General features: G+C 36.7%; 3 protein-coding genes across 3 annotated transcripts in view; 1 reads left to right on the top strand and 2 right to left on the bottom strand.

The window, feature by feature from the left end:
• The window catches only part of chtf18 (CTF18, chromosome transmission fidelity factor 18 homolog (S. cerevisiae)), a 30,365-nt gene extending 7,980 nt beyond the window's left edge, over positions 1-22,385 (bottom strand). The window contains exons 1-18 of the mRNA XM_059343360.1: positions 22,168-22,385; positions 19,415-19,495; positions 18,966-19,116; positions 17,497-17,686; positions 16,664-16,756; positions 13,791-13,843; positions 13,544-13,682; positions 12,472-12,696; positions 11,297-11,394; positions 11,064-11,187; positions 9,574-9,710; positions 9,370-9,463; positions 8,211-8,309; positions 7,762-7,892; positions 6,756-6,870; positions 6,437-6,661; positions 5,268-5,417; positions 4,404-4,534 (exon numbers count right to left, since the gene is read on the bottom strand). Coding sequence (XP_059199343.1) covers positions 4,404-4,534; positions 5,268-5,417; positions 6,437-6,661; positions 6,756-6,870; positions 7,762-7,892; positions 8,211-8,309; positions 9,370-9,463; positions 9,574-9,710; positions 11,064-11,187; positions 11,297-11,394; positions 12,472-12,696; positions 13,544-13,682; positions 13,791-13,843; positions 16,664-16,756; positions 17,497-17,686; positions 18,966-19,116; positions 19,415-19,495; positions 22,168-22,255 — 2,324 coding nt within the window. The 5' untranslated portion in view covers positions 22,256-22,385. The remainder of the gene's footprint in view (positions 1-4,403; positions 4,535-5,267; positions 5,418-6,436; positions 6,662-6,755; positions 6,871-7,761; positions 7,893-8,210; positions 8,310-9,369; positions 9,464-9,573; positions 9,711-11,063; positions 11,188-11,296; positions 11,395-12,471; positions 12,697-13,543; positions 13,683-13,790; positions 13,844-16,663; positions 16,757-17,496; positions 17,687-18,965; positions 19,117-19,414; positions 19,496-22,167) is intronic.
• Positions 22,386-26,911: 4,526 nt separating this feature from the next.
• slc5a10 (solute carrier family 5 member 10) lies at positions 26,912-70,419 on the top strand. Its single transcript, XM_059343324.1, has 15 exons — positions 26,912-27,045; positions 27,131-27,202; positions 30,219-30,323; positions 33,754-33,813; positions 34,803-34,907; positions 35,387-35,492; positions 36,615-36,695; positions 36,791-36,996; positions 42,048-42,183; positions 57,603-57,710; positions 58,631-58,781; positions 59,604-59,772; positions 67,996-68,211; positions 69,748-69,841; positions 70,028-70,419. Exons 1-15 carry the CDS (start codon positions 26,938-26,940, stop codon positions 70,219-70,221), a joined length of 1,911 nt encoding a protein of 636 aa, XP_059199307.1. The 5' UTR covers positions 26,912-26,937; the 3' UTR covers positions 70,222-70,419.
• On the bottom strand, positions 39,124-54,246 carry fam83gb (family with sequence similarity 83 member Gb). The gene is made up of 5 exons (XM_059343278.1): positions 53,184-54,246; positions 49,703-49,870; positions 48,591-48,715; positions 43,985-45,371; positions 39,124-40,516 (listed from the first exon to the last, which is right to left on the bottom strand). Exons 1-5 carry the CDS (start codon positions 53,736-53,738, stop codon positions 40,142-40,144), a joined length of 2,610 nt encoding a protein of 869 aa, XP_059199261.1. The 5' UTR covers positions 53,739-54,246; the 3' UTR covers positions 39,124-40,141.
• Positions 70,420-72,089: the final 1,670 nt, after the last annotated feature.

Here is a 72,089-nt window from a genome sequence, read left to right as displayed (position 1 = left end):
TGCTCTTGTCATCAATGTTATCACCCCATGATAAGGTTCTGTTTGCAGAAGAAAACATGGATGAAGGAAGGTTTACATGGGGCAGATAAACTCACTATAAGGCTGTTATTATGATTTTCGAATCATCATTATTATGATTATTTTATTTTTTTCTGATTTTCAAGTTGCCTATCAATTTAGGTATAAGTATGTCTTTGTAAGAGTATTGTGATAGAGTTTAAATGCTTTTGCAAGGATGTGATTTTGATTTTATTTATATTATGTTTTTTATTTTATTTTTTTAAAACCATTTCTTTCTTTTTATGTTTTGATGAAAATACTTGACATGTTATCAAGATGTAGAGCAACATGCATGTGCCGTTTTGTTTTTTCTTCAAATAAAAAGTTTAATAACATAAAAAAGTAAAATTTGCCACCTTTTATTTGGATGTCCAATCAGCGTTGATGCTAAATGTAGTAGATTTTGGCTATATATTTTGACCAGGAAAGCTAGGTTTGCATCTGCAAAATCAGTTGCTCTTCCTGCGTGCAGTGCCGTTATTTGACGTGACAAAGTTGGAAAAAAAGGAAGAACTGCAGACGACTTCTGCTGAGATTTCTCTGGGAAGCTGCAGAGCGTTCTCAGAAAGAGGACTGCCTTGTTCTCTTCACTTGTATTGCATACCTTACGTTCCCAGCTGTGAAAATGGCAACACAGACTAGAGTGCAGGGGATGTTCTGGACAAGGATAGTATACGGACAAATAAATGTAGGCCCTCCTCCTGCATTTGGATATGTTTAGCATGTTTAGTTGGCAACCACTCTACCAACTTAGCCACAGCTACTTCAGTTTCAGAGAAACTAAAAAACGTCCCCAAAAAGGTGTTCTAGGACAGTGATTCCCAACAGGGGGCGCCCGACCCCCCCAGGGGGGCGCCAAAGATCCACTGAGAGGTCGCGAAGCCCTCTTGATTTTAAGGGATGTAATAAATCTAATGTGTTAAATATAGATGAGTCAGCATTTAATTCATTAGTGGGACAAAAACAGCTAAATAAGGGCTACATTAAACGTTTATTCATTTATTTAAAAAGAAAAATCACGATAGAAAAGTTTAAAAATAAAGGCTATATCGCGAGAATAAGGACATGTGTAACATCCCTCCTGCAGTATACACAGGTAACCTCACCTAGCGGAAACCTCACCTAGCGGAAACCTCACCTAGAGGTAACCTCACCTAGAGGTAACCTCACCTACAGGTAACCTCACCTAGAGGTAACCTCACCTAGTGGTAACCTCACGAAGCGGTAACCTCACCTAGAGGTAACCTCACCTAGAGGTAACCTCACTTAGTGGTAACCTCACGAAGCGGTAACCTCAGCTAGCGGTAACCTCACCTAGCGGTAACCTCACCTAGCGGTAACCTCACCTAGCGGTAACCTCACCTAGCGGAAACCTCACCTAGCGGAAACCTCACCTAGCGGTAACCTCACCTAGCGGTAACCTCTCCTAGAGGTAACCTCACCTAGCGGTAACCTCACCTAGCGGTAACCTCACCTAGCGGTAACCTCACCTAGAGGTAACCTCACCTTGCGGTAACCCCACCTAGCGGTAACCTCACCTAGCGGTAACCACACCTAGCGGTAACCACACCTAGCGGTAACCTCACCTAGAGGTAACCTCACCTAGCGGTAACCACACCTAGCGGTAACCACACCTAGCGGTAACCACACCTAGCGGTAACCACACCTGGCGGTAACCCCACCTGGCGGTAACCCCACCTGGCGATAACCTCACCTGGCGGAAACTTCACCTAGCGGTAACCTCACCTAGCGGTAACCTCACCTAGCGGCAACCTCACTTAGGGGTAACCTCACCTAGCGGCAACCTCACCTAGCGGTAACCTCACCTAGCGGTAACCTCACCTAGCGGTAACCTCGCCTAGCGGCAACCTCGCCTACCGGTAACCTCAGAGTTCGGCTTCAAAGAAGCAATGGACAATGGGGGGGTCGCCAAAGTTTACAACTGTAAAAATGTGGGTCCCTCAAGAAAAAGGTTGGGAACCACTGCTCTAGGACACTGCGGTTGTTCTTATGGTGCGTACACAATAAAGGAGGATTCTTAGAACTATGAATAGTTCCTCGGGTCTGAAAGCAAAATAATAACGAGTTGTTGCCGTCATGGTTCTTGCTGGTTTGGACAATGGAGCCTCCATGTTTTGTTTTAGTTTAGTTGTGTCCTAGTAAATGAAGGCACTGCAGGACTTTCTCGGCCAATACAACACAGAGAAATGTAATGCTTCAGTTAGGGTTAGCACATTAACAAGAAACACTGACTGGATAGCCACGTTAAAGATGGCACATTTTTCCTGTAATTAGTTATAATTAGCCCTTTAGTCTCAGTGTCATTTGTAACCATATTCAGGTGCATACTGGGATATGAGGAAAGTACAAATATTACTACAAATACAGTTTGAGTTTCTTGTTCTATATCGTCCAAGCGCAGAGAATAATCCCCAACAGACCTGAGACAGAAGTCTTAAACACACTCAAACAGGCTCCATATTAAAGCACAAAATGGTTTTAAAATGTCTTTCCACTCCGAAAAACAGATCGATTTGTTTAAGTTTCCTGCTCTTTTTTTTCTTTGCATTTCTGTCCTCACTCACAGCCTCCGAAACCAGACGACATTAACCGTTCTGACCAATCACCAACAGTGTCCGAAAAAAAAAAAAAAAAAAAAAAGATAGAGCCGTCCAACCAGATAACCCTTTTGGGACCGGGGAGGGGGGGCGTTTCCGCTGTCTGTGATGTTGAGAATATTTATATCCACAACTGTGTCCCAAGTTTTTCCCCATGAGGAATCAGAGAGAGGTGTTGTGGTGAGCGAGGGACGGCAGGTACAGGAAGGTATAGACCAGCAGCAGCAGCAGCAGAGCCAGCAGTAGAGGCAGGCACCAGTCGTTGGTGACCAGCACGCTGTCACAGCGAGCCTGCAGGAAGGAGCCCCTCTGGACGCCACGCTGCTCCTCCAGCTGGCTCGGCATGGCTGCTTATCTCAACTGACCAGTTACTCCAGTAGTCACAAAAATAACGGTCCAAAATGAGCAAATCTTCCAAGTTCAAGCGGAAGTTTAAACTAAACAGGTGCAGAGTTTTTCTGTCATTCTTTCTGATTTTTACTGCTGAAATCATTCAAACTTCATCCTTTCATCAGGTTGGTCCATCCACCTGTACCCCACCGGTGAGGCTTTGCAGCTCACTACTCTGCTCCCACACACACGACCATCAAACACACACACACACACACACACACACACACACACACACACACACACACACACACACTCAGGTGTTAAGGGGATTAATCTCTAAGCCTCCATGCAGAGAACCACCATGTGGACAAGAGCAGCGACCTTCAACACCCCCAGAATCACAAATCTGCCCTGTATGTGTCCACATGCAATATACAGCTGTGTGTGTGTGTGTGTGTGTGTGTGTGTGTGTGTGTTCTTGTACTCCCTATATAGTGGGGACCGGAACACCTTTTTAACCAACAGAGTGAGGACATTTTTGCAAAGTGAGGACATTTCGGCCGGTCCTCACTTCTTTAAAGGCTTTTTTTTTTTTGTTGAGATTTCAGACTTTGTTTTAAGGGTTAAAGGTTACATGATAATGATAATTAACTGAAACTGTATTGTGTGGTTACAAAACTAACTAAAATTATAGTGAAAATGTCCTTCGTTTTCATCTTTGTCAACTTTTTTCATACATAATGAAGATTGATAAGACAAAGGAAATAAAGGCAAAATTTACTGTGACCTCTTTTAATCTCCCACCCAACAAATACCCCATTACAAAAAACTAAATATAAAACTAATAAAAACTAAACTAAAACGAGCAAAATCACTCTAAAAACACTCTTGAAAACAGAAATTCACAACGAAATTAAAACTAAAACTAATGAAAAATCCAAAACTATTATAACCTTGCAAGGGAATTCACTGTTCCAATGAGGGTCCTCACAAAGATAGAAGTACAAGAATGTGTGTGTGTGTGCGTGTGTGTGTGTGTGTGTGTTCTTGTACTTCCTACATAGTGAGGACCAGAACAAGGCAAAATTTACTGGGACCTCTTTTAATCTCCCACCCAACAAATACCCCATTACAAGAAACTTAAACTAATAAAAACTAAACTAAAACTAAACTAAAGCATTTAAAAAAATAAAAATAAACTAAAACTAGCAAACTCACTCTAAAAACACTCTTGAAAACAGAAATTCACAACGAAATTAAAACTAAAACTAATGAAAAATCCAAAACTATTATAACCTTGCAAGGGAATTCACTGTTCCAATGAGGGTCCCCACAAAGATAGAAGTACAAGAATGTGTGTATGTGTGTGTGTGTGTGTGTGTGTGTACTCACGGCTCCAGCATGTATGTGTACTGTCCCTCTGGCGTGCGGTCCTGTCTGTATGAGAGGTTGTAGGCCAGCATGGTGTCGATCAGCTCGTGCATCTGCTCCTTCTCTCTGCTGCTGAACAGCTGAGGGTTCACCTGGAACAAGATTTAACATTAATTTCACAACAATACAAGTTTTATTGACATTATTTTCAATGCATTTGATATTTGCATTTGTACATTTTTAGCTTCCTTGCCTGCCCGAGTTATAAGCACCCCACACCGAGCCATACATCAAGGATTTACCAAAATAAAAGCACATGATGCACATTTGGGCTGAAAATTGAACTGCTATATTTGAGTTTCAACTCAACTGTGTCCTGAGTCTTATTCTTGTCAAATTAACAAATTTGTGACCAAAAAATCTCAAAAAAATGGTTGACGAGATTAAAGTGGCAAATCTACGAGAAAAAAAAAAGGCGCAGATTTATGAGATTTAAAGTGGTGAATAAAGTGAAATAAGTAGATTCTATCTCAAACATTTTTATATTAAAGGTACTTAAACAACTGCGTCAAAACCAAGGACGCATTTATATTTAATACATTTTATCAAATATATTAAGTAAAATGAAATGACTACAGAATAATTTATTACAGTGTACAAACAGCCATGACCCACCCATTATGTCTTTGCCATGCTTTTATTAATCTTATTTTGTTTGCTTATTGATTTTAAAATATACTTTATTGCTCATCTATTATAAGTTAACTATAAGTTAACTATGCTTTTTTGCAACTACCGGATCTAAAGCGAGAACAATGCCTTATTACTTGTTCATTAATGGTTATTAAGGACCTTATTATAAAGCGTTACCCTACTTTTACTTACAGGCCTTAGCTTGGGACAGATGATGTCGAGGAGCAGCGTGAGAATATCAAGAGACAAGCAGAGCGGGCTGATCCTCGTCCTGATGCATGCTGGGATGTCGGCCAACATGGTGGACAGAGCGTTCCTGCTGCTGAGGAGCCGGGAGGACGCCTGGAGAGGAGGACACGACCACAGAAGACACAATAAAATCAACTGGTATCACCTCGGGTTTCTCACATACAGTCACGGAAAAAATGAATACGCCACCCTTGTTTTCTTCTTCTTCCAAAAAAAGACACAAAATGACAAAAAAAAGACACAAAATGACAAAAAGAGACACAAAATGACTAAAAAAAGACACAAAATGACAAAAAAGACACAAAATGACAAAAAAAGACAAAATGACCAAAAAAGACACAAAAAGACCCAAAAAAAGACACAAAAAGACCAAAAAAAGACACAAAAAGACCAAAAAAAAGACACAAAATGACCAAAAAGACCAAAAAAAGACACAAAATGATAAAAAAAGACACAAAATTACTAAAAAAAGACACAAAATGACCAAAAAAAGACACAAAATGACCAAAAAAGACATGAAAAGACAGAAAATGAGAATACACATGGGAGTGTCGCAATGCAACATGGGACTTTTCCAGAATTGAAATCATGGCTGAAGACGACTAAAAACTTCAGGTTTTAGGGAAATATTTTAAAATCGCACACAGGTTTTCCAGGCATTTTTTCCAGGCCTTTTAGGCCTTAATGGGTTAATGCCACAACTACAATACAATACAACTAGAGGTATATTTGTTTTGACAAATATTATGATAATAACAAAAACAGCTCATACTAGTTTAATTTAAGAGCTCATATCTAGCCATTTTCCATGGTTTTATTGATAATAACCAAAATCATTATCAAGATAACCATGGGAAATGTCTAGATATCAGCTCTTAAATTGAACTCTTATCAGCTATATTGTTTGAATCATTATATTTGTACATCTAGTTGTACCAGGCATTAAAATGAACAAGAAAATGAAGAAAACAATAATCTAATAAATTTTCCCATGACTGTATGCGTTTGTTGTTTTATATTTCATTTGTCTTCATTCAACATCATTAATTGTTTCTTGTTGTTTTTTTCATCATATTGCTGCATAAAGCTGCATGTATGTAGTAGATTGGTACCTCGTGCTGGCTGTGCGGGTAGCTGATGCGGGGCACGTGTGTGTGAGCAAACAGGAAGTGGAAGGTGACGGACAGGAAGGGCAGGTATCTCATCAGGGAGAAGTTCTGCCCGTGCAGAATGACTTGATTCAGGCGGTCGGAGAAGGAGAGCCAGTCCAGAGCGTCACACACACTGTGCATGTTGGGGTCCCTCACACGCATGGACAGGTAGTTATCATACAGACCCTGAGGAGGAGGAGACACAGCAGAATCAGAAAGTTTTGGGTCTTTTTCTTTCCACTGAAAATAAAGTAAACTATTGGGAAGTTGTTTTAATTACCTGAGAAACCTTCTCATATTCTCCACTGGAGGAAGCCAAGTGCAGAATGTGCTGAAACCTCTGAGCTCCGCTTCCCGAGCCTGGTGCCTCATCGAACCCTTCACCGATACGCTTCCTAAAAAGAGAAAAAACAAGATTGCTTAAGGCCCAAAATGACCAAAAAAAAGACACAAAATGACCAAAAACGACACAAAATGACAAAAAAAAGACACAAAATGACAAAAAAAGACAAAATGACTAAAAAAAAGACACAAAATGACTAAAAAAGACACAAAATGACAAAAAAAGACACAAAATGACCAAAAACGACACAAAATGACAAAAAAAAGACACAAAATGACAAAAAAAGACAAAATGACTAAAAAAAAGACACAAAATGACTAAAAAAGACACAAAATGACAAAAAAAAGACACAAAATGACAAAAAACGACACAAAATGACCAAAAACAGACACAAAATGACCCAAAAAGACACAAAATGACAAAAAAAGACACAAAATGACCCAAAAAAAGACACAAAATGACAAAAAAAAGACACAAAATGACCAAAAAAGACACAAAATGACAAAAAAGACACAAAACGACAAAAAAAAATACACAAAATTACCCAAAAAATGACACAAAATGACCAAAAAAGACACAAAATGACGGAAAAAAGACATGAAAAGACACAAAATGAGAATACACATGGGAGTGTCGCAATGCAACATGGGACTTTTCCAGAACTGAAATCATGGCAGAAGACGATTAAAAACTTTTTTTAATCGCAACAGTAAAACTGAGTCATGGTTGTTCCTGAACAATGCAGGGACTCTGACTGCACAACAGCATGCAGATCTCTCACTCTTTTGCAGAACTTTTGCTTTATTTCAACATTTTTAACTAAACTTGAACTTCGGCTACATCTAGCGAATGTGGCTGTTTTGTGAAAATACACTCAGCATCCAGAAAATACAGCAGAGCATGTATAATTTCATAACAAGAACAGTGATAGGACATAATGTACCGTTTTGCCCGTTGCAGCTGGAAGATCCCCTGCCACAGGTGGAACAAGCCTTTGTTCTGGTCCTTCTGGCCCACAGAGACGCCCTGGAGGGTCTTTGAGTTCACGCGCTTGTGACCGCGACCGTGAAGGAACTGCAGAGACAAAAACACATATTAGTAAGTAAGTAAGTAAGTAAACTTTATTTATATAGCACCTTTTACAGACAGAAGTCACAAAGTGCTTCACATAAAAATCATACACATAACTCAGCACATATCAAAAAATCATACACATAACTCAGCACATATCAAAAAATCATACACATAAATAAAAATGTACATACAAAGACTAAAACAACAGCAATTTAAACAATCATAGCAGTCCCGAAACAATTAATCAAAAGCCTGAACAAATAAATATTACACGATGATGTCATCATACTTCATACTGACAGACGTTCCTCCACTCACCTGCAGCGTGTTGATGCACGACCTGATGTCGTTGTCCGTCTTCTCACACAGAACCATCAGAGTCCCCGTGTCCGTCTTCATCCCCTGCTGGACGGAAATCTGCAAACAAAAACTAGCTGTTGGTGTGTTCGCAAATGTTTCTGTACTCACGTGTTTATTTAAAAAGGTTTTTTTTATTTTTTTTATGTAGTTTCTTCTTGTTGTTGTCAGTAAATTGTATTTGATATGTTTTATTTCTGTTGTACAGCACCTTGTAACTTGCTTTTGAAAGAAGGAAACTTAAATACTCAATAAAAAAAAATAAAAAAAAATTTTTTTTATTGAGTATTTAAGTTTCCTTCTTTCGTTTGTGATTTATATTTACTATTTGTGTTTGACATGGTTTGGGGCATATGTTCTGAGTCCCATTAGTTATATGTATGTGTTATTATGTCTGAAAATAAATAAAGATAGTGTTGGGGAAAAAAAAAAAAAAAAAAAAGCAGAGAGTTACGAAACAAAAAACAAACAAACAAAAAACAAAAACAAACAAAAAAAAACGTCCAATATACATATACAAACACTAAGGATACAATTAAGAAAAAATACAACATCACAACATAACATTTTATGTGTATGTGTTCTTGTTCTTCCTACATAGTGAGGACCAGAACACCTTTTTAACCAACAGAGTGAGAACATTTTTGCAAAGTGAGGACATTTAGGCCGGTCCTCACTTCTTTAGAGGCTTTTTTGAGATTTTGTTTGATTTTGACTTTGTTTTAAGGGTTAAAGGTTACATGATGATGATAATTAACTGAAACTGTATTGTGTGGTTACAAAACCAACTAAAATCATATTTGTTTTTGTCTTTGTCAACTTTTTTCATACATAATGAAGATGGATCAGACAAAGGAAATAAAGACAAAATTTACTGTGATCTCTTTTAATCTCCCACCCAACAAATACACCATTACAAAAAACTAAAACTAGTAAAAACTAAACTAAATATAGCAAACTCACTCTAAAAATGAATTAAAACTAACCGAATTTGAAAACAAAAATTCACAACAAAATTAAAAACTATTACAACCTCCTAGGGAATTCACTGTTCCAATGAGGGCCCTCACAAAGATAGAAGTACAAGAATATGTGTGTGTGTGTGTGTGTGTGTGCTGACCTCTGCCAGTCTCTGTGCGAGGCGGGACGGCTGAGTCTGGGGGAAGACCAGGAGGAAGGCCTGCTGTCTGAGAGGCCTGAGAGCTGGAACATAACTAACAGAAAAAGAATCAGATGACTCAGAAGAAAACTCAATATCAACACTAAGAGACGGACAATTTACATATTCAAAAATCTACTTTTTCCACTTGGATGTGACTCTTACAGGTCGTTACAGATGCAGATGATTGGTCGCAGCAGAAGAGACTCCTTCTTCTTCTTCTTCTTGCCGCTCTCTGTGCCAGCGTCCCCGCCGCCTCCATCTTTTCTGTTCAGAGTTGCCAACAGGATGTTGATGGCAGCCTGTTGGTATATAATAATATAACGGTATATTTATAAGCTCAAAAACCTTCAATTAATACAAGAATGAAACGATTTCAATACAAATGGTTCATGAGAACTTACTTTACCACTCTCAAACTGAACAATTGCTGGTATTTTCTTTTAGTTCTTGGTTAAATGTAAAATGTGATTATCTTTCTGTAACCCTTTATCAGGCAAAGAACTATATTTGGTAACTTCAGGTAATATTTTGAGAAAAAAGTTGCAAATTTACTAGATTAAAGTGGCAAACCTACGAGATAAGAAGTCGCAGATTTAAGAGATTTAAAGTGGCAAATCTGCGCGAACAAAGTCGTAGATTTTCGAGAAAAAAGTGGAAAAAAAGCAACCATTTTCTCCCAGATTCACCACTTTAAATCTCATAAATCTACGCATTTTTTTCTCGTAGATTTGCCGCTTTAATCTCGAAAACTTTTTTCTCAAAACATTATTTTTTTTTTTTTTACACATTCTGTCAGTATGTAATATCCTCCAATATTCTCTAGGGTTGAACTTTGGAATTTGCAAGTATTTCAATGAGTGTCCTATTAAGGGTTAAAGTGGTGAATCTGGGAGAAAAAACTTGCTTTTTCCCACTTTTTTCTCGTAAATCTGCGATTTTTTTCGCGCAGATTTGCCACTTTAAATCTCTTAAATCTGCAACTTTTTTTCTTGTAGATTTGCCACTTTAATCTAGTAAATTTGCAACTTTTTTCTCAAAATATTGCCTGAAGTTACCAAATATAGTTTTTGCCTGATAAAGGGTTAATGACAACAAAAGTTATGACTGCATATCTAATTGTTTAGTATCATGAGTAGTAGTAGAAGTAGTAGAAGTAGTGTCTATATGTGTCTATATGTGTCTATATGTATGTGTGAAATATACAAAATGTTATAACAATAGTGTAAAAACACTGTTATTTTGCTTTTTGTAAGCTTTAAAGCAGCTGAAGCTGTCTGAGCTGGTCACCTTGGGAGAATTCAAAGGAATCCTGAAGGACAGAGAAGATAGTTCTCTTGGTCAATGCAATTGTTTGTAAAGCTATTTTCTGATAACGACCGGGTTTATTCATTCATCTGTCACCAGTTTATTTATTTCATTTTTAACTGTACTCATTTCAGTCTTCATATAGTCTTGTCCCTGATCTTGTTTGTACTTTAATTGATGTTGAATGTGGTTGATTGTTCTTATTTTATCATGGTGCTGCCTTCTTGGCCAGGTCATTCTTGAAAAAGAGATTTTAATCTCAATGAATTTTACCTGGTTAAATAAAGGATATTGATTGATTGATTGATTGATTTTCCCCCCACTGATTTTAACTGCCTGTGACGTACCGCAGGTGCTCCATCGATCTCATCGATAATGAGGCAGTTTGGCCGCTCGTTGACGCCCAAAACCGACTTCATCTGCGTCGCCGTGTCGATGCGTTTCTGGAACACCTCGGCGCTGCGATCGTCACTGCAGAAACATCAACAGTGTCACTGAAGTCACAGCGAGGGGGTTTTGTAAACCTAGTTTGCATGATTTCCTACTGTAACTGGGTCAGTTTTAATGAGGTTTTTCTAACCTGGCGTTGATTTCCACCACATTGTACCCAGCATGCTTTGCGATGACGTGAGCCAGCGTCGTCTTCCCCAAACCTGGAGGACCAGACAGCAATGCCACCTGGAAGGAAGATCAAAATTAATGATATATTGTAGAGCAGCGGTTCCTAAACGTTTTTAGCCGTGCACCCCCTTCTATGTCCCCACCGGGTTGACGCACCCCCAATCCCCCACACCTTCAAAAAAACCAAAATGGATCTATGTACTTTATCTTGTAATGAAAGAAAAATGGTTGACCTTTGTTTACTACAGGCCAATCGCTGTATTGCATTATGTTGGAAGAATGTTGGTTGCCCCTCTTTTAAACACTGGTTAAATAACTTAACATCGAGTTTGGCTCTTGAAAATCTGACCTAGATTGTTGGAAAGAGGGCTTCTGAATTTTATAACATTTGGAAAATATTTCTGGAACTGTGGAGGAATGGAGATATGGACAATAAGATAATGAAAAATATCAAATTTGTTGTTGGGAATGTAACCTACAGTAAGAATACTCACCACAGTTTAATTTTTTTTTTTTTTCATTTTATTTATGTGTTTTTGTTATTTATTTTTTGTTATCTACACTTATTTAATTATTCATTTGTTTTGGTCCTTTTCAGTATTATTGATATTTTGATTATTTTTTTCATTGCTGCCATATGTTTGTGAAGTTTTGGTTGTTGGATGTTGTTATATTAACACAAAAACCAATAAATATACATTTAAAAAAAAAAAAAAAAAAAAAAATGCAATAAGCTTTTTTATAGCCATATTAAAGGCGGCATGTTTAATCATGCTCAAATGACCAGAACAGACTTATAAACTGGCATATAAAGGGTTAAACTTTTGAAAATTATTTAATGTTTGATAGTTTTGAACAAGTCGGAAGTTATTTAGTAATTACAAGGTAATTACATTTAATTAATATTATTACTAAGTAAATACATCTTTTTACCAGGTAATTACCAGACTGTAAAAGGAAGGGTTACCGAAAAATGTAATTGTGTAATTATCAGACCGCCGTTACATTTTTCATCTCGCGCCCCCCCTAGCGGCAGCTCACGCACCCCCAGGGGTCCACGCACCACACTTTGGGAACCCCTGTTGTAGAGCACCTAAAGGTGATTAAAGTGAGATGAGTGTTTACAGTGTTTACCTTGAATTTGGGTCGTTGGTGCTGGTCCAGTTCGGCCTCCAGGAGCTCCTCAGTCACCTCGATCTTGCTCTTGAAGCGGTTTGGATGCTGATTGGGCTGGTTGGGTTTGAAGGAGTTCTGGTTTGGAGGCTGTCTGTCAGAGCGGAGAGGGCGGGACTTCCTCTCTCGTCCAAACACGACAGTGTCCCAAAGTTTCAACCACTTGAGCAGACAGCGGTTGGTAAACTACAGAGAAACAGTCACACACAGCTGCCATCAGGGTGCAATACTTGGAAAATTAGAAGCTCAATATTACAATATTACACTACCGGTCAAAACAGGGAACAAGAAATGGGTTAACAACTTAACTCTATGGAGTCTTGGGTTATTTTGTCCATTTTTCAATTCTTTTCATGTCTTTGTAAGTCATTTTGTGTCTTTTGGTGTCTTTTTTTGTCATTTTGTGTCTTTTTTTAGTCATTTTGTGTCTTTTGGGGCCTTTTTTTGTCATTTTGTGTCTTTTATTTGGTCATTTTGTGTCTTTTTTTAGTCATTTTGTGTCTTTTGGGGCCTTTTTGTCATTTTGTGTCTTTTTTTTCAAAATGACCAAAAAAAGAGACAAAATTACTAAAAAGACACAAAATGACCAAAAAAAGACACAAAATGACCAAAAAAAGACACAAAATGACCAAAAAAGACACAAAATGACCAAAAAAAGACACAAAATGACAAAAAAAGACACCAAAAGACACAAAAAAAAAGACACAAAATGACCAAAAAAGACACAAAATGACCAAAAAAAGACACGAAAAGACCAAAAAAGGCACAATATGACCAAAAAAAGACACAAAATGACCAAAAAAGAAACAAAATGACCAAAAAAAGACACAAAATGACTACAAAATGAAAACACATGAACACATGAACACTTTAATACAGTGGAGACAGAGCTGACTTCCAAAATGATTTGGCGACCCCCAGAAATCATCTCGCGACCCCAATTGGGGTCCCGACCCCAAGGTTGAGAATAGCTGCTCTAGCAGACATACAGTCAGATAAAATCATAATAATAATAATCATAAATCAGACTCACATCGTCACTGAGCAGCTCTGTGTAGTGTCGGGGGGAGAACCTGTCCACCCAGAGTCGAGAGGCTCGGCCCTCAGCGTCTTCAGGGTCGTCGTTCTCTTCATCTTCTCTCTCAGCCTCAACAATCACGTCGTTCACACTGCTGGGTTGGAACAGATTCAAAGGGAGGTAAGTAAAAAGGTAACCAAAGGTGCTGTTACATGTAATCAGACTGTGAATGTGTCCGTGGGAGAGAGAGCTGGAGAGTTACCTGGTCAGCAGGTCTGTCAGACGCTGAGATTCTTCCACAACCTGCTGGTGGCGCTGCAGGATTTCAGAGAAAGAGAAAAAAACTCAAACAAGTTTGCAATCTCAACATTTGTTGTGAAATTAATTTACTATGTTTTTTTGTTTTTTTTTAATAGGACATCATGCAGCCACACGAATAAAGTAAATAAATAACATAAAAATACTACTATTTTTTTTTTCTTTGACATTTCTAACTCAATTGTATTCATTTGTCCAGTTTTCAAGTTAAGAGCCTTTGGCCCCCTTTTGACAGTGAGAGTAATTAATAAAAACACTACTTTTTTTAGGCTTAACCCTTTATCAGGCAAAGAACTCTATTTGGTAACTTTAGGTAATATTTCAAGGAAAAAGTTGCAAATTTACTAGATTAAAGTGCAAAAAAGCAACTTTTTCTCCCAGATTCACCACTTTAAATCTCATAAATCTGCACATTTTTTTCTCGTAGATTTGCCACTTTAATCTTGTAAACTTTTTTCTCAAAATATTATTTTAGTATGTTTTTTTTACACATTCTGGCAGTATGTAATATCCTCCAATATTCTCTAGGGCTGAATTTGGAATTTGCAAGTATTTCAATGAGTGTCCTATTAAGGGTTAAAGTGGTGAATCTGGGAGAAAAAAGTTGTTTTTTTCCCACTTTTTTCTCGTAAAATTGCGACTTTTTTCGCACAGATTTGCCACTTTAATCTAGTAAATTTGCAACTTTTTCCTCGAAATATTACCTGAAGTTACCAAATATAGTTCTTTGCCTGATAAAGGGTTAAATAACAGCTTTTTTTAGGATTAAATAACACCTTTTTGGTGAATAAAGGAGGATAAAGCTGGCGATCCTCAGCAAAGTAATCACACCTCCACTCTAACAGATTACAAAATTATGTAATGTGGAAGCACAAGAATAAGGTCAATACACAGAAGGGGGTCACTCATATATTATATTTCAGTGTTTCTATTATTTAAGCTTTAATCAGAATTTTTCCAAATTATTTCTTCCATTAATTGTAATTTTTGAGTTAAAGGCTTCACATTTGATCAGTTAAATATACAATGTTTTGTATCAGACATATAAGAAAATAACAATAAAGCTTTTTTTGGCTGCAGATAAACTAAATTCTTTGTTTGTAAAGTGTCGTACTATTTTCAGTATTTGGCTCATCATCAAAATCAGAATCAGAATAATTTTTATTGTCAAGTAGGTTTTCACATACAAGGAGTTTTCTGAGGTGCATTGGTGCAAAAGAACAAAGTAGTAAACATAAATATAGATTAACCCATAAGAACCCATGGTGACACCCGTGTAACAAACACGTTAAATCTTCTATTTTAACAATTTTATCTTCTTTAATCTTCTATATTTAACAATTCTAATCCGTTAATAGGGTGTCCTGTATTGCATTTAACTTGTTTTGACCATATTTACTGAACAAATTAAAGTCACAATTTTGATAAACAAAAAGACACATGGTTATTTGTATTTATTTATTTATTATCAATATATTATTATTATGCTACTTTAAAACAAATCTAAAAAATAATTTGTTGTTAAACAGAACTAATGTGGAGATGCTAAGAAAAAGGCAAATTTGTGTCTAGTTTTTTTAAATTTTAAAATACGAAATATTATAAACATAAATACTATAAGCGCCCAATGTAATGTTTATGTCACATCACAGATCTTTGACATTTAGGGATAGTGTTTTTTAAAACACATCAGAAATGGTGGTATATCCCCCATAACTTTCCTTTAAGGATAACTGGCTCTGGGTTCTTATGGTTTAAGGAAACAAGTACTTCAACAGAAACAGCAGCATAAATAGAAAATATGAATAGAAAAAGTCAACACACAAAACAATTTAAATTTCTAAAAACTGTACAAATGTACCAAAAAAGAACAATATGCACAAATATGGAGTTCATGGAGCTAATTATTCTCAAATGTTTGGTTTTAGGTCAACTAAACCAGCAGTTCTCAACCTTTTTGAGTCACGACCCCAAATTTAACATGCATGTTGTCTGCGACCCCCGCTCACTGAACAGAATCTCACACGCACAGTTCAGATCACCCAAAAAAGAAACAAAATGACCACAAAAAGACACAAAATGACAAAAAAAAGACACAAAATGACACAAAAAAGACACAAAATTACTTAAAAAGACAAAATGACAAAAAAAGACACAAAATGACAAAAAAAGACACAAAATGACTCAAAATGACTAAAAAAAATACACAAAATGACCAAAAAAAACACAAAATTACCAAAAAAGACACAAAATGACTTAAAAAAAGACACAAAATGACAAAAAAAAGACACAAAATTACCAAAAAAGACACAAAATGACCAAAAAAAGACACAAAATGACCAAAAAAGACACAAAATGACTAAAAAAGACACAAAATGACATAAAAAAGACACAAAATGACCAAAAAAAAGACACAAAAAAGACACAAAATGACCAAAAAAAACACAAAATTACCAAAAAAGACACAAAATAACTAAAAAAAGACACAAAATGACCAAAAAAGACACAAAATGACTAAAAAAGACACAAAATGACCAAAAAACAACAACACAAAATTACCAAAAAAGACACAAAATGACTAAAAAAAGACACAAAATGACCAAAAAAGACACAAAATGACTAAAAAAGACACAAAATGACATAAAAAAAGACACAAAATGACCAAAAAGACTAAAACACATTGGCGACCCCCAGAAATCATCTCGCGACCCCAACTGGGGTCCCGACCCCAAGGTTGAGAATAGCTGAACTAATTGAACGTTTAGTTCATGTTTTTACTGTGAATCAACAATGTGTTCATGTTCAGGCTTCACTCACCCTCTCTGCCTCTTGTTCTCTCAACACTCCTATTGGCACCACCAGCAGCCCCAGAGAACCCTGGGAGTTAGGAACCAGTCTAGTGTCCACCACCTGGAGACACACACACACACACACACACACACAGACACAGACACAGACACACACACACACACACACACACACAGACACAGACAAACACACACACACACAGACACAGATACACACAGACACACACACACACACACACACACACACACAGACACAGATACACACAGACACACACAGACACAGACACACACAGATACACACAGACACACACAGACACAGAGACAGACACACACACACAGACACAGAGACAGACAGACACACACAGATACACACACACACACACACACACACACACACAGACAGACAGATACACACACACACACACACACACACACACAGACACAGACACACACACACAGATACATACAGACACAGACACAGACACACAGACGCACAGGCACACAGGCACAGACACACACAGACACAGACACACACACAGACACAGATACACACAGACCCATACAGATACACACAGACACACACACATACAGATACACACAGACAGACACAGACACAGATACACACACACACAGACAGACACACAGACGCACAGGCACACAGGCACAGACACACAGACACACAGACACACACATACACACACACAGACACAGATACACACAGATACACAGATACACACAGACACAGACAGACACACACACACACACACACACACACAATGAATCAGGGTTTTTGGACGAGCTGCTGCCCGAAACATGCTTCTGTAACACTCTGAGGAGTAGAACCTTGTTCTCTGTGTCGTCTCTCTGTCTGACGTAGACTCGACTCCCTGACGAGTCCGTCACGCTGACGTAGTCTCCCTCTAACGGAGGCCGCCGCAGCACATGCAGCGAGGCCGGCGCTGATGTGACGGGTCGCCGTGGCGTCTCCGGGATGGAAACGAAGCCGCTGATGTCCAACTCAGCTGGAGTCAACCTGAAGCACACAAACATGTTCAGAGTTCTGTTTTACTACTGTTTTTAAAAAATAGACAGTGTTTCATCCATAAAATGAGAATAATGATAAAAGTATTTACTGTTTTCTTACAGTTGAGCTCCACCTGTGTTGTTTTTTTCTGTTGTTTTTATTGTATTTTTGCACATTTCCTGCTCTTATCCTGATTTTGATTAATTTTAGGAGTTTCTTACAAACTGTGGGACTGTGAGAAACGTTGTGTTAATCCCTGTGTGTCTTGTACATGTGGAAATTTGACAATAAAGTTGACTTTGATAACTTCTTTGCAAAAAAGAAGTTTCATTTTTTTTCCCCCATTGTGAGGCATTGCTTTTAAGTGCTTCTTATTTGTTTGTGATTTCAGTATTCAAAAAAATATTTTTTGTCATAAAAACATCTTCTGATTCCTTATTTATTGAAATATTTAGGCTTTTTATAAAATAAATGCATCAGACATCGAAAAAAAAAGTATTCTGTCACAGTGACGTCACACAATCACCAACCAATAGATGAGCGGTTCCAGACCGGCCAGTAAAACCACTTCCACAGGAAAAAGTAACATCACAATAATGTTAGTAAGCTCAGTCTGAAATAAAAATATAGTGATGTCATATATTTACGGCCACAAGCGGGATTTGGGGGGCGCTGTTTCTTAGTAAAGAGAACAGTAAGGAGACCCAGTTACAATCTATAAATACATGTATACATAAATAAGTAATAAATAATTGATGATTAATGTGTGATTAACTAAATGAGAGTTGAAAGAGCTGATAAATATAACTATTCAATTAAACACATAATTAAATAGGGCATAAATGTATATCATGAATTAATTTATGAATTTTCCTTTCCTTTATTCTTCCTTATATCTATTTTAATGTAAAATAGTCAACTTTTCATGTCAGAAAAACAGAAACCCTTTTCAGCTTTGTGAGGGGCATTTTGTGGCGTCTTCTCTTCTTTTTATTGTTGTTGTTTTTCTCAACACAAACCACTGAGTCACACACTAGAGCAGCTGGAGCCAAAAGCTGCTTCTCCTCCATTTTCTAAGTTTTTACTAAGAGCATGATGAGGAAAAAAATTGCATGGTAGTTAAAAAATGCTAAAAGAATCTAGTTGTAGTCTTGTAAATAGTGACCCTGAAAGATTCACAGTCTGGTGTCTAGGGAGCATAATGCTGAAACAGTCTGATGTTTCTTTCCCCTCACAATGATGCACAGCATCCACCGTCTACCCCTGCCCCATGATGCATCTCTCCTACCTGAGGTTGCGGGGCGTTTCATACTGCTCTGGAGAGGACGGCGGTGTGATGTCATCACTCCGCGACAGGGCTTTGCTCTCTGGAGTCTGCAGTGAGTTGAAAAGTCGTTTGGCCACTCCGGCTTCCTGCTTCTGCCGCTTTGCCTTTGGAGCTGCGTGGAAAAAGTCAGATTTAAGATACAAACTTTCAACATCACACAAAAACAACAAAAACAACAAAGCAGCCAGTGAGCTGTCAGAGCACTTGTTGATGTTATACATTTGTTTTTTCTATTATCAGTTTATTACTTTCTAATAACTATGAAATTTTAGGTGGAGGCTTTAAATAAATAAGCCCATCTGGGTTTTCTGCCTCTCCCTGCACTTTACATTATATGTTATCTTTGTCATTTTATGTAATTCTAACTGTGCAAATAAAATAAAACCTAAACCTAAAACCTAGAAACTCACTGATGGGCTGATCATACAGCAGCTCTATGTCAGAAACGTTGTCTCCTTTCTTCTGGGGTTTCTCCGGCTTCGAGGATTCATCTGAGACAGTCAACAAAAGACAAACAATGAATGAATGCTAAAGTTATAAATAGTACAATATCCCCCCACTAAAAAGTAGCTGAGCAGAAGTAGTAAGTAGCATGAAATGGAAATACTCAAGAAATGCAAAATTATTTCAAAATTGCAGCTCAGGACAGAACTTGCCTATACTTAATTACACTCCGCCACACGTTTATGATACACAAACAGGTTAGGGGTGTGCCATATCAGGGGTTTTTTTATGGTTAAAAAAAATGCATATCATGATATTGGCAACGTTCCTACTTCTTGATGTAGTGGTTAAAGTTGTTTTAATCACAAAAAGCTACTTACTCTCTGTGGCTAAACACATGCAGCTTTCAAAATAAGAGCACAGTGTGTTAAAGAGAATCCACCACAGAATTTACAAGAAGACTGTCAAAATAAGATGCCTTAAATAAAACATACAATAACCTTTATTGTCCTTTACAAAATTTCATTAAAATATGCCCCCAGAACCCCTAAATGGTTATTTTTTATTATTTGCTCATACTCAAGAGTCAAGATTAATTTTTTTTTTGTATTTGGCAACTGTTGAGATTTGCACTTCAAACAACATTTTAGATTTTTATTTATTTATACAGACTAAATCTATCTCATTTTAAATCTCTTCTTAAAACCCACCTCTTCTCGTTGGCTTTTAACACCACGTAGGGTGTTGATTTTATGATTTTACGATTTTTTGTTTTTATTTGTATACATGCATATTTTATTTTGTGCGGGCAGTACATTTTACATTTTATTTATTTTTATCTTAATGCATCTTAATGTTCTATTGTTTACTACATCTCTTTGTACTGTGTTATCTATATATTATTTGTGCAGCACTTTGGAAACCTTGTGTTTGCTAAAATAGTGCTATATAAATAAAGTGGATTGGATTGGATTGGATTAACTCAATTTAACTCAACTCAACTTTATTTGTAAAGCACTTTAAAACACCGCTGTAAATAAACAAACAGAACAAGAGACAATAAAATAAATAAAACAGGAAATAAACACTAAAATAAATAGATTCATTGCTATTTTAAAAGACAATTTAAGAAACAATAATGGATTAAGTATTTCCTAATATCGTCAAGAATACAGTTATCGCAAAAATAGCCTGCAATATAATACAATACACCCCTAAAACAGGTCAACAGTAACGAGTGTGGACATTATTTTAACAGCTTAACACTCATTAACCCTCCTGTCGTCCTTCCGGGTCAAATTGACCCAATCTGTTTTGACTATTCCTTCTTTCCTCCCTCCTCCTGCCTTCCTCTCTTCTTTCCTCCTTCCTTCTTTCTTTCCTTCCTCCTCTATCCTCCTTCCTTCTTTCCTTCCTCCTCTATCCTTTCTTTCTTTCTTTCCTTCCTTTCCTCCCTCCTTCCTTCTTTTCTTTCCTCCTTCAGCTATCTCCTTTACTTTCTCTCTTCTTTCCTTCCTCCTGATTTCCTCTCCTCCTTCCTTCCTTCCTTCTTTCGTCCCTCCCGCCTCCATTCCTTCCTCTATCCTCCTTCCTTCTTCCCTTCCCCCCCCTTTCCTTCCCTTCTTTCTTTCTTTCTTTCCTTCCTCCCTCCTTTCTGCCCTCTTTCCTTCCTGCCTCCCTCCTTTTCTCCCTCCTTCCTTCTTTATTTTTTCCTTCCTTTCTTCTCCTCCTCCCCTTTCTTTCCTCCATCCTCCTTCCTTTCTCTCTCCTTTCCATTCTTTCTCCTTTTCCTCCTTCCTTCTTTCCTTCCTCCTCTATCCTTTCTTTCTTTCTTTCTTTCCTTTCCTCCCTCCTTCCCTTCTTTTCTTTCCTCCTTCAGCTATCTCCTTTACTTTCTCTCTTCTTTCCTTCCTCCTGATTTCCTCTCCTCCTTCCTTCCTTCCTTCTTTCGTCCCTCCCGCCTCCATTCCTTCCTCTATCCTCCTTCCTTCTTCCCTTCCCTTGCCCCCCCTTTCCTTCCCTTCTTTCTTTCTTTCTTTCTTTCCTTTCTGCCCTCTTTCCTTCCTGCCTCCCTCCTTTTCTCGCTCCTTCCTTCTTTATTTTTTCCTTCCTTTCTTCTCCTCCTCCCCTTTCTTTCCTCCATCCTTTCTCTCTCCTTTCCATTCTTTCTCCTTTTCCTCCTCTCTTCTTTCCTTCCTCCTCTATCCTTTCTTTCTTTCCTTCCTTCCTTTCCTCCCTCCTTCCTTCTTTTCTTTCCTCCTTCAGCTATCTCCTTTACTTTCTCTCTTCTTTCCTTCCTCCTGATTTCCTCTCCTCCTTCCTTCCTTCCTTCCTTCTTTCGTCCCTCCCGCCTCCATTCCTTCCTCTATCCTCCATCCTTCTTCCCTTCCCTCGCCCCCCCTTTCCTTCCCTTCTTTCTTTCTTTCCTGCCTCCCTCCTTTTCTCCCTCCTTCCTTCTTTATTTTTTCCTTCCTTTCTTCTCCTCCTCCCCTTTCTTTCCTCCATCCTCCTTCCTTTCTCTCTCCTTTCCATTCTTTCTCCTTTTCCTCCTTCCTTCTTTCCTTCCTCCATCCTTCTTTCTTTCCTTCCTTCTTTCCTCCATCCTTTTTTACTTCCCTTTGCGTCCTTCCCTCTTCTTCCTTCCTTGACCCGAGGACAACAGGAGGGTTAAAGGGTCTGCTAAAGTTGTTGTTGTTGTTTTTAGCTAAAACATGTTTACCTTCCAGCTGAGCCAGCGCGTCCAGCTCGTCGGCGAACTGGTCCTCGAAGTCGTCTTCTATCCCGAACATCTCGTCGTATTCGTCCATTTCGGCTCGGAATCGTAAACGAAACCAACAGGAACGCGATAATGTGTTTAATCTGAAGACATATAAATATTTATCTTCGAGTTCAGCAGCTTCTTTGACAGGGCAGCAGCGGATTTCCCGGCAATTTTTGTTGTGAAGTATTACTTCCGGGTTAAACGACTCCGTCTTTTGATTGGCTATTACGTTTTTTTTCCCGTTTCCCATCATGCACCGCGGAGCAATTTGTTGTTTTTCTTGTGTTTGGCCTACAGATAGCGCCAGAAGAGAGACCATGTTTATATCTTACTAATAAATGTATGTTATGATAACTTTATTGTATAATTGTATGTCTTTATTACACTGTGATTTTATTATTTATATATTTACAGCCTTAAATGTACGTCTTTGTCATTTCTAATGTTGTTTTACTTGTATACTGGCAAATTTTGTTGTGAAGTATTACTTCCGGGTTAAACGACTCCGTCTTTTGATTGGCTATTACGTTTCATCTCGTTTCCCATCATGCACCGCGGAGCAATTTGTAGTTTTTCTTGTGTTTGGCCTACAGATAGCGCCAGAAGAGAGACCATGTTTATATCTTACTAATAAATGGATGTAATGATAACTTTATTGTATAATTGTATGTCTTCATTACACTGTGGTTTTATTATTTATATATTTACAGCCTTAAATGTACGTCTTTGTCATTTCTAATGTTGTTTTTTATGTATTTCTTGCTAGGATTGACTCTTAATTTGCATACTTATATACTGTATTTTGAGAAACGTTTAAAATGCCTGATTTCACAATTTCAGCTAAAACAAATGATCTCGACTTGCTTTTGAAGTTGGACCACAGACACTTAATTAGATTAGATTAGATTCAATTGTATTGTCATTGCACAGTGCAGGTACTGAGACAACAAAATGCATCTAACCAGAGGTTCAAAAAGCTGTAAAGCACAGACAAATGTTCATATGCATATACAGAATAAAATATACAATAAAAAGAATATAGAATAACAGTAAGGAGTGTGAACTAGACACTATATATAAGATGTGTAATGACAGACTTGGGATGTAGTGTTCCTGTTTAATATCCAACAAGTATTATTTAAATGTAGGGCAGAAAATGTGGTTGCAACCTAATAAAAGGCTCTGGTGATTTGTGTCCATCAATAATCTAATCATTATACAGAGAAACAATGTCAGGTTCACAATAACTACTGTACAGTTTGGAATTTAATAGACTGATTCTGGTGAAATTTAACTTAAAAAACTTAAAAAAAACTTTGTGCTTCTTGCACCAAGGCAAGCTGGTTGTAACTGTTGTTTGGAAGCTTGTTATTCCTCTCCGTCTTTAGAGATTTCCGCAATCAGTGCATTAGAAATATTTGTTTTTTTGTTTGTTTGTTTACACTTAAAGCATCTTTGTGTTATTGAAAAGCGCTATATAAATTCAATGAATTATTATTATTATTATTATTATTATTATTATTAAATCTCCCCTCAGATTTTTCCAGTAGATCCGCTGCAATTCAGGCACAAAACTTTCATTTATGATTTAAGATATATACAATATGAACATGTGCAGCAGTTGCCACCATATAAAAATACAAAGTGCAGATATATGTACAAGAATATACAGTATAGTATAATTATGAATACACTAGGTGAGATATACAGTAGTAAGTAGTTTGAATTGGTGGGAATAGCAAATATATCAGAAGTGTGTGTGTGCAATAATGTGGCAGTAGTGCCATGATGTTAAATAAAGGGTTGTTTGCCAACACTTAATGTAGATTGTGTTTATTTTTTAATCTCAAACCTTTGAACATTACTTATTCTAGTATAGCAAATGCAAGAAATGTAACTGACACATCTAAATGCAAATTATTTATGCATAAATTAAGGTTCATTAACCCTTTATCAGGCAAAGAACTATATTTGGTAACTTCAGGTAATATTTCGAGAAAAAAGTTGCAAATTTACTAGATTAAAGTGGCAAATCTACAAGAAAAAAGTCGCAGATTTAAGAGATTTAAAGTGACATATCTGTGCGAAAAAAGTCAGATTTACGAGAAAAAAGTGGAATAAAAGCAACTTTTTTCTCCCAGATTCACCACTTTAAACCTCATAAATCTGCACATTTTTTTCTCGTAGATTTGCCACTTTAATCTAGTAAACTTTTTTGTCAAAATGTTATTTTCATATGTTTTTTTTTACACATTCTGGCAGTATGTAATATCCTCCAATATTCTCTAGGGTTGAAATTTGGAATTTGCAAGTATTTCAATGAGTGCCCTATTAAGGGTTAAAGATAGATAAATGCATTTATGTCTACTTCTCACTGCTAATTCTATGTATTATCACAATATGAACATAACTCTGCATGTTATGCCTTTTTGCTCCTCTTGTTAGATTAATTTTGTTGTCTCACTGCAATGACAATAAAGTTGAATGTTATCTATATTATCTAATAATCTGCTGCACACGAAACCCTAGTTCATTGTGTGTGTGTGTGTGTGTGTGTGTGTGTGTGTGTGTGTGTGTGTGTGTGTGTGTGTGTGTGTGATTAATGATGATGTGTGTGTGACGTCAGGTGTCTCCATCTCCACCATCTGCTCCTCCAGCAGACAAACACCAGCCAGCAGTTTGTGTGTGACTCTGAGTTATTTTCACACCAAAGAGCACGAAAGCAAAGTAAAAAAAAAAAAAAAAAAAAACTTCATACTTGTTTTCACCTATGAAGCCTTCTTCAGATTGGTATTTGAGGATGTTTCCAGTTTGTGAATATGAGAATAGAACATTTTCTTTCTATGATTTAATTTATTGTTAAAAAAAATGTTTGGAAAAGTTGTTTAGATGTTATATCTGTATGTCCTAAATGATAAAACATGTTTTTTTTGTAAATTTTATTCAATTAACTGCACACAAAATTGAAAAAAATATAATAAAAACATATTATATTTCAATGTATTGTGTATAATACAACTACAATCAGGATAAGGTTTATTGTTAAATAGTTTTTTACTTACAAAGGATTTTCTGTTTGGTGCAATAAACATATTAAGTTGAAACAAAAATACAGCAGAGACACTGAAAAAAAATGTAATTCACAAACTAATTTTGGTAGTTATAATCAGGACTGAAAAAATGTAACTGAAATAATGTTAATATATGTTGGGATTTTTTAAATATTTTTTTGTCCACTTCAATAAAAAGGTAAAATAGTTCAAATTCAAATAAAATAAAAATCAGCATTGTTGCTTATTGTTGACACATTGCAGCCTGCATCCTGTAAACAAACTGCCATTTAACCCTTTATCAGGCAAAGAACTATATTTGGTAACTTCAGGTAATATTTCAAGAAAAAAGGTGCAAATTTACTAGATTAAAGTGGCAAATCTACAAGAAAAAAAGTTGCAGATTTAAGAGATTTAAAGTGGCAAATCTGTGTGAAAAAAGTCGCAGATTCACGAGAAAAAAGTGGAAAAAAAGCAACTTTTTTCTCCCAGATTCACCACTTTAAATCTCATAAATCTGCACATTTTTCTCTCGTAAATTTGCCACTTTAATCTCGTAAACTTTTTTCTCAAAATATTATTTTCGCATGTTTTTTTTTACACATTCTGGCAGTATGTAATATCCTCCAATATTCTCTAGGGTTGAAATTTGGAATTTTTCAAGTATTTCAATGAGTGTCCTATTAAGGGTTAAAGTGGTGAATCTGCAAGAAAAAAGTTGCTTTTTCCCACTTTTTTCTCGTAAATCTGCAACTTTTTTTCTTGTAGATTTGCCACTTTAATCTAGTAAATTTGCAAATTTCTTCTCGAAATATTACCCGAAGTTACCAAATATAGTTCTTTGCCTGATAAAGGGTTAAAGGGATAAAATTCGGAATATGAGGGAATGTTAAGTCATTTTGATCGGGATTGAAGTGGTTTATTTCACTTGGTAAAAGTGGAAATTAATGCTTATTCATTCATTAATAATTCCAGTTTTTTTGGCATGGACTTTATTGTGCCATACAACAGAAAGAGGAAGTGTTTAAAGGCACACACAGGTTAATAAACTGATTCTGTCACTGACTTGGCGGAGCACTTACCAGCAGATGTTTGTGTTTAGACGCTAATGATTATAAACTTGTCATCAGCAATGATTGACCATCTGTGTGTGTGTGTGTGTGTGTGCATCAGTGTGGACTCTGGTCCACATGAGCATCTGCTGTCCTCCACCATGCAGCACTCCATTATCCCCCAGCACAGCGTGTGTGTGAGCGCTGCAGGTGCCACATTAAGGTGATGTGTTTAATCATCAATTGAGCCAGTGGACTGCCCTCTTCACACCATCAGGAAACACAAAACACTCACTTTCTGAAACACTAGAGGTCGGCTTGTGGTTCAGCCGAGAAGGGACTTTTACCAAGGGCTGGAGTGTATGTGTGTGTGTGTGTGTCTGTGTGTGTGTTTATGTGTGTTAGTAAGTTTTGTATATGTGTTGGAAGGGAAGTTTTCAAGTTTTTAGGCAGTGCAATGTGTTCTTCTTGGTGTCCAGATGAGTGGCAGCTGATGAGAGTGGCTGCACAGGTGTAAGGGTTAGATTCAACAGGTGTGTGTGTGTGTGTGTGTGTGTCTGTGTGTGTGTGTGTGGCTGTAATTGGTGTGTTTTTTAAGTGTGTGTGCACTCTTGTGAGCGTCCAGGATGTCAAACTCCACCGTCAACTTCTACGCTCTGTCTCAGTCCTTCAGCTCCTCTGACATTGTTGTCATCGCAACTTATTTTCTTCTCAACCTCGCTGTCGGCATCTGGGTGAGAGTCAGGAGTGTGTATGTAGTGTTGTGTGTGTGTGTGTGTGTGTGTTTGTATGCTTGAGTGTAACAGTTTTCTGTGTCAGTCATCATGCAGGGTGAGCAGGAATACGCTCAGCGGATACTTCTTGGCTGGACGGGACATGGCCTGGTGGCCGGTGAGTGTGTGTGTGTGTGTGTGTGTGTGTGTGTTCTTGTACTTCCTACATAGTAAGGACCAGAACACGTTTTTAACCAACAGAGTGAGGACATTTTTGCAAAGTGAGGACATTTCGGCCGGTCCTCACTTCTTTAAAGGCTTTTTTTTTTTTTTGAGATTTCAGACTTTGTTTTAAGGGTTAAAGGTTACATGATAATGATAATTAACTGAAACGGTATTGTGTGCTTACAAAACTAAAATTATAGTAAAAATGTCCTTCATTTTCGTCTTTGTCAACTTTTGTCATACATAATGAAGATGGATCAGATAAAGGAAATAAAGGCAAAATTTACTGTGACCTCTTTTAATCTCCCACCCAACAAATACCCCATTACAAAAAACTAATACTAACACTAATAAAATCTAAACTCAAACTAGCAAACTCACTCTAAAAACTCATTAAAACTAACTGAATTTGAAAACAAAAATTGACAACGAAAATTAAAACTAAAACTAATGATAAATCCAAAACTATTATAACGTTGCCAGGGAATTTACTATTCCAATGAGGGTCCTCACAAAGATAGAAAAACAAGAATGTGTGCGTGTGTGTGTGTGTATGTGTGTGTGTGTGTCTCGTGATCTGCTCTCATAGCAACATGGCCAAAATCTACCCTGTAATAAATGATTCTGTAGTCATTTCATTTTACTTAATATATTTGATCAAATGTATTAAATATAAATGCGTCCTTGATTTTGAGGCAGTTGTTTCAGTAACTTTAACATAAAATGTTTGAGATAGAATCTACTTATTTTGATCACATTAAATATAATCTTTATGTATGTAATTCTAAATCAAGAGACTTCTGAATGAATCCAACACAATAGAATTAGTCTGTTTTTAATTGACAGGCACTTCCTGTTAATTTGTTATTAACTCAACTTGTAACGTAGTTAGATTTAATTAATAATATTGCCTGCAATCTGTTGCCTCAATTTTATTGAGTAGCTATTGTTTATCTTTTTTTTTACAGTGTGTATATATATATATATATATATATATATATATATATATATATATATATATATATATATATATGCTTTCTTACCTTGATGACAATTTATATCACAAGTTTTCTGGTAATTCAATAAATAAATAGCTTATACTATGTATTTATGTTATGTATGTGCATGTTATTAATTATTATAAATTCCAGTTGAGAGACGGTAAGTGATCATATTGAATTATCTGTATTTTTTGAAAGTTTTTAAAAAAAAGTAGTTTGTCCCTTTAAAATAATCCCCCAAACTGCTGAAAATGTTATAATTGCAATATCAGCACTTATAAAGCAAAATAGAAAAAAAATGAGTGTACGAAGTAATAAGACAGTATCACATGTTACCATAGTATAGTATGATAGTACAGTGTTGTTGAGAATGACGTAACAGAAGTAAAAAATATAATATATGACATAATATTGTACAGTATAACAGCATATCAATTGTTGTATGGCATAGGTTGGCCTTATATAATAATATTATAATAGCAGTAATAAGAATAATAAGTACAGAGCATAGCATAGTATGCCTATTATGCATAGCATAATACCACAAAATGATCAAAAAAAGACAAAAATGACCGAGAAATTACATAAACTAAGCAAAAAATGACTCAAATTGACCACAAAATAACAAAAAATTACCACAAAAAGACACAAGTTGACAAAAACAACACAAAATGACCAAAAAAAAGACACAAAATGCCAAAAAAGAAACAAAATGATAAAAAGACACAAAATGACCAAAAAAAGACAAAAATGAATAATAAATTACATAAATTAAGCAAAAAACGACTCAAATTGACCACAAAATAACAAAAAATTACCACAAAAAGACACAAATTGACAAAAACGACACAAAATGACCAAAAAAAGATACAAAACAGCCCAAAAAAGAAACAAAATGACAAAAAAGACACAAAATGACCAAAAAAGAATCAAATTGACCACAAAATGATCAAAAAAAGGCAAAAATGACCAAGAAATTACTTAAATTAAGCAAAAAACGACTCAAATTGACCACAAAATAACAAAATAAAACCACAAAAAGACACAAATTGACAAAAACGACACAAAATGACCAAAAAAAGACACAAAACAGCCCAAAAAAGAAACAAAATGACAAAAAAAGATACAAAAGGACCAAAAAAAGACACAAAATGACCAAAAAAGAATCAAATTGACCACAAAATGATAAAAAAAAGACAAAAATGACCAAGAAATTACATACATTAAGCAAAAAATTACTCAAATTGACCACAAAATAACAAAAAATTACCACAAATAGACACAAATTGACAAAAACGACACAAAATGACCAAAAAAAGACACAAAACGGCCCAAAATGACAAAAAAGACACAATGACCAAAAAAGAATCAAATTGACCACAAAATGATAAAAAAAAAGACCAAAATGACCAAGAAATTACTTAAATTAAGCAAAAAACAACTCAAATTGACCACAAAATAACAAAATATTACCACAAAAAGACACAAATTGACAAAAACGACACAAAATGACCAAAAAAAGACACAAAACGGCCCAAAAAAGAAACAAAATGACAAAAAAGACACAAAATGACAAAAAAAGATACAAAATGTCCAAAAAAAGACACAAAATAACCAAGAAATTACATAAATTAAGCAAAAAACGACTCAAATTGACCACAAAATAACAAAAAATTACCACAAAACGACACAAAATGACCAAAAAAAAGACACAAAACGGCCCAAAAAAGAAACAAAATGACAAAAAAAGATACAAATAATAATATAGCTTATAAAATAATAATATAGCTTATATAAGCAGCTTTACACAAGACATGAATCAAATACAGAAAGAAAACACAGAGAACAAATACAGAAATGAGAGTGTGATAGTTGTGGTGTGGCAGCAGGCAGCAGGTCTTGTAAGCTGTCCTGATATTTTTAAAATAGTTTTACTGAAACATTGTGAATTCTTCTTCCATCACACAGATCGGAGCGTCTCTCTTTGCCAGTTCAGAAGGCTCAGGTTTGTTTATTGGTCTGGCGGGGACCGGAGCTGCTGGAGGCATCGCTGTCACTGGTTTTGAATGGAATGTGAGTACACACACACACACACACACACACACACACTGTGTGCTAAATAGACATTATGGGCTGACATCTATTAATGACTAAACACATGAGAGTCTGGAATGAAGCCGAGCTCGCCTGCTAATCCCTGCGCATGTTTCTTCTTCTGTGGTTTGTAGTATTAATAGTGCTGACTAGACAAACACAAACTAAAAATAACATACAACCACAACACCTAATCCCCCTGTTGTATCAGAAAAGAAAACAATTAGCATCAGCACCTCAACAGCTAATTTTAAGAAATCAAATTAGTTGTCACACTTTGTACAAAGGCCATGTCTATAATGCATTATAAGCAGTAGCGGTTCTACACAGGGGCCTCCAGGGGCCACTGCCCCTGTGAAGAAGCCTTTGGCCCCTGCTGTGGCCCCTGTGTCACATTAATAATAAAATGATACATTTATAATAAACAATGGAACAATTCTAACCTTTTTTTTGTTCAAACAATATCTCATTGGACACAAAAGGAACTCAGAATGTGAACATTGTATAATAGTTTAACTCTATGGAGTCTTATTGGGCTATTTTGTCAATTTTTGAATCCCATTCATGTCTTTACATGTCTTTTTTGTGTCATTTTTGGTAATTTTGTGTCTGTTTTTGTGTCATTTTTAGTTATTTTGTGTCTTTTTTTGTCATTTTGTGTGTTTTTTGTCATTTTTATGTCTTCTGTGGGTTTTTTTGGGTTATTCTGTCTTCTCATTTTGTGTCTTTTTTTGGTAATTTTGTGTCTTTTTTGTGTCTTTTTTTGGTAATTTTGTGTCTGTTGTTGTGTCTTTTTTATTTATTTTGTGTCTTTTTTGTCATTGGTGTCATTTATGTGTCTTTTTTGTGTCTTTTTTAGTTATTTTTGTGTCTTTATGGTCATTTTGTGTCTTTTTTGTCATTTTTATGTCTTCTGTGGGGTTTTTTGGGTTATTCTGTCTTCTCATTTTGTGTCTTTTTTGGTCATTTTGTGTCTTTTTCAAGACATTCAAAGATTTTGAATGCTTAAATATCATCTTTGCCATTTTTTCATGTGCTAATGTGCCCCTCTGTTTAAACACTGGCCCCTCCTTGGCCCCCACAGTAAAACTGGTCTAGAACCGCCACTGATTATAAGCACATTTATAAGGCATTTTAATGAGAAAATAATCTTTGTCCTGGGTTACACAGTACAGTATAACTACCACAACTTTAGCTACTTAGACACATAGAAAACAGTTGTTTAAAAAATTATTTTCTGAAGTGGAATAAAGACTTATAATCATAAATAACACGCTGACTTTGTGAGCTTTAAGTAAAGTAACAGCGCTGTATAAAATAATCATATGTAATCTAGGAATTAAATTCTTCTTTTGAATACTGGTGTCACTTTGGCATGCCAGCATAAAGTATTATGGATGCTTAACTTATAAAACATTATGTACTTATAATACTTGATAAACCTTAAACAATTTTAAAGAGACAACCAGAAGAGCTTCCAGGCAATTCACAGCAATGAAAAAATAAGTAATAATAATAACAAATAACTTATAAATGCATTATAATGCCTTATGAATGTGCTTGTAATGCATTATAGACGTCACCTTCATAGAAAGTGCACTGTAATTTCATTTTACTTAATATATTTGATAAAATGTATTAAATTTAAATGCGTCCTTGGTTTTGAGGCAGTTGTTTAAGTAACTTTAATATAAAATGTTTGAGATAGAATATACTTATTTCACTTTATTCACCACTTTAAATCTCATAAATCTGCGCTTTTTTTTCTCTCTCATAGATTTGCCACTTTGATCTCGTCAACTTTTTTACCATTTATTTGAGATTTTTTGGTCACAAATTTGAGATTTTTTTTTCTCACAAATTTGTAACTTTTTTTTAACCGTTAATTTGAGATTTTTTTCTCATAAATTTAAAAATATTAAATATTCACTGTAATAAATTATTCTGAAGTAATTTAATTTTACTTAATATATTTGATAAAACGTATTAAATATAAAGTACATTTTAAGTAACTTTAATATAAAAATGTTTGAGATAGAATCTACTTATTTTGATCACATTAAATATAATCTTTATGTGTATGTAATTCGAAATCAAGAGAATTTTGAATGAATCCAACACAATAGAATTAGTCTGTTTTTAATTGACAGGCACTTCCTGTTAAGTTGTTATTAACTCAACTTGTAACGTAGTTAGATTTAATTAATAATATTGCCTGCAATCTGTTGCCTCAATTTTATTGAGTAGCTATTGTTTATCTTTTTTACAATGTATAAAACATTATGTACTTATAATACTTGATAAACCTTAAACAATTTTAAAGAGACAACCAGAAGAGCTTCCAGGCAATTCACAGCAATGAAAAAATAAGTAATAATAAATAACTTATAAATGCATTATAATGCCTTATGAATGTACTTATAATGCATTATAGACGTCACCTTCATAGAAAGTGCACTGTAATAAATTATTCTTAATCTGTTGCCTCAATTTTATTGAGTACACTGTAAACAATAGCTACTCAATAAAATTGAGGCAACAGATTGCACGCAATATTATTAATTAAATTTAACAAGGTTACAAGTTGAATTAATAACAACTTAACAGGAAGTGACTGTCAATTAAAAACTAATTCTGTTGTGTTGGATTTATTCAAAATTCTCTTGATTTACACATAAAGATTATATTTAATGTGATAAAATAAGTAGATTCTATCTCAAACATTTTTATATTAAAGTTACTGAAACAACTGCCTCAAAATCAAGGACGCATTTATATTTAATACATTTTATCAAATATATTAAGTAAAATTAAATGATTACAGAATAATTTATTACAGTGCACTTTCTATGAAGGTGACATCTATAATGCATTATAAGCACATTTATAAGGCATTATAATGCATTTATAAGTTATTTGTTATTATTATTACTTATTTTTTCATTGCTGTGAATTGCCTGGAAGCTCTTCTGGTCGTCTCTTTAAAATTGTTTAAGGTTTATGACACCAGTATTCGAAAGAAGAATTTAATTCCTAGATTACATATCATTATTTTATACAGCGCTGTTACTTTACTTAAAGCTCACAAAGTCACGATACAGCGTGTTATTTATGATTAAAAGTCTTTATTCCACTTCAGAAAATTCTTTTTGAAACTTCCGTTGCTGTTGCCAGCAGCCGGCTGCAGGGGGCAGCAGCAGACATCTTTTGTATCAAGTTGTTTTAAGAGAACAAAACATGAGAAAGGAGTCAGTCAGCAGAAACAGTGCAAAGAGTTGCACATGCAGAGGCCTTAAATAGTTAAAAGTTCTGCTTCAGTTTGTCCAAAGAGACTTTTTACCTCCTGTTGTGGATGATCTGGTCAAACCTCTCTGTCCTCTTTTTGTCTCCTTTCCTTTTTTTCTCTCAGGCCACTTACGTGTTGCTGGCTCTGGCCTGGGTGTTTGTGCCTGTCTACATCTCCTCAGGGGTTAGTTTGCACGCTTGCACACACACATGCACACACACACACACACACAGACACACACACAGACACCAGGGTGCACATGTCTGCTTGTTAAGGCCGGTTCAGCAGGTACATTTAGGTGCCAAGAGACATTCTCCTTACCAGCATTCCCCGCCTTGAAAATTCCCCAACAGGGTGTCACACTACACCACACACAACTGTTAGACAAAGAACATAAATTACTCTATTTGTCTCAGTTGGAACATAATTATTTTAAAACCAGAGGAAATGTGAACTCATCAAACTTGTCTGCAGTTATCAGCTGCTAATTAGCAGTCGACAGGTTTGATGAGTTCAAGTGCTAATTACATGCACGGAAAAACTGAGCCCCTGCACTGCAAAAACAGAAAAGTTGGGTGAACTCAAAATTTCAAGGCAACAATCTTCGATAAAATTTCAAGTTGGATGATTAAACTAAATATTTTAAGTTTTGTTTTTGAGTTTGCTCAACTCTGAATTCAGATTTTTGTCAACTCAACACGATTGTAACGCCGCTATGAAATGTCAGCTAATGTTGCGACCACAATTTTGAGATAGCATTGATATGCTAATGGCTACTCTTGTAGCTGTAACAAGCAGCGCCGCTAGCATTAGTTAGCCGCTAGCATTAGTTAGCCGCTAGCATCAGTCAGCCGCTATCTTTCGCTAATGACCGAATTTCACCGCTTTCCCGCATTTCACAACAAAGAAATAAGAGTTAGCAGAACTATTGTCCCTTGTGAGTAACAACAACTCACAAACTTGTTTGTTGTGCTAACTTACATTATTGCATTTTAGGGGTAGTATTTATTTATTTTTTTTAAACATCATTATGTGTTCTCTGTGTCCACTTGGTCTGTGGTATATCCCTCATAATTTTCCTTTAAGGATTACTGGGTCTGGGTTCTTATGGGTTAAACATTGAAGTTTAAGTTAAAATTAAGTGCAGATAAAATGTTGAAATGTGTGTTCAGATCGTGACAATGCCAGAGTACCTGGGCCGTCGTTTCGGAGGAGAGAGGATCAGAACCTACCTGGCCGTCCTCTCACTGCTGCTGTCTGTCTTCACAAAGATATCAGTACGACAAAGACACACACACACACACACACACACACAAATGAAACGCTCACTTCAGCATTTAACCCTTTATCAGGCGAAGAACTATATTTGGTAACTTCAGTGGATATCAAAATGGGGTCGAGAAAAAAGTTGCAAATTTACTAGATTAAACTGGCAAATCTACAAGAAAAAAAGTTGCAGATTTAAGAGATTTAAAGTGGTGAATCAGCGATTAAAGTTGCTTTTTCCCCACTTCTTTCTCATAAATCTGTGACTTTTTTTCCACGCAGATTCACCACTTTTAATTTCTTAAATCTGCGACTTTTATTCTTGTAGATCTGCCACTTTAATCTAGTAAATTTGCAACTTTTTTCTCAAAATATTTTTTTTTTTCATTTTGGATATCCGCTGAAGTTACCAAATACGGTTCTTGGCCTGATAAAGGGTTAAGGTAACCTGCTCTGAGATTGAATCTGCGTTGTGTGTTTCCACCTGCAGACTGACCTGTACTCTGGAGCCTTGTTCGTTCAGGTGTGTCTGGGATGGAACCTCTACCTGTCCACTGTCCTCATGCTGGTGGTCACTGCTCTCTACACTATTGCAGGTACACAAACAGCCACACACACTACTTCTATTGTGTTTTTATAAAGATACCTACACTGCAAAAAAAGAAAAGTTGGGTGAACTAAAAAATTCAAGGCAACAAACTTCGATAAAATTTTAAGTTGGACAATAAAACTAAATATTTTAAGCTTTGTTTTTGAGTTTGCTCAAAATTCAGATTTTTGTCAATTTAACTGTAAGTTGTACTAACTTATAATTTTACATTGTAATAACTTTTAATCCTTACTTCTGCTAACTTCTGCAATGTGCTGAATTGGCACGATTTTAACGCCGCTATGAAATGTCAGCTAATGTTGCGACCACAATTTTGAGTTAGCATTGATACGCTAATGGCTACTCTTGTAGCTGTAACAAGCAGCGCCGCTAGCATTAGTTAGCCGCTAGCATTAGTTAGCCGCTAGCATAAGTTAGCCGCTAGCATCAGTTAGCCGCTAGCTTTCGCTAATTACCGAATTTCACCGCTTTCCCGCATTTCACAACAAAGAAATAAGAGTTATCAGAACTATTGTCCCTTGTTGTGAACCCCAACTTAAAGATATAAGTAACAACAACTCACAAACTTACTTAACTTATTGGGGTTTTTTTCTTTCGTTCACATACAAAAATAAAGAATGTACATGTTCATTTATGCTTAAAATCAACTGGAAAGAACAGAATTATAGTAGAAAAATAAAAGCAATAAAAAAAACCCCACAAAAACAAAAACAAAACAAACAAACAAACAAACAAAAAAAACCCTAGGTGGAGTCAAATCAAATATCAAAACAAAAATAAGGTTTACAAATAAAAAATATTTAAATATAAATAATACAACTCAGAGGATGTCAAAATTTCCAAAATTTCCATTTGTTAATTTTTCATGGGGTTATATTTAGTATAATAATCCATAAATGGCTGCCATGTTGTGTAAAAGGTATCTATCTTACCTCACAAACTTGTTTTTGAGCAGACAACTGGCTTCCTTTGTTGTGCTAACTTACATTATTGCCCTAAATGTCAATAATTTATATTTCCAAGTTTTACCAACTTAAATCACTGTTTTAGGCCAAAAAATACAAGTTGGTTTTCTTGCAGTGTATATGACAGTCTCACTTCCTCTCAGGTGGTCTTGCAGCTGTGATCTACACCGACACTCTGCAGACATTCATCATGATTATAGGAGCAATCATCCTCACAATCACTGGTTTGTACAATTACCATAATTATTATAAACAAACAAAGGCAACTGCAGTTATTTTTTTGTGTAGTTGGAGTTGTTGTGTGTTCCCAAATTCACAGCCTTCAACAAGATTGGTGGCTACAGCAACCTGGAGCGTGTGTACAGGATGGCGGTGCCCAGTAAGATCATTCCCAACAGCACCTGCCACCTGCCACGTGAGGACGCCATGCACCTGTTCAGGGACGCCGTCACCGGGGACCTGCCCTGGCCCGGGATGACTCTGGGGCTCACCATACTGGCCACCTGGTACTGGTGCACTGACCAGGTACGTTTAGACCACAAACAGGGGAAAACAGGCAGAAAACACCACTGCTGCAGATAGTCTAGACGGAATTGTCCAAAAAGTGAAAGTGAGGAGCATTTATGGGTACAAGTCAGGAACCGGCCTACTTTACTTATTTCAAGGGTGCTAAGTCCAAAAAAAAATGGTTCCCAAGCGAAATTTGGAGTTTTTGACCTTCTCATTTGCATATCAAAATGGTGGCCAAATTGCCCATCTTGCACAGTCGTTGGACCATTTCCCCTTAGTTTTTTGGTAAGTAGGCAATCAAAGATGAGAAAATTAAGTTTCCGGATCTATAGTCTAGGGTCAGAGCAAGAATATAGTGGAGGCTCAGTGTCTTATATATATATATATATATATATATATATATATATATATATATATATGCGCAAAATACCAACTTTTAAGGTGAAATTAAGCATAATTTGTGTCATTTTTTAAGGCTGACATAAATATTCAATCAATATCACTTTTAAATGTTCCATTTGGTATTTTGCATATATATATATATGCATAAAAAAGACACTGAGCCTCCACTATATCCTTGCTCTGACCCTAGACTATAGATCCAGGAACTTAATTTCCTCATCTTGATTGTCTACTCACAAAAAAAACTAAGGGGGAATGGTCCAATGACTGATCAAGATGGGCAATTTGGTGGCCATTTGATATACAAATTAGAAGTTCAAAAACTCAAAAGTTTGCTTGGGAACCATTTTTTTGGACTCAGCACCCTTGAGATATGTTAAGTAGGCCGGTTCCTGATTTGTACCCATAAATGCTCCTCACTTCTTATAGGAGGCCTTTATTCTGAAATCCGTCTAGACTAAGATGTGTCTTACTGTATAGTGCAGTTCCTATCATGGCCACTAAAGGCTTGTCTCAGTGCATTCTCATACTACATACTCTATGTTGTTCAGCTGATTAAGTGCAGTCATTGCTAATGAGACATTGCTGTGTTGACCTTTTTCCCCTCAACATACAGTGACAAAAATATTTGATCCCTGTGAAATTACAGAGCTTCCTGCATTTATTTGTCATAAAATGTGATCTGATCTGCAAGTCCCAAATATGGACAAATACAATGTGCTAAACCTGCAGATGAGATCACATTACATGACAAATTAATGCAAAAAAAAAAAGGTAATTTCAAAGGGTTCACATACTTTTTCTTGCCACTGTAGATGCATCTACATCCTCTAATAAGTGTTACTTATAAGTGTCACTTTTGCAAATAATTGGTCCGTTTAAAAGAGCCAAACGAAGCCTTTTTAAATAATTGTGTTTTTGTAGTTTGGCAGGGAATTGCTGCAAAATGTAAGATGCATTTCCATCACACAATTTTGTAATTATCTGAGTATGGTAGAATACTCTCCAGAGCAGGTACCATAAGAACCATAATGTTTCCAAGGAACTTTTAATTTCATAGTTAAATTTGTTGCACTTTTTTCATGCTACTTAACCTACCAGATGCCCTTCTGCTAATGTGGCTGCATCCACAAATCTCAGAAAAAGGAAAGGGAAAAAGAGCTCCACTCTGCTGCCCTGATTTTGCGCCAAACCCAACCTAAAAGCTACCATTATATTTTTTTCTGCAGCTCATGAGGCAAAAACAGACATACCTACTTAAAAATACTTCACTGTACAACACACAACCACCAAACTGATGTTTGAGACACTTTCGTTCAGTCAAAATTTAAAAAAACCTTAATTAACTGATCAATTACGCTGAGGCAACAACAGAGCTCGGTCAGAAACAAACAGTTCTTTTATTTACAACATTCACTTTTGGTCCCACATCAATATTTAAAATTGCATACACACAAGTTATCAACACAGTAGCCCCGCCCCTAACCCCATCAGTAACCAATCACAGTGCTCAACACCACAGCCCGACTCTTTTATCAGTAAGGAGATACAATCTTCTGATCTTGGATGTCACAAATGCACCACATCTGCATAGGTTATGGATATGGAAAAAAAAATCTAATTTACAGTAAACAATTCCGAAAAAGTAAAGTATTTGAGGTAATTAAAAAAAATGTTCAAAGGGGTGTTTACAAAACTGAAGTGCGTACATAAGTTGCCAGAGGAGACGAACACAGCTGAAGATATCTGACTGGTTATCATCTACAAAACACGGTGCATCCTGTAGAAATATTACCACAACTCTTAAGGGGATCCGTGCTAAAAAAGACGAGTAGCTGTATTTCTTCTGAGGTGTCAGTATGTGCCTAAAAATTCATCATCGTCTAGACATTACTGAATCCATTCTGTCAGAAGCTTTTTGCCGAGCAGGATTGGTTTTTAACCCTTTATCAGGCGATCAGAACCGTATTTGGTAACAATTCAGCAGATATCCAAAATAAAAAATAAAAATATTTTGAGAAAAAAGTTGCAAATTTATTAGATTAAAGTGGCAGATCTACAAGAAAAAAAGTCGCAGATTTAAGAGATTTAAAGTAGCAAATCTGTGTGGAAAAAGTCACAGATTTATGAGAAAGAAGTGGGAAAAAAACGACTTTTTTCGCACAGGTTTGCCACTTTAAATCTCTTAAATCTGCAAATTTTTTTCCCGCAGATTCACCACTTTAAATCTCGTAAATCTGCGACTTTTTTCGCACAGATTTGCCACTTTAAATCTCTTAAATCTGCGACTTTTTTTCTTGTAGATTTGCCACTTTAAATCTCGTAAATCTGCGACTTTTTTCGCACAGATTTGCCACTTTAAATCTCTTAAATCTGCGACTTTTTTCTTGTAGATTTGCCACTTTAAATCTCTTAAATCTGCCACTTTTTTTCTTGTAGATTTGCCACTTTAATCTAGTGAATTTGCAACTTTTTTCTCGACCCCATTTTGATATCCACCGAAGTTACCAAATAAAGTTCTTGGCCTGATAAAGGGGTTAAGGTGATCTGATCTGAAAAATCAAAATCAAATCAAACCTCCATCCCTTGTCAAAAAACCCCCAATTAAATAGTTATTGTATTCTGAGCCTTAGGGTTTGCAACAGGAAATGGTAAACATGCCAGAGATGAAGAAGATTCCACACGGAAGAGTCACCACTTTCTTAGCAGGAACAATCAATCAACAATCCTCCTCAGGTACCTGCGCTGGCCTGCAGTTCTACCTGTTAGCGCTGTTGTTTTGAGAAGCTTTCTTCTGTGGCGCTCCACCTCGTGACCTCAAGTGTCTAAAATTGCCCAGTTTTGCGAAAGATAATCCTAGTAGCCCTGATTGGTTTGCCGGCGGCTGTGGTGAAGCGCGGTCGGTCGTCTTCCCGTAACCAGGGCTGTGTCGTCGTGGAGACCGGCCGGATCGCGTCTCTACGCGCCGCTGCGCCGACTCCGGCTGCAGCGTCTGACCCTGCCAGTAACGGTGTCCTCCAATCACAGGCACGGCAGCCCGGGTGGGCCGGTGATAACTTCCTGGCTTGGCGATGATTACTTTAGGTCCTCGCTGCCGCGCATCACGACCTGGAGATTTAGAGTTGTGGAACAGCTGGAAAGAGAGAGGAAACACACAGAGAGAGATGAAGATGAAGTCCAAAAGAAGTGCTGTGTCTTAATTCATACTTCTGTTATGCTTCTCTTACTGAACAAGCTAAAGAGCAGCTTCAGCCACAGACTCATTCAACCTGCTGCTCCAAGGAACCAGACAGGAAGTCCTTCCTTCCTTCTGCAATAAGACTCTATAATTCATCTACCTCTGCCAGAACCAACATTACAGAAATGCACTAAATCTACACATGACACTTTGCTGTTATTAATATTATTACTATTATTATTATTATTATATATATTATTATTATATATACTGTTGCTGACATTACTATTATTATTATTACTATATACTGTAATATACTACTGTTATTATTATACTGGCCTTATTTATTATTATTACTATTATTATATATTTATATATTATATATCATATTATTTTATTTAGAATAATTTTATTTATTTTTATTTTATATTGTTACTATTTATTATTACATATTATATTATATACTGTACTATTATTATTATTATTATATACTGTCTAGTCACTATAGCATTGTTGCCATCATATCATCAGTATAATTATAATTACCATCATCTTGCCAACCTACCAACTGATCTTCTTTTTTTAACTTCTTAAGTGTCCTTGTTCTATTCTGTGTTTTTTTTTTCTATTGCTGTTTTTATTTATGCTACCTCACTATTTTTTTCTATTGTATTTTATTGTATTTGATTCCGGACTGCTGTGACAACCGAATTTCCCTTCGAGGATGAATGAAGTTAAATATCTATCTATCTATCTATCTATCTACTTACACTTGCTGTAAGTGCTTAAGTTGCCTATGTTTTCTCTTTTTCACTGAGTACATACGAATACACTGAAGTCAGATAGACTGCTGATATGGCATGATATTTGTGGCTGGGTAGGTAAGTTAGTCCATAGTGTATGCAGTTTACTCCATGGAAGTGTACTAGTGGAAGTATCAAAAGTGTCTAATTGTCAGGCTACACTGTAAATCCTTCACTCAGCATCTCTCACATGGAGTACCTCAGGGAACAACCCTCGGCCCTTTACTATTCTCTACATTTTTTTTTCATTTTTCTATATATTTCGATGGTGTTGATAACACATTTTTTAAAATGTATATTCAAATATTTTTTTTTTATTGTGGAATTGAGGGAACATCAATCAAACTGGTGATGGTTTATTCATTTTAAAAACAGCTTTAATTGTTTTTGCGGATTAACTATTCAAATATAACACGACTGGATTTTAACGTTAAATTGTTTTTTTAAGACCCCAAATTTCTGACGTACAAAATCCCTCACCTAAAAACACATTCTTTTAGAATTGCAATTTCTTACATTTTCAATATGTGGTTATACTGCATTTATTCTTTTCTGTTTTTTTTCCTAATTCTTTTTGTGAAATTGCACTTTAAATGTTATCCAGGTATACTTCATTATACAATTCACTCTATAAAATGAACTTAGTTTTCTTATAAATATAGTTATTGTTTGTGTTTTTGTAGGTGATTGTACAACGGTCCCTCTCTGCCAAGAACATGAGTCATGTGAAAGGAGCATCCATCCTCGCCGCCTATCTGAAGATGTTGCCCTTTATCTTCATTATCCTCCCGGGCATGATCAGCCGAGCCCTCTATCCAGGTGCGTGCACAAACATGTGGGTGGACAATCTTACACGCCTTTTAATTTGGAAAAGGGAATGACATGTTTACTGTAAGCAGGCAGTGGCTTGCTTCGGTGAAACACACCCAACGTTAGTGGGACTTATATAAATGTCTGTGTCTTCCTAGAACTTCCTGCTTGTTCATGTTGAACATTATTCCTGGAAACCTCCAAGCCAGTCAGTGTATGAATGTATGAAAACAGCTAACACTGATCAAAATTCCACAGTGATGTCTTGCATAACAGTTCAAAACCAAACAATATCAAGTTTACAGTGATATAAAAGGACAAACAGCATAATTGAGTAGCAGAGACTTGCCATTTTTGCTTAAAAAGTAGTTAATGGGGGCATATAATAATAATCTTTTTCAGGTTCATACATATAACATACGTATTTTGGGCTTCTAATGGAACATTAACCCTTTATCAGGCAAAGAACTATATTGGGTAGTTAGAGTCAGGTAATAATTCGAGAAAAAAGTTGCAAATTTACTAGATTAAAGTGGCAAACCTACAAGAAAAAAAGTAGCAGATTTAAGAGATTTAAAGTGGCAAATCTGGGCGAAAAAAGTTGCAGATTTATGAGAAAAAAGTGGGAAAAAATAAACTTTTTTCTCCCAGATTCACCACTTTAAATCTCATAAATCTGCGCATTTTTTTCTCCTAGATTTGCCACTTTAATCTCGTAAACTTTTTTCTCAAAATATTATTTACGTATGTTTTGTTTTTTTTACACATTCTGGCAGTATGTAATATCCTCCGATATTCTCTAGGGTTGAAATTTGGATTTGAAAGTATTTCAATTGCTTCCTGCTTCCTGCTTCCTATTAAGGGTTAAAGTGGTGAATCTGGGAGAAAAAAGTTGCCTTTTTCCCACTTTTTTTCTCGTAAATCTGTGACTTTTTTCCTTGGAGATTTGTCACTTTAATCTAGTAAATTTGCAACTTTTTTCTCGAAATATTACCTGAAGTTACCAAATAGAGTTCTTTGCCTGATAAAGGGTTAAGCATGTTTACTGTTCAGAAAACACATCATTTTCCTAATTTTGCCTGTCTAAATATACCTGTAGGTAAGGAAAGATGCTCATCTTCACATTTGACAACCTGATGCAAATGTGTGACATTTTACTTATTATTTTTATTTACTTAAAAGGAAGTACTTATCCATAGTCAGTGTATTACCTACAGTATACATACATACAGTCTTTCTAAAATAATCCTCTAGACCAGTGATTCCCAACCTTTTTCTTGAGGGACCCACATTTTTACCATTGTAAACTTTCAGCTATTCTCAACCTTGAATAGCTCACACGCACAGCAGTTGGTGTCGCGAGATGATTTCTGAGGGTCGCCAAATCATTTTGGAAGTCAGCTCTATCTCCACTGTGTGTTCATGTGTTAATGTGTTTTTGGTCACTTAATGTCTTCTTTTGGTCATTTTGTGTTGTTGTTTTTTTGTCATTTTGTGTCTTTTGGTCATTTTGTGTCTTTTTTTGATCATTTTGTGTCTTTCTTTTAATCATTTTGTGGTCAACTTGTGCCTTTTTTGGTCATTTTGTTTCCTTTTTTGGTCATTTTCTGTCTTTTTTGGTCATTTTGTTTCCTTTTTTTGGTCATTTTCTGTCTTTTTTGGGTGATCCGAACGGTGCATGTGAGATTCTGTTCAGTGAGCGGGAGTCGCAGACAACATGCATGTTAAATTGGGGGTCGCGACTCAAAAAGCTTGAGAACTACTGAACTAGACAACTAGACAAGGATTATTGTCTTATATAACATAATACCTGTCCTATGTGCCTGTGTGGTGAGGGGTGTCCTAGTCTGCGGAGCTGCTGTGATTCCCTAATAAGGGCAGTGCTGTCTTCTGATTGGCTGGGCTCCCGCAGGTCCAGCATGCTCTGGGAGAAGCGAGCCATCATGTTGATCCCGTCCCCTTGCCGCTGGCCGTGCCCCGACCCCGTCACCCCGTTGCTTCTCGGCTCACTGGGCTCCACCTGCGGACATTCATAAAACTCCTCCTCTGACTCCGTGGAGTTGCTTGAAGGCCGGTCGTCGGTGGCTCGGTCACAGATGACCTTGGTGCTGTCCTGGCTGCCCTCGCCGGTGCTGCCAGAGTCCATGTCGTCAATCTTTGATGCTAATCGGCTACGGCTAGGCGACAGCATCTCCAGTGTTCCCTTTTTGTTTAAGCCGTCGAGACTTTCCAGTTGGTCCGTTTTCATGAGGATGACCTGTGGGTGGCCGGGCTGATCCTCAGAGGGGGGGTCTATGATTAACTGCAAGGTGCGGCGTTTAGGAACAGGAGGAACTACAGGAGCAGCGAAACAGGCCTCTGGAGCTGGTTTGGGATCGTCTGTCGGCTGTGACTCAGCAGCAACATTCGATGGTGAAGTTGCATTTGGTTTGTGTGCGTCTTGTGTTAAAGGTGTGCTGGGTTGCTGAGGGGGTCCTTTGGAGTCCGTCTCATCAGTTTGGTCTTTATTTGGAGCGTTGTGCGTTTGCTCTTTGAGCTGTTTCTTGGTTGGACTCGCAGGAGAAGGAGAAGAGGCGTCTGCACTTTGATCTGCAGAAGGATTTCCTGCTGCTTTTGCATCCTGAGCTGCTTCCTCAGTCTTTGGTGGCAGCACCAGTGGAGAGCTGAAGCGTATCGCCTGGCTGAACTCAAACCTCTCCGACCTCTGTAAGTGAACCTTATGGGATCGCTTTTCATCCGTGATGTTGATAAAGCCGATCACGTCGCTGGGCGGGTCTGGCTCCGGCCAGGTGGGCAGGTACGGGATCAGGTACGCTTTCTCCAGGTGGGCTAACCCGGGATGTAAGGGGGGCTCCTCTACAACCTGTTTGACACGGCGTGTCATAAACTGCAGCCCTTTGGGGTGCTGGGAGTTCTTGTTGCTGGACGTTTGGTCAGAAGAACTTGTGTGGGTTCCCGTGGCAACAAGGGCATATTTGGGATTGATGAGCTTCCTGGCAACAGCAGCTGAGACGGGAGCAGGAGCCACCTGAGGGACCGGGTCTGGGATGGGTTCATCCACCATGGCCACCTTGCTGAGAGACACACCTCTGGATATCAGGTAAAGGTCACGGAACTGGAAGTCGAAGGTCTCCGTCGCCTGTCCTGTGATCACAGTGATGAGGTTACGGTCCAAGCGGGAGGAGGACCAGGTGAAGCTGGAATAACAGAGACATGGAAACATAAACTCACAGCATAACTCCCCTAATATGTGCTCATTTGAAAAAAGGCTCACACAAATTTTTCTCAACTAAATCTGTTCACATCTAAACATCTTCTATGTCACAACTCCGACAGAGAGAATCATACTTTTAGTTTGATCATTACACCAGACATTTGTACCCTGAAGTCATGCATCATAAAATGTTCTTCCATCACATGAGCACTATGAGTGCCTCCAACTGTATTAGTAAAAGCATGACAATGACAAAACTAAGAGTCTGTATTTGTTAAAGTGAAGGTTTATAGTTGTGAAAGATCAAAAACAATGTAATTGCTGCAAAAAGCCCAAGAAAAAAACCCCAGTTTGTAATCCTAGTTTTGTTTTTTGGATATTTGACAAATGTTCTCAAGGCTTCTAAACTTTGTCTGCTGCTTCGTGCTGAGCAGTGAGTGAGACTGTGTGTTTTTATTGCTATTTTGCTGAAAACAGCAGCCTGCTGCTATGTGATACTGGGTGAGAGAGGTGAGAGTGAACCAAGACAGCAGAGTTACGAGCAGGGTTTTACAGTACCGACTGAAATAACCCAGTACCAAGTAGTATTAAAACTACTTCAGTCAAATTACATCTGCATTCAATCCATTTTGTAGGGAGAAAAAATATTGGTAACACTTTCTATGAAGACTACATCTATAGTGACTGCACTCATAAACACATATAAAGCTTCATGATGCACTATATCAACAGTTATAAATATAGCTTATAATGACTTATAAATCCAAGTGTCTTATGAGTGCTCTTGACTGGTTATAAACTACAGGCTGACTGATGAGGCTTATAATACATTACAACTACTCATACCCCTCTATACACACACCTCAACAATCAATTGTTATAAGGGCTCATAGGATGCCATAAGTATAAATAAATGATCAATGTATGCTTTAAGTAAAGTGAGGTTCATATAGACGCATCTATAATGCAGTATAGCTAATCATGATGTTTCATGATAAGCTATATTTATAACTGTTGATATAGTGCATCATGAAGCTTTATGTGTTTATGAATGCAGTCATAATGCATTATGATTGATTATAATGAGAATTATAATTCACTATGAATGCGCTCATAATGCACTATAGATGTAGTCTTCATAGAAAGTGTTACCAAAATATTTTTATGATTTTGCTCGCAGACAATCAGTGCAATGGCTTATCACTTTAATGCAACATGTGATTGGTCCACTACTGCTACAGATACCATCCATACAGTCTGCTGTGCAGTGAGCATGGTGTATTTGATGGAGACATCAGTTTAGTGTGTAATGTATTTGTGTAGAAATCATTTGGATGCAGAGAAATGGTTGTGATATTTTATGCAACTCAATGCTTTGCATGATGGGTAGGAAAAAAGGTGTCAAATTAAGTATTTTTTTGGTATTGGCATCACTTTAGGCATGCTGGGGTTGTAGTTGCAAGCCAGAAAACCAAAACAATGAGCTGAAAGACACCAAAATGCTCTGCAAAGCCAGTGATAATTAATTATATGTGGGTTCATCTGTAGGTACGCATGTGTCACATAGTGTAAATTACCTTTAGCAAGGTTCTTTGTGGTTTATTTATATTATATAGCTTGTTTTCATGTTTGTATATTTTCAAAGTGTTTTACAATGTTGTGATGCTTTTATTTTGAAAGGTAGTGACAGGGAAAAAAAAGGTGGAACGGTAAAATGAAATACGAACTGTAAATAATGACGAGTGCTTCATAATTCATATAAAGTTGATATAAAGTGTCAACCGTCATTCAGCCTGGGCAGTGGCGGTTCTAGACCAGTTTTACTGTGGGGGCCAAGGAGGGGCCAGTGTTTAATCAGAGGGGCACATTAGCACATGAAAAAATGGCAAAGATGATATTTAAGTATTTAAAATCTTTGAATGTCTTGAAAGAGACACAAAATGACCAAAAAAGACACAAAATGAGAAGGCAGAATAACAAAAAAAACCCACAGAAGACATAAAACTAACAAAAAAGACACAAAATGACCATGAAAAGGCACAAAAATAACTAAAACAGACACAAAAAAGACACATAAATGACACCAATGACAAAAAAGACACAAAATAAATAAAAAAGACGCAAAAACAGACACAAAATTACCAAAAAAAGACACAAAATGACCATAAAAAGACACAAAAATGACTAAAACAGACACAAAAAAGACACATAAATGACACCAATGACAAAAAAGACACAAAATAAATAAAAAAGACACAAAAACAGACACAAAATTACCAAAAAAAGACACAAAATGACCATAAAAAGACACAAAATAACTAAAACAGACACAAAAAGACACATAAATGACACCAAAGACAAAAAAGACACAAAAAGACACATAAATGACACCAAAGACAAAAAAGACACAAAATAAATAAAAAAGACACAACGACAGACACAAAATTACCAAAAAAAGACACAAAATTACCATAAAAAGACACAAAAATGACTAAAACAGACACAAAAAAGACACATAAATGACACCAATGACAAAAAAGACACAAAATAAATAAAAAAGACACAACAACAGACACAAAATTACCAAAAAAAGACACAAAATTACCATAAAAAGACACAAAAATGACTAAAACAGACACAAAAAAGACACATAAATGACACCAATGACAAAAAAGACACAAATTAAATAAAAAAGACACAACAACAGACACAAAATTACCAAAAAAAGACACAAAAAAGACACAAAATGACTTACAAAGACACATAAAGACATGAAAAGGATTCAAAAATGGACAAAATAGCCCAATAAGACTCCATAGAGTTAAACTATTATACAATGTAACATTCTGGGTTCCTTTTGTGTACAATGAGATATTGTTTGAACACAAAAAAGGTTAGAATTGTTCCATTGTTCGTTGTTATAAATTGATCATTTTATTATTAATTTGACTCAGGGGCCACAGCAGGGGCCAAAGGCTTCTTCACAGGGGCAGTGGCCCCTGGAGGCCCCTGAGTAGAACCACCACTGAGCCTGGGATGCTACACATCGTGATTCAATTCATATTCACAGAAATATAATGAAAAAAAAACTAAAAATACATACACACAATAGATAGAAATGCACAGAGTGAATGCACACTTCGACTATTATTATATTATTATTATTATTATTATATTATATGCTGTGTAGCACACTGCTGACCTGTATGAACCAGAGATGGCTCTGTCTCCATCTACCAGCAGGAACTTCTGGCTCAGTGCTCCACGAACTTTCTGTGCCGATCGTGTGAAGAACTCCACACCGCCACAGCAGCGCACACGCAGATTCTACACACACACACACACACACACACACACACACACACACACACACACACACACAATACACGCAGGGTAAACGCTATGAACAAAGAGCCTCTTGGGGATTCAGTGTTGATGGCAGGAAGGATTTGGATGAAAAAAAGGGAAATAAAGGCGCAGAAGAATGAGCTTTTTGTTTCTCAAGAACAGTTCTTCGCTGTTAATACCACTATAAAATTGTGTTGGCTTCCTCAGCAGGTTAGTGTGTGTGGACTGCATCTATGTATGTGCATGCTCGCACGACACACCCTGCGGTGTTTGTCTTTGGCCCCGTGATAAGGGTGTGGTTCCTGGCTGAGCGTTCGTTACCTTGTAAGTAAATGTTCTGTGCGAAAAACTCACAGGAGACGCTGAGGACAGGAGTCATAAATACTCATAATAACAGCAGATATGACATAAAAGACAGAAGTTGAAAGGGACGGGAGGTCTGGTGGTTAAGTTAACGCCGTGAGGAAGGAGAAATGAAAGAGAAACACGTCACAGAAAGTGAGACTGTGCGTGGTTTATCTAATTGTCTGCAGCACAGACTGGAATGTGCTTAGTGTCGTCCCAGTCTAAAATGCTTAGAAAAGCCCCCGATAACAAGTATTTTCTGTTACTGCCTGGACCAGTTCAGAATAACAAAGACATTCAGCCTATGGCGAAACAACTGGTTGGTGCATGCACCTTATCAAGGCCTGGAGGCAAAAACCTGTTTCACCGACGTCAATCATGTGCCTCATTTTCAGATATTCCCCTTTTATAGTAACATACTTATTGCTGAAAATGTGACTTTAATCAAACACTTTTTATTGGAAACGTTGGAGCTTTTTAAAACAAATAGTTTTCTATTATTGTACACTTATCAAGAGGAGTCATCTATCCAACTGGCCCGCTTCCCGGCTTATCAAAACATCATCTGGGTGTGTGTTTGTGTGTGTGTGTGTGTGTGTGTGTGTGTGCATGCATGCATACCTTTAGGTGTCCACGGTGCATATCAGCTCTGCCACACATGGAAAGAAAGCAGGGGACTGCAGCAGTGTCAATGATAATGTATACGGGGATTTTACGTTTGTAGCTTGCATCCAGCAGGTCTCGAAAGATATCCACGTCTGTGAACACATCCATCACCACCGCTATCACCTACACACACACACACACACACACACACACAGGAAACCACAAATGGCGTTAGAGTTTCCTGCTCTGTGTGGGTGGGTCCAAATTAACAATATAACAAACCATTAAATCCTCATACAGAAGCTGGGCACTTGAGAGAACTACATGTAAAAAGTCGATTAAACCCTTAACCCTTTGATGCACAACATGGGTCTAAAGCATGGGTCTCAAACTCGCGGCCCGCGGGCCAATAGCGGCCCTCGTCACGATATTTTGTGGCCCCCACCTTGATATGAAAGTTTAATGTGAGTTTTATATGAATGACACTTTACTGTGTTGTGTGTGGAAGGTCCCTTTAATAACTTTTTTTTTGTGGTAATTTTGTGTCTTTTTTTGGTAATTTAGTGTCTATTTTTGGTAATTTTGTGTCTTTTTTAGTAATTTTGTGGTGTCTTTTTAAAATTATTTTGTGTATTTTTTGGGTCATTTTGTGTCTTAAAATAATTTTGTGTGTTTTTTTGGTAATTCTGTGTCTTTTTTGGTAATTTTGTGTCTTTTTTGTCATTTTGTGTCTTTTTTAAAGTAATTTAGTTTTTTTTCTGTCATTTTGTGTCTTTTTGATCATTTTGATACTGCCTCTAGCGGCCCCCAGGTAATTTGAGTTTGAGACCCCTGGTCTAAAGTGACCCGACTGAGTTTTTAATTTTCTATAACTTTACAATAAATGAATTTCATCATTCAGTATTCCAGGTTTTCTTAAATCAACTTGTTTTTGATCATCATACATCCTAATATTTTGTTTTCATTTCTTACTTTTTGAATAAAAACCCTTTTTGTATCACTACTCTTCTAATGCACAGCATGGGACAAAAATTTCATTATGGGGGTATTGTGTGTATAATTTTAAGGAAAAATGAATTTAATCAATTTTGGAATGGAAAAAGTGAAGCGCTGTGAAAACCTTCCAGATACACTGTATGTGTGACAAAATGATACACAAACATGTTAAATATATGAAATATATGAGTGTGGAAAGTAACTATTTGAAACAAATGACTATTATTATAGTATTAGGTCATTTAATTTTAAATCAAATTTGGATGAATGAGTCATTTTTGACCCATGTTGTGCATTAGAAGGGTTAAAAACAAAAAATATGCCAGTAAAGAGACTTCTAGATGCAAAAACTGCTTTGCAATGTGGTGTTAGAGTGTGAATTGGCTGCACATTGTGTGTTCTGTAAGTTTTAACAACACAATACTAGTGACAGCATGGGACTCTTCACACAGGACTGTCTATGCACTCTTCACATGACCCAGATTAATATTTAAAACTAGGCAAAGTTCACTCCCAAAGACTGACAACTCAGCAAATGAGCTCATCAAGGAAACAGCTCTGTGAAAAGTTAACCAACGTCGAGGTTAGAATATGTTTTCAGATCAGCTTTAATGCCATTTAATTATAGTTATGCACAATGATACATGTTCCTGTCAATTCTAGACAAAGTTAAAAACATGCATGCACAAACTACATGTTGAGAGTTTAGTTGAAGCATTTGAGGAAAAACTTTTGGCAAGCAGTGAGAGCTACTTCACTCTGGAACTGGGTCAGACTAACTGAGGTCTCTTGTTGCCTTCAGGCCAAGCTTGACTTCTGTACATGCATCTGCCAGGCAAGGTTATAATAGTTTAGGATTTTTCATTAGTTTTAGTTTTAATTTCGTTGTGAATTTTTGTTTTCAAATTCAGTTAGTTTTAGTTAGTTTTTAGAGTGAGTTTGCTAGTTTTAGTTTAGTTTTTATTTTTTGAAAATGCTTAGTTTTAGTTTAGTTTTTATTAGTTTTAGTGTTAGTTTTAGTTTTTTTGTAATGGGTATGTGCCTTCATTTCCTTTGGTTTATCCATCTCAGCCTCAATAAGGTTATTAACTCTTTGTATTTTGGTTGAAGTGTAGACATCCCAGTCTCAGTAAACATATTTACCATGTGTTCCTGCATGTTGAAATAGAAACACTGAATTATGTATGAAAAAAAGTTGACAAAGACGAAAACGAAGGACATTTTCACTATAATTTTAGTTTTAGTTAGTTTGGTAACCACACAATACAGTTTCAGTTAGTTATAGTTTTTAAAAAAACTCTTGTTTTTAGTTTTATTGCAGTTAACGAAAATGTTTTATCAATTTTAGTTTTCGTTATTTTGTTTCGTTAATTATAATAACCTTGGTGCCAGGATTTAGGTGTATGAGAGGTAAAGCTGGCATGTAACATTTTCACCGACGGCATTTTTTTCTCCACTGGCGTGTCAAGATCAGACTTGTTTTATTAAAACTTTGTTGTGTGCGTGTGAGAGTGTGTCACATGTGAGAGAAGAGGGAAAAGGGAAGAAGCCTTGTGATAAACATAGGCAAAGATTATGACGCATAAATTGGAGGGATCAAAACAATCAGTCTTTCTAATTATTTAACATGAAAACATGAAACAAAAACACCTACAATGTGTGGGCTGCAACTAATTAATTAAGAAAATCATTTTAACTCTAAACCTTATAGACCTGCAATACCTTTGTGAAAATTGTTTTCTTAACTGTGTTAGACATGCACTGCTTTGTAGTTTGTGGTCTTGTGGTAATAAACTGCTTTATACACTGAGCCACCAGACAAATAAACACTCACAACTCTAATCAATAGCACTGACATACATATTTGTTTCCATTACTGTGTTGTGGGATGATGCAGTGCTGTAGTGTTTTTGTATTTGACTGTATTACATTAAAATGTGTTTTTGTCCTCCATGTTTCCATAAATGAAGGAGCCAGATATAAACACCACACAATATAATGAAATCCTAAATTGCAACACAAGCGTGATCTTTAAAAAGTAAGTTACACAAATAGGGCAGGCTATTGAAAACAGGATCACATTACAGTCTCTTGTGTAAGATTTTAGAAATGCTTGACATGTTTTTAATTCCTTTTCATTTGATCTCATTTATCTTATTGACTTCATTTCTTCTTTGCTCATGTCCTTTTCCTTATTTTGTTTGTTTTGTAAAGCACTTTGTAACACCATCAGGAAAAGTGCTTTATGTCTATAAATATGTTATTATGAATATTTCTACACTATAATGTGCAATGGGTTTTGTTTTCTTTTGTCTCTTATCTATTGAGGATGTTGTAACTTAATTAATAACTGTATAATAACACCATCCTCTCTATCACTGCCTACCTTCTGCGCTGATGCAATGGTTTTTGTTTTCTTGTATATCTTATGTATTGTGGGTGATATTCTCTGTTTGATTTGATGAACTTCATTAATTACTGTATAATAATAACTACCTACCTTAGAGGCTGATGCAATGGTCTTTCGCACCACCTCCTTGATGTGTGTGTGCCCCTCGGTGGGAGGTTGTGTGTACACGGTGACACGCGTGACCCCCCGGTAGGAGATGGCCTCGGGCCAGCCGAGGTCCAGCTCCGCCACTGAGGCCTCCGACCGGTCCGGCCAGTACTGGAGCGACACCTCACCGTCTCCCACAAACTCCCCGGACCCCGGGGTGAGGTTCCCGGGCCCCGGGGTGAGGTTCCCGGGCCCGGGGGTGAGGTTCCCAGGCCCGGGGGGAAGGCTTCCGGGCCCCGGGGTGTCCGGCTTCTGATGATGCTCGTGCCCGGGCCTGTAGGCCTCCACTGTGCGCGCAACCCGCTCCAGTTCCGGTTCCGAAAGGAACTCGCGGACGCTGTGCTCGCGGAGGTGGTCCATGAACGCCTCGCGGCCCTTGGTGACTAGCGCCTCGAGCGCCAGCCGTTGGTCCTCACTGTAGAAAAACTCCGGTTTGCTCTCGCTCACGCGCCAGTTGACGTGGTGGTTGTCCAGACACTGGACCTGAGACAGCGCCATGGCAACGGTTCACCCGCCGGTCAGCTAACAGTTATAACACCCGAACCACTCTGACCCAGTTTCCACTCGTCGGTCCTGCGGGTCAAACCTCCAAAAAACGGTCATAACGGTCCATAACGTGTCCGCGTGACCTGCTGGGGCCGTGAAGTAAACAGTAAACAGATCCTCCGAAAAGGAAGCAATAAAATGTCAGACTTCCTATTTACAGCTGATTTGTGTTTTGTCTGTAATATGCTTTGAAGTTTGCACAATAAACATATTATAAAAAATAAAAAAATAATAAAAACAGATCCTCCGGTGGGGGGGAGATGTTCATCTGAGGGGCATCAAACCATCAACCAGCTCCTCACAGCAATGGTTCCTCACTCTCACTCAGGTGTTGCTGGAATAAAAGCTTTCCCGCCCAGCGGCCACGCCTTCACCTGCCGGGGGGCCGGACGTCCAATCCAGTCCGGTTCAGCAGCTCCAGCCGCGGGGCCCGGTGCAGGCAGACATGGGGGCAGCTGTCTGTCTGGGGAGATGAGTGTTTTGCCAATGAGTCAAACCGACTCTGAACACTCACTTGTGAAAGAGAAAGAAGTCATTAATCCTCCTTTAATAGTGTTGAAACTGTCGGTGAGTCAAACCAACTGCTGACGAGTCACTTTTCTTCCCTTTTGTTGGAGCGTCTGTCCGCCACGGTTCACAGCCCGTTTCAGCTCAAACTTCAAAAAAATGGTAACTGAGGGGTGGTCCGTAGCGTAGTGGGTTACACAGGCGCCCCATGTGCAGAGGCTACAGTCCTCGCGGGTTCGAATCCGGCTTGAGCTCCCTTTGCCGCACGTCCTCCCCTCTGTCACCCCCTTTCTATCTGTCTCACTATCAATAAAGCCTTGAAAAAAAATGGCAACTGTTGAGTTCCTAGAAGGACAAAAAAAAACTCGTAAATATGGCTCACGAGGCGCGTACGTGTCTCCACTTTCACTGGGTACGTGTCCACGTCGGGTTATCTTTGCGCGTTTTCCTTTAAATCGGTCCTCCAGACAGACAGAAAGTGCAGCGAGGTCCGGTTCAGTGTGGAGCCGCCGGTGAGTGCCTGCCCCTGGAATCCGGCAACGGAAGCTCTGTCACCGGGGGCAGAAAGGCGGAGTGTCCGGTGGTGGGTGAGGGAAGAGCGGCAGTAACTCCACCCTCTGGCATGGACACAGATCCTGTTCTCCATAACCAAAACACAACCACTTAAGAAAGACAATGCAATAACTAATTCGGGGACTTTATTGTGTATTTATTTTTATTTTATCAGTGATACAACTTTGGCAAGTTTAACTTCTACATACAGTTTCCTTTATTTTCATGACTATTTACATTGTAGATTCATCAAAACTATTAATGAACACATGTGGAATTATGTACTTAACAAAAAAGTGTGAAATAACAAAATAATAAAGACATGTTTCCAGTTATTTCACACTTTTTTGATAAGTACATAATTCCATATGTGTTCATTCATAGTTTTGATGCCTTCAGTGAGAATCTACAGTGTAAATAGTCATGAAAATAAAGAAAAATGCATTGAATGAGAAGGTGTGTGTCCAAACTTTTGGCCTGTACTGTATGCAGACATGGAAAAAAAATATTAGACCACCCTTGTTTTCTTCAATTTCTTGTTAATTTTAATGCCTGGTACAAAAATAGCTCATAAGAGCTGATATCTAGCTATTTTTCATTTTTTCTTGATAATTATTTTGGTTATTATCAAGAGAACCATGGAAAATGGCTAGATATCAGCTCTTATATTAAACTCTTATGGGCTATTTTTGTTGTTATCATTATATTTGGCCAAATAAATGTACCATCCTGTTTTCCATTCCCAAAACACAACCACTTAAGAAAGATAATGCAATAACTAATTCGGGGACTTTATTATGTATTTATTTTTCTTTTATCAGTGATACAACTTAGGCAAGTTTAACTTAAAAATATTAGACCACCCTTGTTTTCTTCAATTTCTTGTTAATTTTAATGCCTGGTACAAAAATAGCTCATAAGAGCTGATATCTAGCCATTTTTCATTGTTTCTTGATAATTATTTTGGTTATTATCAAGAGAACCATGGAAAATGGATAGATATCAGCTCTTATATTAAACTCTTATGGGCTATTCTTGTTGTTATCATTATATTTGGCCAAATAAATGTACCTTTAGTTGTACCAGGCATTAAAATTAACAAGAAATTGAAGAAACTACACTGTAATTTCCCAGCTTGGGATAAATAAAGTATATCTATCTATCTATCTATCTATCTATCTATCTATCTATCTATCTATCTATCTATCTATCTATCTATCTAAAACAATGATCTAATAATTTTTGCTATGACTGTATATATTTAGGACATAATATTAAGAAGGAGCATGTTAGTTAGTGTTGTTCAATTATAGGCTATTGTCTATATTTGAACATTAGGAGGTCAAGTTTAGGGTAATCTGGATAAAAAAGACATAATAGACAGGTAAGCCTTGTTAAGGATCACTTTTAATCACCTATTAGATGGTGTAACAATCTAATAAATACACTTTAAAGAGATTGATGTCTCACAGAATTCAAACTGCAGATTAATTCAGCAGAAAACTGATGAGGGAGACTTCTCTTCAGAAATCTAATGTCCCATGAAAGAATGTGTATTATTATGTAACAGAGAAGAGTGGTATTTCATGTGGGAGTGTTTATAGTTGTGCACACTGCTGCATGATATTTTTGTACATAATAATAATTGTAATAAATGTATTTATATACCAACTTACAAACACAGGTTACAAAGTGCTTTACATCCAAATCAGCTATTCTCAACCTTGGGGTCGGGACCCCAGTTGGGGTCGCGAGATGATTTCTGGGGGTCGCCAAATCATTTTGGAAGTCAGCTCTGTCTCCACTGTGTTAAAGTGTTCATGTGTTAATGTGTTTTAGTCTTTTTGGTCACTTAATGTCTGTTTTTGGTCATTCTGTGTTTTTTTAAGTCATTTTGTGTCTTTTTTTTTTTATCATTTTGTGGTCAATTTGTGTCTTTTTTGGTCATTTTGTTTCCTTTTTTTTGGTCATTTTGTGTCTTTTTTTGGTCATTTTGTTTCTTTTTTTGGGCCATTTTGTCTTTTTTTTTGGTCATTTTGTGCCTTTTTTGGTCATTTTGTGTCTTTTTTTATCATTTTGTGGTCAATTTGTGTCTTTTTTGGTCATTTTGTTTCCTTTTTTGGTCATTTTGTGTCTTTTTGGTCATTTTGTTTCCTTTTTTTGGTGATCTGAACTGTGCATGTGAAATTCTGTTCAGTGAGCGGGGGTGGCAGACAACATGCATGTTAAAGTGGGGGTCGCGACTCAAAACGGTTGAGAACTACTGATCCAAATAAGTGCAAAAAAAGAAAAACAGTAAAAAATGTACAGAAATATATCAAACAAGTGACATATGGACACATAATGCAAACCAGTCAACACCTAAATTGTAGGTAAATGCTCATATTTGCTCACTACGAGAAAAAGGGGTGAAGTGAAGCTTCTACACAGTTATGAACTTTATGTGCAGTTATAAATGTTCAGCTTGCATTTTTGAAGTGAGATATTGTAATTTCATACATAATACTCATAATTATCCAGCACAAGGAGCAAAGTTTGTGATCTGTTGCATGTAATAAGCCCAAGCAAAGCCATATTTAACTCAGAATAGAATAACAGCACCGAATCACAATAATCTACTTTCATTTTAGCCTCTGTATTTTTACCCCAGATCCTTTACTTCTTCATAAATAGAAATTAGGGCATAGGGACATGAATCCTGCATGAGGAGAATATTTTGTTACCCCTGTGTCAATGAGCCGTGTGTTCATATTTCAGACACTGTAGGATGTGTGGATCCAGAAGAGTGTGTGCGAGTGTGTGGAGCCGAGGTCGGATGCTCCAATATCGCCTTTCCCAAACTGGTCATTGAACTCATGCCAAGTGGTGAGAATTCAGTTTTTTCTAAATCTGTCAACTGCTTGGATTAGTTTCTTTAACCCTTTATCAGGCAAAGAACTATATTTGGTAACTTCAGGTAATATTTCAAGAAAAAAGTTGCAAATTTACTAGATTAAAGTGGCAAATCTACAAGGAAAAAAGTCGCAGATTTAAGAGATTTAAAGTGGCAAATCTGCGTGAAAAAAGTTGCAGATTTACGAGAAAAAAGTGGGAAAAAGCAACTTTTTTCTCGCAGATTCACCACTTTAAATCTCCTAAATCTACAGAGATTTGCCACTTTAATCTCGTAAACTTTTTTCTCAAAATATTATTTTTGTATGTTTTTTTTTTTACACATTCTGGCTGTATGTAATATCCTCCAATATTCTCTTGGGTTGAAATTTGGAATTTGCAAGTATTTCAATGAGTGCCCTATTAAGGGTTAAAGTGGTGAATCTGGGAGAAAAAAGTTGCTTTTTCCCCACTTTTTTCTCGTAAATCTGCAACTTTTTTCGCGCAGATTTGCCACTTTAACCCTTAATAGGACACTCATTGAAATACTTGCAAATTCCAAATTTCAACCCTAGAGAATATTGGAGGATATTACATACAGCCAGAATGTGTGAAAATAAAACATATGAAAATAATATTTTGAGAAAAAAGTTTACGAGATTAAAGTGGCAAATCTACGAGAAAAATATGTGCAGATTTATGAGATTTAAAGTGGTGAATCTGGGAGAAAAAAGCTGCTTTTTCCCCACTTTTTTCTCGTAAATCTGCGAACTTTTTTCGCACAGATTTGCCACTTTAATCTAGTAAATTTGCAACTTTTTTCTCGAAATATTACCTGAAGTTATCAAATATAGTTCTTTGCCTGATAAAGGGTTAACCTGCATTCATGTGTTCTTCTTTGTGTGGTATTACAGGCCTGCGTGGGCTTATGATAGCAGTGATGATGGCCGCTCTGATGTCATCGCTGACCTCAATCTTTAACAGCAGCTCCACGCTTTTCACCATGGACATCTGGAAGAAACATCGGCCACGGGCCTCAGAGAGAGAGCTGCTTCTGGTTGGCAGGTATGACGCTCACACACTCACAAAATGACAAAAACAGACACAAAAATGACAGAAAAAAGATACAAAATGACAAAAAAAAGATACAAAATGACCAAAAAAGACACAAATTGACTAAAAAAGACACAAATTGACCAAAAAAAGACAAAATGACAAAAAAAGACACAAAATGACAAAAAAAGACACAAAATGACAAAAAAGACACAAAATGACCAAAAAAGACACAAAAGTGACCGAAAAAAAGACACAAAATGACAAAAAAAGACACAAAATGACAAAAAAGAAGACACAAAATGACTAAAAAAGACACAAAATGACAAAAAAAGACACAAAATGACTAAAAAAAGACACAAATTGACCAAAAAAGACACAAAATGACCAAAAAAGACACAAAATGACAAAAAAAGACACAAAATGACCAAAAAAAGACACAAAATGACAAAAAAAGACACAAAATGACTAAAAAAGACACAAATTGACCAAAAAAGACACAAAATGACAAAAAAAGACACAAAATGACCAAAAAAAGACACAAAATGACTAAAAAAGACACAAATTGACCAAAAAAGACACAAAATGACCACAAAAAAAGACACAAAATGACCAAAAAAGACACAAAAATGACCAAAAAAAAGACACAAAACGACAAAAAAAGACACAAAATTACCAAAAATGACCAAAAAGACTAAAACACACTTTAACACAGTGGAGACAGAGCTGACTTCCATCTGTCTTAAACTCTGGACGTGGCAGCTGACATAATTATGTACTGTGATACGTTTTCATTGTCCCGATCAGCTGAGATAAGAGCTGTGTGTGTTCCAGGATCGTGACGGTGATCCTGGTGGTGGTCAGCGTGGTGTGGATCCCCATCCTGCAGTCGGCCAACAGCGGACAGCTCTACGTCTACATCCAGTCAGTCACCAGCTACCTCGCTCCGCCTGTCACTGCTGTCTTCACTCTGGCTGTCTTCTGGAAGAGGACCAACGAGCAGGTAGCACACACACACACACACACACACACACACACACACACACAGACACAGACATAGACAGACAGACAGACAGACAGACACACACACACTTAGACAGACAGACAGACAGACACACATAGACAGACAGACACACACACACACACACACACACACACACACATAGACAGACAGACACACACACACACACACACACACACACACACACACACACACACATAGACAGACAGACACACACATAGAGAGACAGACACACACACACACACACACATAGGCAGACAGACAGACACAAACACACACACACACACACACACACACAGACAGACAGACAGACAGACAGACACACACACACACACACACACACACACACACAGACACACAGACAGACAGACAGACAGACAGACAGACACACACACACACACACACAGAGACAGACAGACAGACAGACAGACACACACACACACACACACACACACACACACACACACACACATAGACAGACAGACAGACAGACAGACAGACAGACACACACACACACACACACACAGACAGACAGACAGACAGACACACACACACACACACACACACACACACACACACACAGTCCAAAAGGCCAACTTTAAATGTCTAATTTTGTCTAATCAGCAGTCCAAAACCAACAAATGTTCAATTGACACTGATATAAAAAAAAAATCACATTCGGAAACATCTGACAATGAATTATACATTTCTGTCAGTAGAGCAATTAATTAATCATTACAGGATTAATTACTGTCATCGATGTACAAGGTTTTTTTTTTGTTGAAATAAAAGCAATAACAGCTTCTCATGCACATGCATTCACATGTTCATACATTTCAGCATCCTGGGGCAAAAACTAGAACATTTTTCTGGGCCCAATGATTGACTGCCTGACAGAGCGATATATAGAGCTGCTGGCTGCAGCTAAAAAACTATTATATACTGCAGCGATACAGCATATGGCCCAGGCCAAATCTGTCTCGCAGTAGGGTGCTTTGTGGCCCGTTGATCATTGTCTAGAGCAGTAGTTCTCAACCTTGGGGTCGGGACCCCAATTGGGGTCGCGAGATGATTTCTGGGGGTCGCCAAATCATTTTGGAAGTCAGCTCTGTCTCCACTGTGTTAAAGTGTTCATGTGTTAATGTGTTTTAGTCTTTCTGGTCACTTAATGTCTTTTTTTTGTCATTTTGTGTCTTTTTTGGTCATTTTGTGTCTTTTTTTGTTCATGTTGTGGTCAATTTGTGTCTTTTTTGGTCATTTTGTGTCTTTTTTCGATTATTTTGTGGTCAATTTGTGTCTTTGTTGGTCATTTTGTGTCTTTTTTGAGTCATTTTGTGGTCAATTTGTGTCTTTTTTGGTCATTTTGTTCCCTTTTTTTAATCATTTTGTGGTTTTTTTTTGTAATTTTGTGTCTTTTTTGGTCATTTTGTATCTTTTTTGGTCATTTTGTGGTCAATTGGTGTCTTTTTTGTTCATTTTGTTTCCTTTTTTTGGTCATTTTGTTTCTTTTTTGGGTGATCTGAACTGTGCGTGTGAGATTCTGTTCAGTGAGCGGGGGGTCGCGGACAACATGCATGTTAAATTGGGGGTCGCGACTCAGAAAGGTTGAGAACTACTGAGCTAGAGCACAATGAAAATAAATAGATTCAGAATTATCATTTTTTTTGTGCTTTGAATGTAAATAAGGTGTCTGAATGCATTCAAAAACAAAAAAAGACAGAAGAAATATCCTGTGGACCCCCCCAAACGAGGACCAGGCTAAGCCCTGAATGTGCTCAAATCCTCGTAATGCCCCTGAATTATGGGCTTTTTAATGTTTATTCATTTTATCTGATAGATATTATTAATGTTTGTTCAATAACTTGCTCTTGGCCTCCTGGTATTTTGCCAAAGTGGCAAGTTCAGTGTCCCTGCTTTACTGGGTCCAAAGATGCCTCCTGCAAGGCTGTGGGATAAACATTTATTAAAGGGGCGTTGAGTTATAAAAGGGGAGTGGCTTAAGTATAGGGAGTATACAACTAACAACTTGTGAGTTTGGCCATGGTGGGTGAATCTGGTTAGAAGTCATGAGTCTTTTTATTATAGGCCACAACCACTGTCACGCCCCCTTTATCCAAGTGACATGATCACAGAAACACACTTTGACCTCCATGCCAAATTTAAACCTCTTAGGACAGGGGTATCAAACTCTGGCCCGCGGGCCAAATTTGGCCCGCAGTGTAATTTTATTTGGCCCGCGAGGCAATACCAAATTATTATCTTATTATTGTACTATAAAAGCTGACCCGCCGGTATTATACGGCGCATTTACCGCTAATACTACAAATCCCACAATGCCCTGCTGTTGTTTTGGCGCCTCAATCAGGACAGGACCCAGAAACGCTCCTCTGTGACAGTCGTCATAGCAACCTCAAGCTAGAGCTGTCTCCCAGCTACCCCTTCCCAAAAAAGGGCGAAAAGAAAGGCAGAATTTATTAACCTGTTGAAAAAATTTTGATATTTAAATCAGAAGGATGCAAATAGAAAAGAGGCATACGATTTTTATTTAATAAATTAATGACATTGATGTGTTTTTTATTTGAAATTTGATTTTGCATGTCTGCACTATTTAGTTATATATTGTATGTTTATAAGCGTTGCTGGTTCCATATTTAATGTTAAAGCAAAACATGTTTGGTATATATTAAAAGGTTTATTTGTTCAATGTTGGCCCGCGATTTTATTCAAGTTTTAAATTTTGGCCCATTGTGTGTTTGAGTTTGACACCCCTGCCTTAGGATGAAAACTGTGGACGAGGATGGGGAAATTTCTGGACACCAAACTCAGAGTTTTGAGGTTGTTCTGCACTGTTTTTCCTTCTCAGTTTATTAGCCTCACATGAGATCCAGCTGCCAACATCCCTCACTGCTTGGTGTGTGCGCACATGAAAGCGTGTGTGTTTCTCACTCATTTTATTGTGTATTGTTTATTATTTCCACAGCAGGAACCAGCAGGAACATGTTGCTCTTTCACTTGAATCAATGAAAGTGTTTCTGGCTGATAACAGAGTGCAAGTGAGGGAAAGTGTGATTATTGGAAGATAAAGATTAACAGAGCGAGGAAGGAGATAACACTGCTGTCGTTAACTCTTTATCAGACAAAGAACTATATTTGGTAACTTCAGGTAATATTTCGAGAAAAAAGTTGCAAATTTACTAGATTAAAGTGGCAAATCTACAAGAAAAAAAGTTGCAGATTTAAGAGATTTAAAGTGGCAAATCTGTGCGAAAAAAGTTGCAGATTTACGAGAAAAAAGTGGGAAAAAAGCAACTTTTTTCTCCCAGATTCACCACTTCAACCCTTAATAGGGCACTCATTGAAACACTTGCAAATTCCAAATTTCAACCCTAGAGAATATTGGAGGATATTACATACTGCCAGAATATGTAAAAAAAACATACGAAAATAATATTTCGAGAAAAAAGTTTTACGAGATTAAAGTGGCAAATCTACGAGAAAAAAATGTGCAGATTTATGAGATTTAAAGTGGTGAATCTGGGAGAAAAAAATTGCTTTTTTCCCCACTTTAAATCTCTTAAATCTGCGACTTTTTTTCTGGCTGTATGTAATATCCTCCAGTATTCTCTAGGGTTGAAATTTGGAATTTGCAAGTGTTTCAATGATTGTCCTATTAAGGGTTAAAGTGGTGAATCTGGGAGAAAAAAGTTGCTTTTTTCCCACTTTTTTCTCACAGATTTGCCACTTTAATCTAGTAAATTTGCAACTTTTTTCTCGAAATATTACCTGAAGTTACCAAATATAGTTCTTTGCCTGATAAAGGGTTAACATGTATCAGCCCAGAGTTCATAACACACATGTTGAACCAGTCCTCTGGATAGAAGAGATTGAATCCACTTTTAATAGAGCACGTCCTGGGTGTGTCTGCTCTCTGGGGACACGCTGTTTAACCACTAAAATGAAGAGGATTTTCTAAGTTTTTTCAGAATGAAAGGGTGTTTCTCACTTTAATGAAATGTAAATTTCAGCTTTTTCACCTGGAGCTACAACCTGGGTTTCTAACTGTGCACAGTTTAAACCTATCTGCCTGGTTGTTTCACTTTATACCTTTTATATGAAGTTATTAAAAAGGGACAATAGCACCATAACACAAAAGCTGTGAGCTTTTTTAAAATCGTCCATATAAACGCAGTAAGCATATCGCTGGAAGAATCTTAATGGTGTTGACTCACGGGGTCAAAGGGCATGTGTTACCGCACAGGATGTGACACATGCTGACTGGTGTAGAGAGCAAACAGCACAGAACTATTTAAATAGGAACATGATGCGTGTTGATTTTGAACTAGAGAGTCGAACTCATAAAAAATACCAATTAAACCATCACCAAATGTAAATAGTGTCTTTATCTGTGCCAAATGTGGAGATTATGATCTATCGTCTCTATTTCATTTTGTATTAATGTTTGAAAATGTTCATTTTAGCATTTCAATCCATAAAATGATCTAAATGTTTAACCCTTCATAGGGCACTCATTGAAATACTTGCAAATTCCAAATTTCAACTCTAGAGAATATTGGAGGATATTACATACAGCCAGAATGCGTTAAAAAAAAAAAAACATACGAAAAAAGTTTACGAGATTAAAGTGGCAAATCTCCGAGAAAAAAAAGCGTAGATTTATGAGATTTAAAGTGGTGAATCTGGGAGAAAAAAGTTGCTTTTTTCACACTTTTTTCTCGTAATTCTGCGACTTTTTTCTTGCAGATTTGCCACTTTAAATCTCTTAAATCTGCAACTTTTTTTCTTGTAGATTTGCCACTTTAATCTAGTAAATTTGCAACTTTTTTCTCGAAATATTACCTGAAGTTACCAAATATAGTTCTTTGCCTGATAAAGGGTTAAAAACAACCTCAGTTGACCAAAGTGCTGTACAGTTAGTAAAATAGAATAAATCATACACAAATAGGTATAAATAAAAACAATGAAAACATTAAAATACTAAAAACAGTAAAACAATAAAATAGTAATAAAAACTCAATCCAAAACAGAGTTAGAGATAAAAAAAAAAAGAAGACAAATAAAAGGGTAAAAAAAAAAGTAAAAAGAAAGCCAAGGATTCTTGCCTAGCTGGGACTGAACGCCAAGGAGAAACTAGTCTCTTAATGGTTTGGAACCGGCTTGTATTTCTAAATATTTGTCATTTTATAATCCTTGCATCAGTTGGCAACGTAACAACAACAATAACTGTTTTAAATTAATTAATTAACATTTAAATTAATTTTTAAATCAAATGTCACCATGGAATCACATCATCACGAATGAAGAGAAATGGATCAAAGAGAGACACAGTTTGCATTAAACAGTTTGGAAAAGAGAGAATAGGAGATATAATAAGAGGAAAGTAAAAGAAGCTGTGTTTGCGTTGCGTGCTGCAACAAGGTGATTGTTTTTCATGTGAACCACACCGATCACATTCTTTGCTGAAGGCTGAACAGAGAGTTATTAGTGTCGCTGCACGTGTGTGTTCTTTAGTGAGCAGCGACAGGACGATGACAGATCGTCATTGTGGGAAAGCGAGAGTGAAAACCAGCCCGAAAACACCTGACACACTGATGATTTAGCAGCAGGAAGTTCAGAATGTTAAACAGGAATAATTCCAATAACAATAACGATAATAGACTTTATTTATATAGCACCCTTTGAACAGGGAATGTAGCTCATCAACACTGTAAACTATTGTCTTTAAATTAACAGTAAAATACTGGCAGCAGGGTTTCCAGCGTTCTACTGTTAATTTTACAGTTTATTGTTTATTGTTTATTGTTAAAAAGATCCCCATTAGCTGTCACCAAAAGTGGGAGGAGCTAGTCTTCCTGGGGTCCACAAGACAAAACAAAAATCACTTAACAATTAAACATTGTAGACGTTATTATATACGTCATCAGAAATCATTCAGAATAAGTTATTAGATTCATATCTATTACATTAATTCTCACTTTCATACAGTAAATATGTTAATTCACTACTCACAAATTTAAATAGTGCATTCTCAAGTAATAATTAAAAGATACTTTACTATTCAGGTCACGTATATTCAGCGGGCAATTATTCCAATAACTGATAGCACGATAAATAACTGTTCTCTTTAAGGCATTTGATTTTGGACAGTTCCTCTACTGTTATCTACTTTACAGTATGTTACTGTGATAAAAACACATACTGAATTACAGTAAAATCCTGCATTTCATTGATTTTTACAGTAGACTAAAACACAGTATAGTGCTGAAGCTAGTTGCAATATTGTTGCAGTATACAATGCAGTCATTTTTTGTAAATAGAGCATATTACTGTCTGAAAGCCAATTACTATGAATTAAGCGCTGTCTTCACTGTAACCTCAGTAATTTTAATAAACCATATACTGAATGAGTTAGTTAAGTAAAATACAGCCATTAAAAAATGTGTACAAGAAGAGACTTAGAAAATATCATATATACATATATATATATATATATATATATATTTTTTTTTTTATTTATTTATTTTTTTTTATTTTTTTTTTATTTTAATGGGAAACGGCAAACTACCTACAAATATTGCCCAGAATGCATTGTTTTCTACAGTATAATACCTTTTTAATGGAAAATAGTATGTTACTGTCACAATTTGGCTGTTTTCTTACAGCAATTTGTTACAGTGAAGAACATAAAGAAACAACAAAATACATAGAAATGGGAACATTTAAAACCAGTAAAAATACTGTGTGATAAACAAGGCAGCATATAACCTATATATATATATATATATATATATATATATATATATATATATTCCAAATATATAAAAAAAAATAGCAAAGAAAACAAAGAGAAGCATGAGAACAAGAAACCATGTAAAGGATCATGTTCACAGAGGGCGAGGCCATTCAAGAATTCCAAACATTTGTAGCATAGTTCAATACATAGATCTAGTTTCTTTGTGTAGCACCAGGAGACGTTAGTGCAGCTCAAAGTGCTTTTACAGATGACTGACAAGCTAATGACAGAAAAACACACACTATAAACATCAAAACTGTAGAAAAAGACAAAAACAATTAGAAGCCAATGCACACAAGACAATAAAAATGACGAAAATGTAATACAAATACATTAAATAAGATTAAGGTGAATCTGGGAGAAAAAAAGTTGCCTTTTTCCCACTTTTTTCTCGTCAATCTACAACTTTTTTCCCGCAGATTTGCCACTTTAAAGCTCTTAAATGTGCGATTTTTTTTCTTGTAGATTTGCCACTTTAATCTAGTAAATTTGCAACTTTTTTCTTGAAATATTACCTGAAGTTACCAAATATAGCTCTTTGCCTGATAAAGGGTTAAATGTGTTCTATAAATAAACTTTGACTTGACTTTAACCCTTAAAACAAAGTGTGAAATCTCAAAAAAGCCCTTAACCCTTTATCAGGCAAACTTCAGGTAATATTTTGAGAAAAAAGTTGCAAATTTACTAGATTAAAGTGGCAAATCTACAAGAAAAAAAATCGCAGATTTAAGAGATTTAAAGTGGCAAATCTGTGCGAAAAAAGTTGCAGATTTACGAGAAAAAAGTGGGAAAAAAGCAACTTTTTTTCTCCCAGATTCACCACTTTAACCTTCATTGAAATACTTGCAAATTCCAAATTTCAACCCTAGAGAATATTGGAGGATATTACAAACTGACAGAATGTTTTAAAAAAACATACGAAAATAATATTTTGAGAAAAAAGTTTACGAGATTAAAGTGGCAAATCTACAAGAAAAAAATGCACAGATTTATGAGATTTAAAGTGGTGAATCTGGGAGAAAAAAGTTGTTTTTTCCCCACTTTTTTCTCGTAAATCTGTGACTTTTTCTGCGCAGATTTGCCACTTTAAATCTCTTAAATCTGCGTTTTTTTTTTCTTGTAGATTTGCCACTTTAATCTAGTAAATTTGCAACTTTTTTCTTGAAATATTACCTGAAGTTACCAAATATAGTTCTTTGCCTGATAAAGGGTTAAATGTGCTCTATAAATAAACTTTGACTTGACTTGACTTGACTAGTAAATAAGTAAAATAAATTCTGAAGAATCCTAAAAGACACCGGAAAGAGTTTTGGATTATGAACATGTTGAACAAGTTTTTTTGGCCCGTAGTGTAACCTGTATGTGTTCGTGTGTGCGTGTGTGTGTCTGTCCAGGGTGCGTTCTGGGGCCTGATGGTGGGTCTGGTGGTGGGTGTGTGTAGGATGGTGCTGGAGTTTGCCTTCCCGCCTCCCAGATGTGGCGTGGTGGACTCGGCCCCGGCGGTCCTGCGTGGCGTCCACTACCTCCATTTTGCCATCCTGCTCTGCGGGCTCACTGCTGTCGTGGTTACCATAGTATCACTGCTCACACCGCCGCCCAGCCACGAACAGGTGTGTACACACACATACAGGAAATAACAAGGTAATGCTTGTGTAAGGATTCTGCTGTTGGTTCACCTGTAATGTTATCTTCTAAAAAATAAAAAAAAGAGTTGAATCTGAGGTAAAGGAGCAGGTTTTATCTAAAGGTTGGTCTCTGTCTAAAGCCAAAAGATCAACAAGCAATTAAAGAGAAAATCTTATAGTACAGAAGAACGACTGACAGAAAGACACTTAATGCTTCTTATTTTAAGCCGGTGACCCATTTGTCACATCTTGCATTATTCTGGCCTGTGTGTGAACTCAAAGTGCAAACAGCAGCCTCCCTGATGAAATACCTTGTCATGACACATCCCAAGAGAATTAGCCACAAGTAGAAACCAGCACATCTGTTTCATCTCCCCCTGTACACTGGAAAAAAAAGAAAAGTTGGGTGAACTCAAAATTTCAAGGCAACAAACTTAAAATTTTAAGTTGGACAGTTAAACTAAATATTTTAAGTTTTGTTTTTGAGTTTGCTCAACTCTGAATTCAGATTTTCGTCAACTCAACTGTAAGTTGTACTAACTTATAATTTTATACTGTAATAACTTTTAATCCTTACTTCTGCTAACTTCTGCAATGTGCTGAAGTGGCACGATTGTAACGTCGCTATGAAATGTCAGCTAATGTTGTGACCACTTAAGTAAGTTTTAAATGCAGGACTTCTACTTGTAGTGCAGTCATTTTGCAGTGTACTTTTACTTAAGAAAAGGATCTGAATACTTCCTTTCCACTGCATTTCAGGAATCAGTAAATATATAAAGAAACACCAACCCTATTAAAAAGGTAGAGGAAATATAGATAATAAAAACTGTTAAATGGTGATTTAAAAAAAAGGAGGTTAGGAGAGTTACTTCTGCTTTATGCCGAAAGAGGAGGGAGTTCTTACACTGCAAAAAAAGAAAAGTTGGGTGAACTCAAAATTTTGAGGCAACAAACTTCGATAAAATTTTAAGTTGGACAATTAAACTAAATATTTTAAGTTTTGTTTTTGAGTTTGCTCAACTCTGAATTTCTCTGGCACGATTGTAACGCCGCTATGAAATGTCAGCTAATGTTGCGACCACAATTTTGAGTTAGCATTGATACGCTAATGGCTACTCTTGTAGCTGTAACTAGCATCAGTTAGCCGCTAGCATCAGTTAGCCGCTAGCATCAGTTAGCCGCTAGCTTTCACTAATGACCAAATTTCACAACAAAGAAATAAGAGTTATCAGAACTATTGTCCCTTGTTGTGAACCCCAACTTAAAGATATAAGTAACAACAACTCACCAACTTGTTTTTGAGTAGACAACTGGCTTCCTTTGTTGTGCTAACTTACATTATTGCCCTAAATGTCAATAATTTATATTTCCAAGTTTTACCAACTTAAATCACTGTTTTAGGCAAAAAAAAATACAAGTTGGCTTTTTTTGCAGTGTACAGAATGCTTCATTTACATCAGGAAGTTGTCAATAAAGACACACATTCACCTTCATTTAACTTTTCATTTCCTACTCTTGCAGCTGTTAAACCTGACCTGGTGGACTTTGACTGAGGAGCCACCGCGAGAAATTCCTCTACAGAAAGTGTCCTCCGTCAGCCACCGTAGCGCCCAGGGTAAGAGTCTGACTATTCACACAAGCTGGAATAAAACCAGCCATCATGTGGTAAACAGTCACCCCACACACACACACACACACACACACACACACACACACACACACATGCTGATGTAGTTATAATTTGAGTAACATCCTGTTGCTGCTCTATGTGTGTGTGTGTGTGTGTGTGTGTGGGTTGCAGGCTCCGAGCCAACGCGGCGGGTGACATGTGGTCGGGGGACGGGCTTGTGCATCTCAGCACCGCAGCATCCAGAGGAGACTCCAACTCCCAGGGTGCAAAGCGTGAGAGAGAGCGTGTTCTGGTCGCGGTTCTGCGGCTTCAACGCGCTCCTGCTGGTCAGCATTAACATTTTTCTCTATGCATACTTCGCCTGAGTGCAGGATCCGATTCAACATCCTGACTTCCTCTCCTGCTGAACTCCTGCCAAACTCTCCACACATGAACTCCAGAGCCAAGAAGGGCTGGGAAACAAACTGTGATTTCCACGTTTAATGAATGAATCCTGCAGATTGTTTCAGATGGGGGAAAAAAAAAAAGAAAAATCATATTTCAAACACTGAGAGCACATACAGTAGAGGCCAAAAGTTTGGACACACCTTCTCATTCAATGTTTTTCCTTTATTTTCATGACTATTTAAATTGTAGATTCATCAAAACTATTAATGAACACATGTGGAATTATGTACTTAACAAAAAAGTGTGAAATAACTGAAAACATGTCTTCTATTCTAGTAAGCAAAGGGTGGTTACTTTGAGGAATCTAAAATACAAGACATGTTTTCAGTTATTTCACACTTTTTTTGTTAAGTACATAATTCCACATGTGTTCATTCATAGTTTTGATGCCTTCAGTGAGAATCTACAATGTAAATAGTCATGAAAATAAAGAAAAACGCATTGAATGAGATGGGTGTGTCCAAACTTTTGGCCTGTACTGGCCTGTACCTCTATATGTATTATTTTGATGATGTTGAAATTTGAAAAAATCTGCTTCTGAATCCACATTTCTATCAAATTACACATAATGATGGGTAATTATAGGAATCACGTGGCAGATTCTTTTCATTCCAGGAACCGCAAATGGTCATAAAAAAAATCTCACAGTATTTTAGATAAGATAAAACTTTATTTATCCCCGAGGGAAATCCATGTGCAACAGTTGAAGTTGGAAGAGTGCAAAGACACACAAGACTAAAATAACATAAAGAATAGGTGCAACATACAAAAACTAGATAACACAGTGAAAACAAGGTGCAATCCAAAAAAACAGGACACCACTGGGTGATTAATATGGAAGGGTAACTTATAGATATGTTTGTGCAGCGTCAAAATATAAGACGTTTATTAGACGCACAGTATTTCTACAGTTGATCTTTTTACTACTGTCCCCCTAGAACAGAGATGTCAAACTCAAATACACAGTGGGCCAAAATTTAAAACTTGGACAAAGTCGCGGGCCAACATTGATATTTATTGAAAAAATTGACCTAAACAAGTTCAAACGAAATGGAACAAGCAAAGCTTGATATAACTTAATACTGCAAATATTCAAAATCGAATATCAAATAAAACAAACAAACACATCAATGGCATTCATTTCTTAAATAAAATTTAAATAAAAATCGTATGTCCCTTTATTTTATATGCGGCCTTCTGTAAATTTAAATTTAACAGTAATCTTTTTCCACAGGCTAAAAATAAATGTAAGAATAAAAATAACAATAATAAACCAAATGACTAATAATAATATCCTTCAATGAATGTGCAACCATTCAAGCCTTGGACTAGCAAGAAAAAGTGCATAAAGACAACTTTAACTGTTGCTCAGTTTGCTCCACACTGATCTACTGTGTTCAAGCCAAAACACCAGCAGAGCATTCTGGGATTTGTAGTATTATATTTTGGTATTTCCTCGCGGGCCAAATATAATTATACTGCGGGCCAAATTTGGCCCACGGGCCAGAGTTTGACACCTCTGCCCTAGAAGCTATGGCTGGTTTAAACATAAAACCTTCCTATCACATGTGACCTAGTTTTAAAGTTTTAGAAAGGTGTTGTATGAATTCAGATGAAGCTTGTGGCTTGTAACAAGCTGAATGTGTCAGTTAGTGTCCGATAAAATTTGACATCTGAATAAAACGGCATTACATGTCATCTTAAATTCAAAGCTTACAACATATATTATAGGACTATATCTATGTATGTGGTTTATATGCTGAATAGAAATTATATAGTTAGGTTT

This window comes from Centropristis striata, chromosome 1, assembly GCF_030273125.1.
Source record: "Centropristis striata isolate RG_2023a ecotype Rhode Island chromosome 1, C.striata_1.0, whole genome shotgun sequence".
Classification (NCBI taxonomy): Eukaryota; Metazoa; Chordata; class Actinopteri; order Perciformes; family Serranidae; genus Centropristis; species Centropristis striata.
The sequence above is the reverse complement of the archived record's forward strand: the minus strand, read 5'-3'. Positions and strand labels throughout refer to the sequence as shown.

Excerpts from the sequence above, each read along its gene's own strand:
- slc5a10 (XM_059343324.1), top strand. The coding sequence starts at position 26,938 with ATGTCAAACTCCACCGTCAACTTCTACGCTCTGTCTCAGTCCTTCAGC. Across the intron at positions 34,908-35,386 it reads CTGTCTTCACAAAGATATCA|ACTGACCTGTACTCTGGAGC; the intron begins GTACGACAAAGA and ends TTCCACCTGCAG. Across the intron at positions 36,997-42,047 it reads GGTACTGGTGCACTGACCAG|GTGATTGTACAACGGTCCCT; the intron begins GTACGTTTAGAC and ends GTGTTTTTGTAG.
- fam83gb (XM_059343278.1), bottom strand. The coding sequence starts at position 53,738 with ATGGCGCTGTCTCAGGTCCAGTGTCTGGACAACCACCACGTCAACTGG. Across the intron at positions 48,716-49,702 it reads TGCACCGTGGACACCTAAAG|AATCTGCGTGTGCGCTGCTG; the intron begins GTATGCATGCAT and ends GTGTGTGTGTAG. Across the intron at positions 40,517-43,984 it reads CACACAGGCACATAGGACAG|CTGTTCCACAACTCTAAATC; the intron begins GTATTATGTTAT and ends CTCTCTTTCCAG.